Here is a 71232-nt window from a genome sequence, read left to right as displayed (position 1 = left end):
TTGTTAATAACGTTATTATATCTACTCCCTGTGTTCCTAATTATTGGTCACTTTGGCTTTTCTATAGTGTAATATTCCCAACTTGTGTGTATTTCGGGTATTTATTGGGGTGGTGTAAAGTTTATATGCATACTTCCTGTATATACAGGTTGATGCTATTTATCTAATGATAGTGCTAAGGCTTAGCTAATAGTATGATTTGTGTACGGTGAGTTACATCCGTTCACAATTCTCTTTCTCACATGCTTCTCTTCCTTGGATTTTGGATCTGCCATTAAGTACAAGAACAAACACCATTTACTGCTCAAATAGAAAACACCATCTAACTATCACATTTCTGCTTTAATAAAATTCACCACTACCAGATTCCTCAGTTACAGTGGTGTAAAGTTTTCAATGAGAGCAAGAAGAGCAGTCTCTTTAACTTCAACCTGTAGATGTGCACGGTTGATCTGTTAAGTCCAAATTTACCGTAATAACGTGGAACCAGAAACAAAAAGCAAGTGCACTGGCCTATTGGGACACTTCACGTACTGCTGCAACTGTGTTAGTATGATAAGGTGGTTTAAGCATGTATACTTTAAAAAATAACAGTGTTCCCAACAAGTTCCAAAGTTGCTTCTAAAACAAATGTTCTATTCTTATGACGATGATTAAGGTCTTGTTCGATTAATTCTATTCCATGTGAATTCGCTCAGTGCCCAGCTTGTGACGATGCTTTGATCATACAGTGATGAATGCAGGCGCGGTAAAATCAACCACGGTGAGAAAACAGAACCCAATAAATAGCCTACCTGACATTTTAATTGAAGATCAGTAGAGGATAACTTTATGTACGTCATGACACTGCTACGAGACTGGATCAACAAATCAACAACAACAAAAACAATCTGGAAGCTCTAACACCAGAAACCAAACTGAGCCTTTCCTCCTAGAAAATGTTAAGAAAGCTATCAACCCTAGAAATTATAGGGAACATATGAAAACTTATCTAAGTCAGTAATACATACAAACTGTATTACTTGTTCTTGTTGAGACATCTTCACATCTAACTGATCACAGCTGATGAGCCTTCAAAAAACTGCAGAAACCTGGATCTAGGTTGTGCTGGCAAAAATAACCTAGGGATGCACAAAAACCACATCCCGCCAAGGTCGGCGTAACTCCAGAAAGAAGCTAATATGTAAATCTTCAACCGGTGCAGAATCGGTTTTCACCTGGACATCACAAGATTGGGCACCTGCACAGGCACGCCCATAAAAGGCTGCTCTCCACTGCTCTTGCATGTCTCCTCGTCGGGCACTAAATTAAGTTGACAAAACCCACTAGGGCCAGGGCTGGACAAGTCCATGTCCCCGCTGCTGCTTCCACTGCTTGTATCTGACTGCTTTCTTGAGCCAGATCTTCTACTCCTCTTTCTTGGCCTCCACCTCAAGTTATCTAACTTCAAATCATTAGTCAGGTCGGCCAGGACACGTTTCTGATCTCGTGAGATGGTGGTTACTGACGATTTCTCAATACCCCGTTTGTCATATTGAATTAAAGGAAGCAAACTGTTCAAGATACCTGATCAGCCTTAATGCCACAAGCCTGTCTTGTATTCTTTTCTAGATAGTCTCGAGCAATATGCATCTTCGCATCAGTTATATAACCAGCTATAGCAATGATCTCCATCCTTGTCAAGAGACATGAAACCTTTTACGTCTACATGAATCACATTTTTATCAATGCATGACATCAGGCAGACATGCTACATATTTACAGTACGTTATGTTTCGCTTGCACAAACACATTAAAAATATCAGTGTCGCCATCCATCATAGCATACATCTGTTCTCGTAGAGACTTTGTTTTTTCCAACTCCACGGCTGCAAGGTTGATCAACTCCTTAGAATGACGTACAAGCTCAGAAATGGTTCCCTGACAGGATCTAAGAGCTGTTACTATCATCAAGGCACGTGCTTCATCATCGCCGATGGCTGCATGTGCATCAAATCTATCCTGAATAAGGCAGATTTCATTCTGTGTATCTGCAATCTGCTTCTCTGTCTCCCGGTACCGAGCAATACCACTCTCATAGGAGCATCAAATCTATCCTGAATAATGCAGATTTCGTTCTGTATAAGGCAGAAATGGTTTGCAGAACAAGTATATATTTCTGAAGTCTGCCGATCTCTTCTTGTGCCTCCTCGGCGCTCATGCGTGGATGGGAGGGTGGCTTGTTCTGTCCTGACCCTGACGGACCGTGTCTCTTTGCGTTGAGAATCTCTTCGACCAAGGATTTGTGTGTCTTGATTGGTGTGCTTGCTTTGGATAAATCATGGTCCTCTTCTTCTAACATTGCATACTGCACCTCTTCTGGACAAGCAGTAGCGATGGTGTGTTTGGCCTTATGGAGCTCCTTAGATATGTGGTCATAGCGTTGGACGCGAGCTCAGTAAGCCCTGTAGACTTGCTCCACATGGCTTATCAGTTATCACCTCTGGCCTGGTGTGGTAGTACATCTCGGCTCTCTTGCCAAAGGAATCGGCTTCCTGTCCGAGGAGTTTGTGCATGATCTTGACAACGAGACAGGTTTGAGAAATGAGCAGCAACAAACAATGTGTCTAATGTAATCTACAGAGCAAGTTGAAATTGATAAAAACGTAAGAGGCGCCTACCCAATATGGAATTTGTCTGCAATTAGAAAGTAGTCTTGCGACATTTAATAAGTCAAACAAAATATAAGTTGTAACTAGCGTATCCCATTTGTGATCTTATGATAAGTCAAGCAAACATATACTTGGTGGCTCACAACAAATAAGAAATTTACAAGTTTATGAGTCACACCTACAGTCCAAAATAAGTGCTCAACCAACCAACCCACACTGCTCCTATGTCGTGCCATATCAATGCATTGGACTATTTTACAATTTAGTTTAAAATATTTTCAAATGATAATAGGTTTTGATGGAGCCAGCCGTATTGAACCGTGAAAGAGTTGCATTGGACAAGAAAACCAGGATGTCTGTGTAAGTTATATTATAAACAATAGTTAACACAAGATTTCGCTATCAAATTTATGAATGTTATTTAGTCGCATGTTTAATATAGCTTCAGGTTGTTCGACGACTATAGCGATGAAGATTTTTATGGGGTACAACGGAAGTATAGTATTGTCGCTCGAGTTGAAGTTAAATTCCCGATTGAACCACGTTATCGTGACAGGCAACATTACATTTTGTCTGACATCAATGTAAGACAACCCCTCTTTAGGTTTCATTTACATAACTATATATAATGTTCGTACCACAATCTATTTTGTGCTAAAATCAAATTAGGGAGCCAAGATCGAGGCCATTGCAACTCGGTATGAGATAGTCAAAAACTTCAACAGTTTGCTCCATGAAAAGCATGTCTACAAGATGCACAACGTATGGTTTGGTCTTAATCCGGGTGCATTTAATTTTCGACATCTAAATGGTACCATGGAGTTGTATTTCACCCACCAAACTGTCGTAGAGCCATACACTGTCCCAGTTCAAATGCCGCCATTTCCAAAACATATATTCTTGAACCTTGATGATATTGCCGAGCTGCCAAACAGGACTTTAGTTGGTAAGCATATATCGATCTACTAACCCTATTAAAAATTCCTTTACACAAACTTGAGTATTAATCCATATTTAATTGTGCTTTTTGTAGACATTATGGCTATTGTAGTCCACTTGGATACAATCCATCGCACAATGTGGGGTACATTCAGGAAGATTGTTATAATGGATGCTAGGTATATTCCATTAATATATTACCAATATGATGTTAAATCTATTAGTACTAATAAATTCTTCACAAAATCAATGGCACAAGGTGGTCTTTACATACCATTAAAGTTTGGGGCGATTTACTAAACAAAAATGCACTCCGTTGGGCGTTGGCTAATGAGAATTATAGCATCATAATTGGGACCATGTTTCGGCGGTTCAGAAAACAAGGTACAACATATGTTTACGCCTTGCTAACACATTATTCACTATTTTTTCTTTTATAATGATTCTTATTGAATATTAAATATGCTATTCTAGAGTGTCTCGAATCAACTGACCATACAACAATACACTTCAAACCGTTCCATCACAACACCCATTATTTTGAACGTAAGTATTTTCTACGGTTACCTACATCACACTTATGTCCTTGTTTTTATTATATTGTGAACTGAGTATACATGTGATTAAATGTTGCACTCATTGCAGCAATTCAAAAGGCTTTGGTGGCGCGGAACGATCGTCAGTTTGCCGTTAGATATCTTGACGACCAAAGGCGTAGATAGAGTCTGTAACTTTTGCAAATCTGAATTTTATGATGGAATACATGTACTGTTATTGATGCTACTTACATGTGTCAATATTTGTAAAACATTTTGTTCTACTGAGACATATCAATGAATACGTGGAACATCAAATCGTTTAGCCCGTACGTTTTCCATTTACAACATTATATTGGTTTAATGTTGTGTCATTTTTTACATTCAAATCGTAACTTCGCTCGTAAAATTACGTCAAATATACAGATCAAATCCGGAACAATTTTAATGTACATTCGGTATACCAAAGCCCATCTATAGGAGCTAGGCATGCTACAGGAAGATATTCCACATCACCAGAGTTATGAAAACAATTACTTAGCGCGTCACCCATATCCATCTATGCAGTTCAAACTTGGAATATAATACACTATCTTATACAGACACCAACATCGTTCTCTTATCACCTCTCTCTAGGTCTTATCTCTTTACTCTCGGTTATGATGCTTGTTTCTATAACCTCTATTACCAAGGGCATCTTTTTTGATCTTCTATCCGCTTGGTTTATTGCAGTCATATCATTTCACCCTTAGTTCTTGCAGCATATTATTTTTATGCTCATGTTTTCTCGGGTACTGTTGTTGTTATAGATCAGATGGGACATAATGTCGATCGCAAACCATTCACAGACATCTCTAGCAATATCATTAGAGGTAAAGGTCAATACACAAACTGACCATACATCGTCGAAACGTATTGGGTAGGGAACACTAATACACAAACTTACATTATAGGTGATCAAAATGAATTGCTCGGACCAATGCTCGATGCTAAGGAGCGTAAGAGAAAAAGGGATAGGGAAAGATATGCAGCGATGTCCGTTGAACAAAAAAACGAGAAGAATAGAAAGCGTCGTGAAGCACGTCAACGAAACAAGGGACACAATGTGATACCCAATGTGTCAGGAGGTGATGAAACATGTCCAATTTTGATTAATAAATCTACGCATAAACCTACAATTGGAAAGTAATTGTGTTCATATTTTATAGGTGACCAAAATGAACAGCTTAGGTTGTATAATCAGACACCAAGGCGGAAAGAGGGAAAGTTAGAGTACATAAGAAAACGTAGAGCACTGCAAGCTAGCACTTTGAATCAGGGGTCCATCGCCATGGAGGTCCCAACATATACCTCTGAGGTTGTACACTCTACAGCAGATGTATCGGAACCTGATTCATCCTCTGATAACGCATGCGACTGGGTTATCCCTGAATACACCAGTACACCTTTCATGCCAGCTTCAACACAAACTGAGGATGTCGGTTCACCCGATATGTCTACTGAGCCACTCCGACGTAAACATCATGTTCTGCCTGGTGAAAGACAAGCTATCTTAGCCCGTCAAAACAAGAAATTTGAAGCAAACATTGCACGTAACGTGGCTACTTTGACTGAGGATACTATTAGTGACGTCGGACAAATGGATGATTCGACACAACCCGGTTCAACTATAGAGACCAACAACACTGGTAATTATACTAACCAATTGTAAATGGATCTTGCACGACGACGATAAAATGTAGTCCGACTAAACGTGTGTTTCCATCAGTACAATATAGGAATACACGCCAAAGTGCGATCGTGGCAACAAATGGGAGTGCAAACATGGTCGAACAAAGAAGTGTGTTGGAGCAAAGCCAGTCGATCCCAAGGTTCATTTCCAATGGTAATTGTTAAAAATCTTTATTGAGGTTATATATTTTCTCAACCCTGAATGCCATGTCTTTTACTTGGATTGTATTTTCACGATCCAGTTGATGACGATGATGAGGGTGTCATATTCGGAGAGGATAATGATGAGAACGAGGGATATCTATTCGCTGGTAATTGTACTTATGTCAATTTCTATTACAATAACAATGCGTATCTAAATTCAAATGTCTTAATCCTTCTTTTCCAAAACAAATATCAGATGAGGACACTAACGAGGACTTCGAGATAGATGGTACTCAAGATCAATCTGTTGTCACTGATGTGCCTGACCCGTACGACAAGGTCTACAGTAACATCCCTGAAGAAACACATATGCTGAAGCACGTTCCCGACTGTGGTTATTGCACTGCGAAGAAGTTTGAGTATGAGCCGCCTGGGTTTTGCTGTCGAGGTGGGAAGGTTGAGCTAGCCCCACTAGAGACCCCTCCCCAGCTCAGGAGGTTATGGGATAGTGCAGACTCTGATGCTAGGCACTTTCGTGATAACATCAGGTTTTTTAATGGCCATTTTTCTTTCACTTCCCTGTACTGTTGCCTCGACAGTATGACAACTAATATGAGGGATTCTGGTATATACACATTCCGTGCACAAGGCATGATGTACCATAATATCAAGTCATTCGGTAGTGAATGTGGGGCAGAGCACAAACACCTGGAGCTTTACTTTTACGATGATGATCCCAGTCTCGAGCATCGATACCGTAAGTGTCGTGAAGATCAGATTCAGAAAGACCAAGAGGTTATTAAACAGATAGTTGGCATACTTCGTGGAAATCCGTACTCTGAGCACCTTAGGAGCATGGGTCATGTTGAGAACCTTGCTGACTATCACATCGCATTGAACCTTGACCAGACGTTGAACCAGAAGACATATAACACACCTCTCACTTCGGAGGTGGCCGCTGTCTGGATCGAGGGGAGCGAACGGCGAGGCCAGTTCAGCAAGAGTGTTATGCTACATGGGAAGGATAGGTCAAGCCACGGCATCCGCTCATACCATGGATGCTACGATGCGCTATCATATCCATTGTTCTTCCCTAGAGGTGAGCTTGGATGGCATGCAAATATCCCAAAGGTTGGTGTATCCATGGGCGAAGTGGATGCATACCGGGCGACGCATAGGGCAAGTAATGGAAATGATGAAGATGCGGGTTAGTTGTTTCTTTGTAATTTCTAAGTTGTTCACATTATTAAATATGTTTTCGGCATCACTAAATAATCGATTCTTGCGTATGCAGAACCTCCTACCCATCTATGTGTGTCCGTGCGTGATTACTACTGCTACAAATTTCAGATACGTCCAGGGGTATTCAATCCAATACTTCATGGTAAACGACTTTTCCAGCAGTTCGCGGTCGACACATACATTAAGATTGAGAGCTCCCGTTTAGATTTCATACGTAAGAACCAGGATCGGTTAAGGGCAGACCTATACCAGGGCTTGGTGGATAGCATGTTAGATGGAGATGTTAGAGGAGAGAAGGTTGGAAAGCGAACTGTGTTGTCACCGTCGTTTATTGGCGGTCCTCGTGACATGAGACGTCGATATATGGATGCTATGGCTCTGGTGCGGAAGTTTGGTAAACCAGACATCTTTCTTACCATGACATGTAACCCTAACTGGGATGAGATAAGGAGAGAGCTTCTACCTGGACAGACACCGCAAGATCGTCCGGATCTTGTAGTGCGTGTCTTTCATGCGAAACTACAGGAGCTAAAGCATAGGTTGACTAAACAGGATATACTCGGTAAAGTCCGAGCCTACGTCTACGTCGTGGAATTTCAGAAACGAGGGTTGCCACATGCCCATTTTCTACTCATCATGCAAAGGAAGTACAAGCTCACGTGCCCTGAACAGTATGACCTTTTGATCTCAGCTGAGATCCCGTCCAACAGGTACCCTGAACTGCGAAAGATGGTTATCAAGCATATGATGCATGGCCCGTGCGGGTCGCTAAACCCTAACTGCCCATGCACTAAGGGTCGTGCATCGTGCAAGAATCAATACCCCCGGCATTTCCATGAGGCAACCATGCAAGGGAAGGATTCATATCCTAATTACAGACGTCGTGACAATGGGCGCAAGGAAAAGGTTCGAGGATGTGAATTGGACAATAGATGGGTTGTCCCTTACAACCCTTACCTCCTTCGGCTCTTCAACTGTCACATCAATGTTGAGGCGTGTGGGAGCATCAAGGCTGTTAAGTACCTGTTCAAGTACATATACAAAGGCCATGATCGTGCGTCTGTTGTTATGAGAGATGCGAGTAAGGAAAATGGTGATGTAGATGAGATCCAGCAGTATAGAGATGCAAGGTGGGTGACTCCTCCGGAAGCCTTATGGAGGATATATGGATTTGAGCTTAGTCAGAACTCTCCACCTGTGATGCAGTTGCAACTCCATCTTCCAAACATGCACATGGTGACGTTTCACGAGCGACAAATGGTCGAGCGAGTCGTCAACCGTCCAGGTGCTGATAGGTCAATGATTACATCATATTTTGAGGCGAATAAGCTGTACGAGGAGGCTCGGGGCATCCTGTATCGTGACTTCCCTGAGTGGTACACTTGGCAGCAGGGCAAAGTGTGGCAAAGGAGGAAACGGAATACGGGTGGACAAGTCGGTAGAATCGTCTCTGCTCTACCATTTGAGGGGGAGCGCTTCTATCTTCGGCTCCTCCTAAATCATGTTACTGGTGCTACCTCCTATGTGGATCTAAGGACAGTAGACGGTGACACACTACCAACGTTTCGTGAGGCAGCACAAAGAAGGGGATTACTTGAAGCAGACAACACAATAGATGAGTGTCTCAATGAAGCTGCTCTTTACCAAATGCCATCAGCGCTACGGAGGTTGTTTGCAACGATACTGGTTTTCTGCGAGCCGAATGATGTGGCCGAATTGTGGCAGAGACACCTTGACACAATGTCCGAGGATTATCATCGTATTACTCAGAGCAAAAGCCATTTGCAGCAGATGGTCTTGATTGACATTAGAAACATGTTGCAGTCAATGGGTAAAGACATAAAGACATTCCCTCTACCTGCTATCATCGATAGATATGACGATTCACAAGGTATTGATAGAGAGATTTACGAGGAGGAAATTATCGAGGCGACGGCAGAAGATGTTGCTTTGCAAGAAACCCTAAATGAGGAGCAGAAGTCTGCCTATGAAAAGATCTTATCTGTTGTTGACACCAGTAATGGCGGTGTGTTCTTTGTGGATGGGCCTGGTGGTACTGGAAAGACTTATCTGTATAAGGCATTGCTTGCGGTGCTACGTAGTCAGGACAAGATTGCAGTTGCAACAGCTACATCTGGGGTTGCGGCTTCCATAATGCCTGGTGGGAGAACTGCCCATTCACGCTTCAAGATACCACTTACTATTGATGATGGTGCTATATGTACCTTCACGAAACAAAGTGGGACATCAAAGTTGCTACAGAAAGCGTCACTCATTATTTGGGACGAGGCATCAATGGCTAAGAGACAATCAATTGAAGCGTTGGACAACAGCATGCGTGATATCATGGGACGCCCTGATCTGCCCTTTGGTGGGAAGACTATTGTGTTTGGGGGAGATTTCAGACAAGTACTCCCTGTTGTACGTAAAGGGTCAAGGGCTCAGATAGTTGCTGCCTCTCTACGGAGTTCTTACCTATGGGAATCAATGTGCCACCTAAAGCTTGTCCGCAACATGAGAGCAAAGAGCGACCCATGGTTTGCAGAATATTTGTTGCGTGTCGGTGGTGGAACTGAGGAAGTGAACAACGATGGTGATGTTCGTCTTCCAGATGAGGTATGTGTGCCATATACCGGTGATGACCGCGACCTTGACAGATTGATAGATGACATTTACCCCAGTCTAAACGAAAACATGTCTAATACAAGCTACATCACTTCAAGAGCAATATTGACTACTCGGAACGATTGGGTTGATATGATAAATATGAGGATGATCGATCGTTTCCAACGGGAGCAGATGATGTACCATAGCTTTGACACCGCGGTGGACGATCCTAATAACTATTATCCATCGGAATTCCTAAACACGCTGACTCCTAATGGACTACCCCCGCACGTTCTGAAGCTCAAAATTGGGTGCCCAGTCATGTTGCTTAGGAATATAGACCCTGCTAACGGACTTTGCAACGGTACACGGCTGGTGGTACGTGGTTTCCAAAAAAATAGTATCGATGCTGAAATTGTCCTTGGTCAGCATGCTGGAATGCGGGTTTTCTTGCCTCGTATACCCCTGTGCCCTTCTGATGACGAGATGTTCCCTTTCCATTTTAAAAGGAAGCAGTTTCCGGTAAGACTAAGTTTCGCCATGACTGTTAACAAGTCCCAGGGACAGACGATTCCTAATGTTGCTGTGTACTTGCCCGAACCAGTATTCTCTCATGGCCAGCTATATGTTGCTCTCTCGAGGGCCACAACTCGATTGAATGTGAAGGTACTTGTAATTCCAGTCACTGATGACAAAATGAAGAAGGGGGTGGAAAAGAAGTCAACAATAAATGGCGTAACATACACAAAGAATATTGTCTATAAGGAGGTCCTTACGCCATAGCTGTACTGTGAATTTATTTCTGTTGGTATAATGTCTGTGAACTCGGCCAACACTGTATGTGAACACTATATTTCTAAAGATGTGTGTGCTGGTATCGGATGTCGTGAGCATCTTGTAGAACATGTGCGCGTTCGTGCGAGCGGCCTCATGGCGGCGCCGTCCTCGCCGTCGCGGCGATCCGCGTCCTCGTCCTCCCGGACCCGCGCCTGCGCCCGCTTCTCCGTTTCCTCGTCCTCGGGCAGCAGCGATACCCTGCGTGTACACCTCGTCTGTCGTCCGCCTATACGGAACAAGACATGTTTCTCTTGTCAGCCAATAGCTCGAGTACATTGCGCTCGCAGACCCCCCCCCCCCCCCCCCCCCCGCGCGCACGCCGCACGAGCTCACGTGGAGGGTGACGTCAACGACGAGGCAGAGCACGTGTGGCGTGAAAACAGTGCTTTGCTCTACCAACCTGTTTCATCTTCCCATGGGAAGCAATTATTGGAGAACCTTTATGCGAGTTAATTAGTGGAAGAACAACAGCCCAATAATCTACACAAGCACATGTTGCAAAATATCTGCAATTTATCACGATATGAAGATTCAAAAGTTAGCACAATGCTACATAGAACTAAGAATAAGTAGCCAAACATAAATTTTAGGTCATCATGTATTTACACCATTATTTTCTTCCCACTATTATGCACAAGGAAATCAACAAGCTGAGATGACTTCTTTGATGCTTCACATATCATATACTGCACCAAAACAAGGTTATGATTTTGTAGGGAACAGCTAGAATTCAAGAAAATCAGAACACAGTTATCATAAAAACAAGAAGTATATTGATTTAACCTCCAACCGAAGCCCTAATGGTGTTATGGATGGACCAAGCTCTTGTTGTCCAGAAACTTTGCTTGTGGACTTTGCCTCTGTCTTAACCTCAACCGAATCCAAACTGTTTTCTTGACTTCTGTTTGAAATCTGGGGAAACAATCTTCTCCTTTTCAAACTCCTTTCCTTTTCAAGATATCTAATATACCGTTCCCCAAGAAGGTTACATAAACACACAGCTCCTCTTATTCATAAAGGCCAGTGAGATATAACCTCTACATAAAGGCCAGTAACAATGAAAAAAACAGAATGAAAAAAACAGAAGATAAAGAATACTTCCTACATGGTGCAAGCATTTCTCTCCTGATGAACGATATAGCCGACATATCTCTCCAGGTACAAAAGGTGGTCCATATTCGTAGCTACGAGCACCACCTCAGAAAAAAGAAGCTAGCTCCTAAAAGAGGTGACAAAAGCCATAATTGTTTCATTATGAAGTTTCACATTGGACAGTGGACAAGTGATTGGCAATGACACAACATACCTCTGTAACAGTTGACTCCTGGGAATTTTTTTGCTTCTCCCAGAAAGCACATGAAAATGCCCATCAAGTTTCTGGAAAAAATCTTGAAAACCTTCTTGTACCCATCAATGACCAAATCTCTCAACTTTACAAGAAACTCTATATTGCCATCTATCAGATGATGAAATTCCTGGAATCAGCATGGCCAGAATTAGAACATTAAAACAGAGCATGATAAAGTTATGAAATTTGATTGCATGTAACATCGTGTTGCTTGACAACATGAGAAAACAGATGTTTATTCAAAAGCCCTGAAGCTTCCAAATATGTACCTGCAGGAGATCTATGCATCCTTGGGATACTTTGATTTTGCTTGCCCCCATAGCAGTTTGCAGCTGTGACTCTTCTAGCTTCTCATTTGATGTTGAATGTGTCCTAACCAGTGCATCTGCTCACCCATGTACTACAGATGTGATTTTTTTCCTTGTATACTTGTATCATTACAAGCTAAACCAAAATAAGTTACTGGTAAGTCACATTTGAACTTCAAGCCCCGAATGTAGTCAGTTCTGCAGTTAGTCTTCGATCACCCAGTACCGATCGAGACTCATCTGAGAAACAAGGGGGCTGGAACCTTTAGCAAAGCAGCAACTTTGCATACCCAGCTCGCCACATTTCAGTGACAGGCTAAGATCTGACTGCCCGACCTCTGCTACTGGCTTTTCTGAGAGCCAAGGCCTGGTGTGCCTATACATTCTTGTTGTTCCGGGCTATACTGGAAATCTACTAAAGAAGTACTAGCAGCAGAGGACAATAAAACAAGGAGAAACAAGCACATCATTCTGAGTTTCCAACGAATAGCGCATCATATAAGGTCAGACTAAGGTAACCCTGACATTGTGTTTTTGTGAAATTTTGAGCCCTGTTGTGCTTGATCCATGAGATTTTGAGCCATAGTTTTTATGCCAAGTTGGTAGACCATAGGAAGGGGAACAAACTTCTTGTGGTATGTGAGGTTTGGTGCTAAACAAATTAGAGAGTAAAATGCCCTCAGAGGTACCCTGTCATACTGAGTAACACATATTCAGTTTCAGCTAATTGAATTTAGTTTCAGTGAATCGAGGTCGACTTTGGGGCATTCTAACTTTTGATTCTTGTGTAATTAGCCCTGCAAGACTATAGTAAAGTTGAAGACCTATAGTTGGTGCACCAAGTTGCTTAAGTAAGATAGGCCTGTTATTATATGGAAATGGGAGAAAAGAGGGGAGGAACTTGGCTCTGTAGTGAACTGAAGAAGTTCAGAACAGTCCAAATCCCTGAAAATATCTCCATCCACTAACTACTCTAGGTGTTTCTGGTGTGTGCTAACTAAAGGAACTCGTTTCCTAGAAGGGGGGTCACTTGCTACAACTCCACCTTGCCTGGAATAAACATGGAGATGTAAAAATCATCCCCTAGATGATTCAGCTGCTTGGATGCCTATTTGTTGTCCCACATGCAGAAAAAGGAATTGGCCACATCTTTTGTCTTCCATGTGCTTTCCCCATACGTGGTGCTCATGCACAAGGATTGGGAGACATGTTAGTGTAGTTGGACTTCTGTTAAACCCTATTAAAGACCTCAACAGCTCCAGCTCTCTAAACTATTTACATTGGTGAGTTATGGCACCAAACTAAACTCCATGTGTTTCTGTCGATTTCCTTCCCCTCTCACCGTGCCATACCATTCCCATACACCTATTCTAAGCCCTTAAGCACATCATATAAAACTTGGCCTTTTTGGTACCCTCTTGCCATATAGAACATCATATGTTTACTAGGGTCGTGCCCGTGCGTTGCGACGGTACACACTCATATAATTGTAAGTGAAGTAGCGTTCCTATCGAGAATCACATAAGGACAGAGCACACATTGTGATAAAAAAGTGTAGATCTTTAATTGCAGTAGAATTACCAATAAACATTTACATGCTGAAACAAAAGGCTCAATGTTGCTACATGTGTGAAACCCCTTACTTCACTACAAGTGGCCTCGTTTGGAGAAAATAGCTGAAGGCAAACTTCACGGCGAGCAAAAGCACCCAAAAGATGGAGTACTTGACATTGTCAAATGTGCCCTCACGTAGTCCTTTCTAATCAGTGACTGAATGTGAACAAATAGAACCAACATCTGTGGGGCATGACCTTTTTCATGAGAGACCAAATGGATAACCATAATCATGGATCGTCCCAATATAATGAAACTATCTCTGAAACTGTGACCAGTGACAGTTCTCATCAACCAGGATCAACTACATATCAAAACCCTAAACTTGAAACTACCGAGGGTACTGGGATATAAGTACTAATAGTCCCTAAGTCAAACAACAATAAATGGCCTATTGTAGAAGGGAGGGCCCTGGCTGCTACAAATATGTTGTGTTCAAAACCCTATTATGCAAGAGATGGTGTCAGTATGATGAAGCGTAGCTTTGCTGGTCGGCACTTCAGCTGCTTCTTCCAGTGATCTTGGATGTTCAAGGCACTATGAGTCGTCAAAGCATTGCTTTTGTGTCAGATATGTCAATCTGTAGCTCTTCAGCTTCACTTTGCCCTCAGAATGGTGCTGTAGGTGATTCCTGTTTCCCAATTAACACTTTAGAAAGTAGCACTTCAAGAACATTGATCTCTTCTGAAGAAAATGATGCTTTTTGTAAGGATGCTTTGCCAAGTGATATGGAATGTTTGTCTCCACATGTTATTGCTGATGATGACAGTCATGTTGACTTATAAATTCAGAGCTATTTAAGTGAGGTAGGAGATACAATAGTTGAATCATAGTGCTGGCAGAATGCCTGACATGGATCATACCAATACAAATATGTATTCTTTAGATACTGAAATGCCAAGTGATACCCGAGAGTCATCAGGCCTAGAGGAAAGTGTACTGGATTCCATTCAGCTTGTATATCTCTTTTTTGGGTTTTACAAGTGGCCTGATTTGGAGAAAATAGCTGACGGCAAACTTCACGGCGAGCAAAAGCACCCAAAAGATGGAGTACTTGACATTGTCAAATGTGCCCTCACGTAGTCCTCTCGTCCAGTGCACGGGCCTTGCTGTCGTCGATCATCCCAAACTCCCGCTTGAACAAGCCCGGGTGTGGCCTCTGAAGCGCCCTCACCTCCTCCGCAAGTTATGGGTACAGCTCACACATCTCGTCAGGCTCCCTCCCAGCACCACCGTTAGCCGACGCCTTGGTAACCGCCTTGGTATTGCTAACAGAAGGCCAAACGTTCTTGCAGAGGTCGGAGAGACGGCGATCCTGATCGTTGCTCGGTGGCGCCACTTTCTTGACCGCTTTGGCGTACCGGCTCTGTAAACTCCTCATATTCCTCTTGAGATCGGAGAGGCTGCAACCACTATTGTCGAGCTTGCCAGCGAAAGCGTCGGCCAACACGTCCGTTTGAGGCAGCGCGCCGTGCTCCAGGCATTGCGCAGCGAGGGCCTCTAGGATGCAGAAGTCGTCGTCAATCGATCAGCTCACACATCTCGTCAGGCTCCCTCCCTTCTTTAATCTTCTGCTTCGGTTCCTTGGGCTTCTTGCCGCCGGCGGCGTTGACGGATCCGTTCGTTGTTACGCAGCAGTTGCCCATCCCCAGCCGTCGCGGAGATCCGGCAGCCCCGGAGAAGGCAAATCGATGAACCTCACGTCCCGCGGAGATCTGTGGGGGGAGAAGGACGTGGCTAGGGAGAGCGGCCGAGGAATGAACACCGCGTGCGCGTTTGGTGTGCGCGTTGTAGGGAACCGGAGGCTGCGAGCGAGGCGAGGGGTTAAATTGCGCGGGGGGAACTCGGTGTAGACGGGGACAGCGCGGTGGAGGCGGCGCCCGTGAGCTTCCCCGCGGCGTGGTGCGCCTTGAGCAGAAGCACGCACGTGATCTGGCGAGCGTTCTTGCCGCGGCCGGCCTTCCCCCTCGCCACCTCTGGCTTCCGGACGGCCCAGTCCGGGCTTTCCATCTTCACCACCACCGACGTGACGTCACCGTCACCCTGCGCTTCTCGGCCCCACCACTGCGGCATTGGCACCGCGGCGGTGGGGGTGGAGCTCAGACGAGGGGGCAGTAGCGAAGGGAGGTGGGGGTATGAGGATAAGAACGGAGGAGGGGATGCGGGGTAGGGGGAGCGTGCGCGGCGGACGTGGACGCGAGCATCGCGGAGGGCAGGAGGAGCCTGGGTTGCGGACGCGGAGCGGAGACTGTTGCGTGGAGGGGGAGCCAGGCGGGGGCAGTCTACACTGTTGACTTAATAGTTAGTAGAGATATCATTTTATTTGCAATATTAATTTTTCATTATTATGTTATCAGTAATGCATGTAAAATTGTTTAGCTGGTTATAGTAGAAACATTTAAATCGTGTATCAAATAATACATAGTAACAATGATTATAGGTTTTTGTCTCCTGTGGATGGAATCTAAAGAGGAAAATGTTGCACTTACAATCATCCAAAGAGATAATACATTATCTATAGATGAATCTCTACTAATGTCCTTGTCTCATAACAAGCCAAAAAAAAACGGTGACTACTACAATAGTTCCGAAAGGTATGATAACTTCCATACTATCGTCTGCATCAATTTGGATTGTTTTTATTGCAAGTGATTCATGTTTGATCTCATGACTGTTTCGTTCGTAGATTATATTTGCACGCAGGGTGATCTTGCACTCATCGATTGGATTAAAGAAATCCCTTGTGAACCAAGGGTAGAAGTCGTGCTTATTGATGATGCTTTTGTGGAAAGGAAGTGGATGGAATGCCTATTTCAACCGGACGCATATCTAGGTGATGAGGTAATTCATGATAATTCAACTAGCTAGGAGCACCACACTTCCAAGATACTCACCCTGGTATTTTAAACCATAACTTACATACTTGCAGGTGATAGACTGTTACATAAATTTAATAAAAGCTCAAGAGCATCTAAAATGCCGATCTGGAGGTCGTGTACACATAGAAAATGCTTTTCAGTTCAACTTTCTAAAGCGAGACGGTGATGTTGAAACTAAAACAGATGAGTTATATCCAAGTAAAGACATGGCACAAATATCTAGCGCTGAAAGAAGAGTTTTACTTTATCTAGACCATGACATGGTAAATACGAGATTGCAATCTACACGGTTAGTGTTTACATGTATTATTATGCAATATTTATAATTGACTTGTAGGTGTTTATTCCAATAAATATCCGAGAAATGCACTGGTATCTTGCTGTGATCAATGCAAGAAATATGGAGATACAAGTGCTCGACTCACTTGGTACATCATCCGGTCGCAATGACCTCATTGACACTGTGAGTTTATACAAACTCAACAATTACGAATCCCTTATTAACTTAAACTCTCAACTTTTAATTCTATGTTTTTATAATAATAATAAAGATAAAAGGACTCCAAAGACAAATTGATATGGTATCTCAGCGTAAGGAGTTAAAAGATCATAGGTGGCCAGACCTTCGAGTTGCTTCTTGGCCACTTAAAGAAATAGAAATGGAATATGCAAAGCAAACAGATAGGTACACCATATATTCTTATGTGTTGCTATTAATATTCATTGCTGTTAATCTTGACATTTTATCATCTGGTTGATGTAGCTCCTCGTGTGGCCTCTTTCTACTAAACTATATCGAGTACTGGACAGGGGATGAACTATCTGATAATTTTACCCAGGTATATTATTACTACTATGACATTACATGTGGCTATAACATGAATATCTGTTTGTTGTCTTCTGTTATTATTATGTCAATCCAATTGATACATATAATTGCTAAATAAATTGTTTCTTATTTGCAGGACGACATGTCACACTTTAGGAAAAAATTGGCTGCTATATTACTATCCTCAGATATAAACAAGAGAAAGGGGTGTCCGTTATACAAGTATGACAAAGAAGTCGATGCTGGATGCTCCTCTGATGTTCAGATATTAGATAGTCCCACAAATCCTAAGAAGAGGAAACTACCTTGTGTATCTGAAGAAAACGAAGTATTGATGGAAGATGGTGATGGCCCCATCACTCAAGCAGACTTAGAAAGGTGGTTTGTTCATGATTGGGATAAAAGAACTCCTATAAAAATCCCGACCGATGAGTGCACTAATGAGTTTTTACTGAGTGGCCTTTCCACAAAGGACATGCCAGTGACCAAAGCCGATTTAATAGATGTTCTATGTGATTACATCATGACAATCCAAGATGATACGACATTAGAGTAAGTGCTCATTGTTTTATCTATTTTATATGTACCAACTACGTAAAGTTTTGATATATACTTTTGACATGTTGCATTACAGGATGACATGGGTGCGAAGTTTTAACCCTTTTAAGATAGAAATATCTGTCAAAGACCTGCAAAACGTATTAAGGGTAAATCTAGATATGACTCTAAAATGTTTTGACATGGCTGTTCGATTGTTGGCCATTAAAGAGTCACATATGTCGAAAGATGAAATGATAAAGGATAAAAAACATTATATGGACATGCGCTTCTGGGTAAGTTTGTTTCCAATCAATAATGTGGTAATATATTGTATCTATACATATAATCCTAATGTGGACATGTATATATATTTATCTAGAGAATGGTTGGTTTTGGTAAACTTGCAAAGTACCATCAGGATCCTACAGCAGAAGAGTTAGCCAAAACACTCGACTGTTGGCCTTCATTGAACTATTATATCACTGGTTGTAAATATGTAAGTATGTGTTCATTTCGAATGTATTTATAAAAGGCACTTCGTTGCAATCCTAATGACTGGTATTTTGTAGGTTCTTATGCCATGGAAATTCAACGGATGCTACGCACTTTTCATAATCGATCATGGTAAAAAGCACGTAACTTTTATGGACTTCACACCCACTGAAGATTGGTGTAAACACATGCCATACAAGAGGTTTGCAGAAGCAATTATCATGGCCTCTAAGAAATATAAGATTGCCTACAATAAGAAACGTTCTGGATGGGCACATGATATTTTTAAGTGGGAACATACAATTCGGTCTGGTCTTCCATTGGACTTAAAAGGGTATTTTCTTAATACCATGTTCTCAACAGTTCAAATTTTTTCTATGATAACCATTGTATATAATATAGTTGGCCAAACATTATTCTGTAGGGTTAATACAAGCTACTTCGTTCTACAAGCTATGGTCATGTGGGGGAGTGGTAGACGAATGGAATTTAATAGGGTGAGTGGAGTACGTTTGGTTCATGTTCAAACATACATTTCAGTTACATAATATAAATTTGACGTATTGTTCTCTTATGTCTTTGTGTGTAGGATACAAAGATTCTTCGAAGGAACTTTGTAATTGATCTATTAAGTTACGAGGAGAATTCATGCCGCTATGCTATCCCTCCAAACATACAACAACGACTTATCAGTATCGCTAAAAAAGATTAGATTAATGTACGGTTGTCGACATATTTGACTACTATTAGAAATTGTAAGACAAGTTGATTCGTGCAATACCGATGATGCATCAACAATATGCGTGTAGAACTACATATTTTCCATGTCTTCTTTTTCTCGTGTATTATTTTTGAAGTCCGAAGAACATCTGCCATGATATACATTTTCTTGTGCAGACCACTTTTTTGTGTGCTTGCAATTGCAACTATATTGCCTTTTCGTCCTGTGGAGAGGTTAGTCCACCTAATGTTTTCAGGTTCCAGTGAATGCACAGGCAGTGGCTTTGTTTTCTTTCCTAAACATTATAACACATTTGTAACTTTTTTCTATAATATTATAACACATTTGTACATGAGTTATTGTGATATTTTATCTTCCCGTTGCAACGCACGGGCATCCACCTAGTCAAAAGTAGAAGTAGAGGACCTAATTTGGATGGTCCGCTAGAGTTACTATTATTCCACTTTCAAATATGTGTTATTCGCTAGTTTATTTTTAAACTAAAACACGGCATATAAAAAAAGAATGAAGAAAGTATAACATAGCATCTTATTTATGTTCAAGTGCGATAGCTACACATCTTTACTCACGACTCGGCCATTCAATCAATCAATCAACGAGTGTTTTTTTACGTTCATCGAGTGAAATAGCCGTCAAGAAGATTCAAGATGAAAGAAGCCGGCAATGAGCATGAGCCAATTCCAATCACTAGCCGATGGAGTGCCTCCGATCCTTGGTCCTGGACGGCTTGGTGCGCACTTTGGCGCCACCCACGGCGTCAGGCCGCAGGAACGGGTTCAGCCGCCCGAGCTTCTTGGACACGTTGTTAATGAACCCCCCGCTGCCGCCTGCCGCCTTCTTCGGCAGCGGGCGGCGCCCCGATGGTGGAGCGTCGCTGTGCTGCGGGGGCGCCGACGGGTCCCTCAGGTTCATCTTCAGCCGCAGCAGCTCCATCTTGAGCTCCTCGTTCTCCCGCTGCAGCTGTGACATCTCGTCCGGCACGCTCCGGCCGTGCCGGCCCTGGAGGCTCGGCGCCGGGGTCGGGGACTCGCCGCCGTAGAACGACGACGTAGGGGCCTCGCGCAGGCGCCGCTGCTCGTGGTGGAGAACCTGCACCACTGTCTGCACTGGCAGCCGATTGTTCTGCGCCGCGTGCGCGCACGCCTCGCGCGACAGCTTCTGGCAGTCCATCACCCGGCACACCGTCTTCCGCTCGGCCTCGCTCAGATACGGATGCGCCTGCATGCAGGAATCCATATTGCACAGTACAGTGAGCGATCATCTAATTGTGAAAAAACCCATAACCAATATGGCAGTAAAAAAACAATTAAGACCTCTGTGTTTAATTTCTCACCTTCAAGTAGATGTCGATGGAACGGTACATGCCGTCGTCGTTGAACCTAGCGCGTTCCGGGATCATCTCGGCGAGGCCGGTGAACTTGTCAACGGGCAGGTCCACGTCCGAGGCGATCTCAGCCAGGTAGGACTCCATGAGCTTGCCGACCATTCCGACGTCGTTGGGCGGCGACGCCGTCGAGGTGAAGTCGTCGTCGGTGTTGTAGTCCAGCCGGTCCGCCTCGGCCTCGTGCTCCAGGTACCCGACCAGGATCCTCTGGACCGCGTCGACGTCGAACGTGTTGCCGGCGTCGGGCAAGAAGATCGGGATCAGGAGGTCGTCGAGCACGGCCTGCCCGAGCTGCGCGGCCATCCGCTTCTCGAGGTCGAGCCGGCACGCCAGGGTCGTGTCCAGGCACAGCGCTGCTCGAAGCAGCATCGAGAGGAAGCTCACGGACATGGAGTTCCTCTCCTTGGGCAGCAGAGTCACGATGGTCTCAAGCACCACACGCTTCTCGTGTTCCTGCCTCGGCTCCATCTTTTGCTTCTCCCTTCCGTGTGTGTCCTGCAACACAAGCTCAGCAAATTATCAGCTGGTGTAGGTAAGAACTGTGGTGATCATGTACCAAATGAGATCTTCCTGTACTTGTAGACAGATGCAGATGCACATTGCACGGTTGAGCTCACCAGCGTTCGCAGCGACTTCTGCGCATAGAGCATGATGAGCGTGCCCAGAGCAATGCCCTTGAACCCCCTCGCCTTCATGGCAATTACGACTCTCTGGAACGTGTCAATCCGCAGCGACGTGAGCTCGTCAGCCAACCAATCATCGATGATGACCTTGGACGACGACACGTCCATGCCGTTACCGTTGGACATGCTGAACTGACTGTCGTTGCAGGTGAAGTAGGCGATGGCGTCGACGCACCTGCCGACGAGGTCCACCTCCTCGGACACCGGGAGGAGGTCCTCCGACCTCCGGAGCACGGTGACCGCGCCCGCGAGGCTCATCAGCGCCACGGCCTCCAGGTAGGCCTCGGTCCTGCCGGCCAGGTTCCCGCCCCTGCTGTCGTCGTCGGTCATCTGCAGGTGCTCGGCGGCGCACCGCAGCATGGCGACGTTGTCCTCCGTGAGCTCGAAGTTCTCGCCGTAGCAGAATTTGGTGACGAGCTCGAACGCCGCGGCGCCGCCCGGCAAGCCCGTGATGTCGATGTGGGTGACCCTGGAGCCATTGATCCCCGACACCTGCTCCCTTATGTAGCCGCACCTCGATGCCAACGGGAGCTGCACGCAGCAGCGTTCGCACCGCCAGTCAGAACCCAAGCTTTCTATACGATCCAAGAACACGCATGGAATGGAACTATGATACGGAAGCGCTGTGACGTGATTCATATATAGGAGGAGTATAGTATTTACCTTGTGCAAGTTGAAGGTCGCCTCCCCAACCTGGATGGTAATATCGCTTGGGAACTCTAGTGAAAGAATCCTGCAACAATCAAGCGAAGCAAAAGAGCCAGCCTCAAACTCCGCAAAACTTCATTTGCAGGGTTTGGCTAGAGCGAGCGGTTCAGCGGGTAAAAGACGTGAAGATCTGAAAGCACAGGTCACGTGTTGCTAGCTTAATGACGATAGCTGTTTGTTTTCAGTTCAAAATCGGACTGAACAAGCTATCAGCGCCGGTTACGGACACGAACTCATCGAATCAAATGCGAAACAGCAGCAGCAACATGCCAATTAATGAAAAGTAGAGCAAGGAGACGCAGCAGGGATGGTAGGAGAAGCTAGGAACGTATATACCACTCGCTGATTCTCCTCATCGCCGGCGTGTCGAGCCGGCGCTCCTCCATCTGGCGGCCCTCACAAAAGTCACCGAGCTCCTGTTCACCCCTCCCACACCACCCCTTCCCCCTGTGTCATCCCCCGGGCGACTTCGACGTCAGAGGAGATCGCGGCAGCGCGGAGCGAGTGACGCAGGTGCGCCAGCCTCTGGATCGCGCTCGCGCTCGCGCGGGAGCTGCCTGCCACACTGGCCTCGGCGGGCGGAACGGAAGCCAGGCCACACAATGGCGCCATCGCACGCCTGCCGTGGATGATGGATAAAACGAAGCGGGAGCCCCACCAATCTGGGGGGATTGTTCCTTTGGCGCGTAGCTGGAAAACACCTTGCCTCCAATTATCTGCCGTCGTTTTCCGTGGACTTCTCTTGCGTGGGGGTACTGAACCGTGCGTCACTTCGCTTCGTACGCTGGGTATGCCTGCACGCTCAGTATACATGCCAGATACAGATACGTGCAGCTCAGGTTTGGACTTTTCTTTTTGAGAAAGCTTGGGCTTGGACAACTTTTCCCTACAAGGATGATCTCGGTTCACGGCCCATTCAGTACAGGCCTAAGGCCCAGCGAAGCAGATCGGCCAAGATCTTGCGGGACTTGCCGGTTGCCGTCCCCGGTCCCCTTGAAGCTCCAACAGCCGGCCATGACTGGACTGGTCGACGTCGACGAAACTCCCAAACAAATACGCGTGCGACCACTGAAATTTCCAATCCAGCGCGGGCACCCGTCGCCGTCACCGTACGCTGGTCATGGGCTCTTGGCATCCGTCGTCCGTCCCACGCCACGCCACGCCACAGTGCCTCCTCGCAGCTTCATCCACTCGTCTCCCCTCCCCACACCAAAAAAACAAGCAAGGGTCAGCAGATAGCCGCATTAAAAGGAGGGAGGTCACGTAAACTTAATCCAATCCACCAAACCCCAAATCTCTGTCTCGCGCTGGCGCAGCGCAGGGCACCGCCACGCGCGCCTCATCCGGTACCGGCATGACGAGCGCCTCCGAGCTCTTCACCGCGCGCCGTGCCGCCCGTGGGGCCCGCCTCTCCGACCTCGACCTGGATCCGCACGCCGACGCGCTCCGGGACCAGCACGGACTTGGCGCCCGGCACCGGCGCCGCGGGTGCCGCCCGCGACGCCAGCTCGACGCCGCCGGGGACGTGCGGCAGCACCTGCACACCGGGGCCCCGCCACCGCGTCGCCGCGGGTCGTACACCGTGAGGATCCCTCGCCCCAGTCTCTCTCCCGATTGATTATTGTCGTATCCGTTGTGTTGTGGCTGGATCGGAGAATCTCCGGCGTTGGCTTATAGAATTCGTGGACGCTATTAGGATTCGGCTCCCGCGAAATTCAATGATGACCGGAAATGCCGATTTTAATATCATAATTACATAGCTCGGGAAATGGGTATCAATAGGGATTACGCACTTGCACTTGTTAGTGTGGAACTTTTGTTTTTGATAACATACTTGGGTTAAACTTCAACGATCTGATTGGTGAAATTGTACCGGATTGTAATCCTATCTGAGATTCTGAACCAAGCTTCTTTATCCTTCGAATTCTACTAGAAATAATTGATTCGTCATCCATGTAATTTGGTATTTGGGTTGTTGGCTATGTGTAGTTGTAACTTAAAACCATAAACAAACTGGTGCACACATTTGCCCTAGTGTTGTCTATAACCATATAGTCTATACCAAGTACCAACCCAGCTTCATTTCAGGAGTCCTGCCATGGGCTACCATTTTCATCCTCATTGTTTGTGATGTGCCATCAGATGAAATTATTTCTCTGTTTTGCTGTCTGCAGGATCAGATCTTATCGTACATAGACAACAACAACCTTGGGGTTGGGGATTCTGCAGCTCGGAGGAACAGACTTGATAGGCTGATGTTCAGGACAAATGAGCGGCTTCCTGGTGCTGTACTGCAAGCACAAGCGCGTGTCCTGGAGAGACTCAGAGGCATTTCTCTTGGTTCATCTGTGTCCAGGCCATCCATCTCATTAGATGAATTTTCAGCTAGCGATGTATTCAGAATCATCGACTTCAGAAACAGGGAAGCACGGCATGAAGAAAATCGGCACCACTCATCGTCGTTCCACCCAAGCAGTGAATCAGATGAAGAAAGACCAACCGTCGGTTCCACTCACTCCAACCGGTCAACCGGACTTACCAAGGCAGCTTTCCTGCGTCTGCAGGTCGAGATTTTTGAGGCTAGCAAAGATGATAGCAGAGAGGCATCGCCTGAATGTTCTATTTGCCTTGATGGATTTTACGATGGAGATGAGCTGATAAGGTTGCGCTGTGGGCACAGGTTCCACTCGACATGCTTGGAGCCATGGGCGCGGAAATGTGCAGACTGCCCATACTGTCGAACGAACATACGGTCACGATCCTGACGACAAACCCTTAGTTCAGAGTAAGCTTATAACCACCATGGAGTTTCACTGTTGTAAAATTCGCTGTTGTGGGCATGCCAGTTAATCCGGTGCTCCTATGGCGACATGTAATTTCTAATATCCTGAATATTTTGTGTTGTGTCACTCAGAGAGGTTTATGGTGTTGTGTGCGAGTGGAGGCTAGTAGCAGTATAGCTTAGAAAGCACCCTTTTGTGTGTATGTAGCGAGGGATCACGCAAATGATCCTGTACTACTAATGATAATGTTCTGATGTCTGAATTTCAGTTGTTACTGCATGCTTCTTGTTATGTAGGGCGAGGAACATGACTTCGCTATGATGCGGTTAAAAATGCTCTGCAAAATACTAGGCTGAAGGAGTCAATGTCAGTGTCACCAGCTTTTACATTTCTCTCTCTGAGCTGATTTCTTCCAAAAGCATCATCATTATTATTATTTTTTTCGAAAAACACTCTGAACTTATTTCTTATCCCTTTTTACATGAGATATGGAATTTGAAGCATTCAGTCGAGATCGATCTGTCCAACGCTACTACGCTAGCAGTTGGTCTGTTCTCGTCAACAAGCCGTCGCCTTGCCAATCGCTGTCGCTTCACCATGACAACATCGGCACATGGCGACGTGTCGGAGGGTTTGAGAGGCTCCAGCCCATTGTTCCGCGGCCTGAGCTTGATCTTGCTCGAGAGTCGTGAACCCTCGGGAGCTCAACATTTGCCGATCGCAAGGGGGTCAAGCAATGGGGTACGGTGGCTCCTACGGTCCTATCCTACCGGTGCTAGGGGAGAGCTTTGGTCCCGTGCTCCGCGGCTCCGCCAGCTGACGAGTGAGCTTCCTTTTGTTCGAGGCCATGCAGAAGCTGCCAGTTATTTATGCTACAGAAGCCGAATCATGATTTCTCATAAACACGAATCTGTAAGAGGACTCGACCAAAAATGGTTTCCTTCGGACTTCGGGGTTTGGAATACCAAAGATTGGTTGGGGGCTTTGACATTAGGATGCACAGTAAAGTGCTATAATCTTCACCGAATTTAGCCGTAATATGCAGGCTCAACACACACTGGCACCTTACAAGTCCAGCCGATTACTGCCGAGGGCTTCAACATTCTCCAATTTTAGTGTACAGGGTACAGACAAGGCTGCCAGGCACCTCATTCGGTTCTTGACAACACAAGCAGATACAGTAAAAGTAATTTTCTAGTGCCATTCACATTCCGATCAGAACCTATCCCCTATGGAGCTCTACAGTTCAGATGGCAACTCCTACAAAAAAAAAATGACACCCTTCTGTGTCAGGCAGTAAAAGCAATAGCATTGATGCATGATCACCACCCTTCCGTGTCAGGCGGTAAAAGCAATAGCGTTGATGTATGATACAAGTCTTGCAATTTCGGTTGCTAGCAGCATGATCGCCAGCCCACTGCACCACTAATTTATACTGGGCCATTGCATAGGTGCCACCCAGTCACCAACTCACCACGGAGGATTGAGTTCTCGAGGTGCATCAATTGTTCAAGGCACCATTCGGGAGCATATCCAAGTGTGGCGAAGCAACCGTGCTGCAAGGATTGTCCTGTAGATGTTCTTCCAAGGACGAGGCAGCCTGCCCTGAACATGTGGCAAGATAAGTGGCCCCAACCAGATCATTATACGTGATTTTGAACCTTGACTACCAAAATGGTCTACCATAGTTGCCTCATATGCATGCTTCAGGATCAAGTTGACCAAGAGTAACTTAACTGCCAGTGAATTTACCATACAAGCTGCTGATCTTGTGAGGCTAGAAATCCAATCATGAGCAAATAAATATAGTCACCAGATTGTCCTCACTATGCATACAACTGCAAAGTAAAGCAAATGGTAAATACATATGCAATGGAAAAATGCAAAGCTGTGCAACAGTTAAGGACAACTGAAAAAATAACAATGTCAGAAAGACAGTAAAATAGCTACACCGTATGTGCCAGTAACTCAGTATATTATTGAAAGAATAGTATATTCAGTATAGACAATCACACCAAGTGACAAGTCCATGACCAAGAAATATGAAACAAAAACAGTCCACAACAATTCCGTCAAGATTATTCACCAACAGCTCCAGTTAAGTAATAAACATGTTCAGACTGAACAAACTAATAGCACTTAAACAAGAATAGAAGATGCCAATTGGTATAGGTTACTCAGACTTCTACATATACTTTTTAGATTGGGACAAAGAACGAAATTTTAAAATAACAGACATGGTAAACAGACTTACTGATTACAAGGGCAGCAAGTGCCAAAACAATCAATTGAATATGATGCCCATATTGAATTTGGTACTGAGACCTTTGAAGTTGTCTACGAAGGGCTCCGAGCCAACCATGAAGTTTCTTATTGTATGTATGCTCATCACATGTACTTAAGCAACTCTTGTTCCTTTCAAAGCATTCCTCTAAGCCCTACAATGAGGAACAGCAATACAAAGGTTAGAGCACTAAGATAGAACCAGAGAGTGAAAGGGAGGGGGGACAAATAATCTTTGCATTATTTGATAAGATCCACTTACCTGACTCAACTGAGAAGTATTCAGAGGGATAGCCTCTTCAACATCCTGTTGGTTACTGCCTGCCCACCTAACAGCTCCATTTTTCCACTTCGTTCTAGTCTTAGATTGCAAGGTACTTGTCAAAGCACATGTTTTCACTATCTTATGCAAAGGCAATTTGTCTGAGCCATCAGATAACTGTTCTGTAGTTCCTTCACATTCATTAGGGATTGACATGCTCCATGAGCCTATATCAGCACTGGCACTAGCTGCTCTTCTGTGCCCACGATGCAAATCTTGCTTTGCTGTGCCTGAAATCAAATCCGTGGAACCAGCTGAATCCTTGGAGCTGTCAGTTGATATATCATTTTTCATCCTTGCTGCATTGCTGCCCACTTCAATGTCACCTGCTGAAGGAATTGTGACCACTTTGTCTTTCTGTTGAAAAGGACTGGCAGATAGAAAAGCTGCAAGGTCGTCCCTTTCATCCTCATCCAAGTGAACCCAGCTCAATGGCCCCCTCCCGTCCGCAAGATTGGATTCTTTCAAGTAGTTCTCGACCTCTAATATGCGATAGCCGATTGCTGTAACAAAATCATCATGCCTAGCCCTTGTGTCTTTTCCTGCTGACATAACCAGATCGTTCGATCTGACTGCCCGCGCCAGTTCATCAAGCTGGAAGAAGGATAAACCAACTCACAGAATGAGCTTTTGAACCGAAGATTCTTGTAGCAGTAATCTACTAATCTTCAAATTTTGCACTATAATTAGAAACATTTTTTTATAAAGGTTTAGGCCACATTACCCAACTAAGTACCATTATCACCTCAACCACATCCACATATACATGAACGTGCTTGTTTAAACGTCATGTCAATATGACAAATTCTTTTTAAAAAAAGGGGGGACGGGGAGCTGCCGAGTGAAGTACATATATATAAGAAAGGAGGATCCCAGAGGGAATATGGCAACTCATAAAAGCGAATCAAACACCATGCTAAGCTAGATTTTCAGTGACCGTTTAAGCAGGGAAAGTTTTTACACATCTGAGGGTCTATACCAATTACGCTATAAAACACTAGCGAATTTAGCAAGGGGACTACAGCAATCGGGACGTGCAATAATACAACCTCAAAATGAACGATAAGGGCGACCAACTCACCTGCCACTTGGCGGTACCAAGCGCCGTGTGCAGCTCGCGGCGAAGCTGCGCAGCTGTAGGGCCTCCAGTGACGCTTGCCGCCTCGGAATCGCCCCCGCTCCTCTCCTGCACCCATACCCGATAAACCGATTCCATCCTGCGTGGACGCAAACAAAGAACCGACAGAGGTCAGCACCGGATTCGCAATCGCAAACGGAGCAGAGCAAACCTAGGCCAACCCACCCAGAGAAGAGAGAGAGAGAGAGAGAGAGAGAGAGAACACGGAAAGAAATGGGGAGAAAAGAAAAGGGGCAACGCACCGATCGGCGGATTCCTGGACCTCCTCGGCGGCGAGGAAGAAGGGGTCCTTCTCCCAGCGGTCGAACGACGTCGCCATGAAGATCTCGCCCGCTTGCCGGATCGAAACCGAAAACCTCGAGCGGGAGGGAGGGAGGGAGGGAGAGAGAGATCGGATTTAGGATCTGCGGTTGGTGGCGCGGTGGGTGAGCGGCGTGCCTGGCTTTCCTCTTCTTTCCGCCAGCTCTTGCTCGCCGCTATTTCCTTCCTGGTGCTGGGCTGGTGGGGATGGTGGCTGCTGGCTGCCTAGCCTATTATTATTGCGTTGCGTTTGCGGGTGGGTCGGCGGGCGCGGGGGACGTGGTGGCGTGGCTATTCCTCTGCCGCGTAGGATGCCACTGGTAGCATCAGATTGGTTGGTTGCTATAGAAAATGCGCGTTCTCCGTATATGCTGGTGCTGTTCGAGGTGGAATCGATGCGGTTTACTTATCCATTTCTTTATGCCATTAGCTAGGGAATGTTTGATTGATTTTTATCGCCACGGCAACGGCAGTCTAACGCCACACGCTGGTGTTGGTAAAAGCGTGTCCGGGTGGATGCTGCTGTCGCATACGAACGAGAGAAAGCCGTGTGTGCGAATTGGCGTCGCGTCGGCTTTGCTTCTGGGTTGACGCCTTGGCGGCTTCTACTATGGCGACCTGTTGTTTAACGCGTCGGGAGACGGCGGCAGTCACACTAGTCAGACGATGTTCGTTTTTTTATCTACAACAGCGGTACAAACCCCCGTTACAGAGAGCTCCGTTTCTTGATTGGGGGCTCTAGCTTGTGTAAATATAGAGGTGACGCTCTTCTGATTCTATATAAATTAGTTGACATTTTATCATTTTGAGCCTTTAATTGATTGAATGTAATTTTTTTTGTAAAAGTTAAATCTAAAACTTTTTTTAGCCTCCAGCTATGCATCTCTAGCGGCCACCGCTTCTAAAAAACTACCTCCATTTTCGAATATTTATCGCTCGCTAGTTAATTTTTAAATTAAAACGTGACAAATAAAAAATAACATAGAAAGTACGTCGCAAAGCGAATGGGAAGAAAAGTTGCACTTGCACGAGATAAAAAATGCCCTTTCTGGAAGTGAGATATTTTTCTTTAAAAGATAAACAAGAGCACTGAAGATCATTAGTTTGGGGATACGATGGATGCAACAACTTTGATGATGTGGTTCCCTGGCCACTTAGGGCCAGACGTTTGAGATATTAAGATGGGTGCACCAGATCGGACTCATAACTGAGTTCTAAATAGGGCAACCTTTTTGATGGGGTGAATAGATGATGTCTAAAAATCACAACTTAAAATAAAATTGGATCTACATTAACGATAAGTGCAAAGCCAAGCTCCAAAAGAGTAGAAAGATGTGAGAAAAGTTCTTGCACTAGATATCCAACTTGATTTATGAATTAGTCCAATGGCAAAAGATCAAGTGTAGATTAAAAATTTAGAGTGGAGTGTAAGCACAAATTACAATAAGAATATAGCACACAAGACACAACAATTTTTTCATGGTTTAGTCAAGCCTCAACTGCTTGCCTACTACACGTTATGAAGTCTCAAAGGACGAGGGTCGCACTCAATCCCTCTCAAATAATCCAATGATCAACTTGAGCTCAAAGTCTTCCTTATCAAATACTTCTCCTCGCAAGGATCTCTACATATCAGAGTCTCTTGCATACACAAGTTCGATGGGAGCACAATCTCCAAGAACATCAAGAGAGAGAGAGAGAGGAGTAGAACACAACACAAGAGCAAAACACAACAACACAACACCAAGAACACTAGACTCAAAATATGTCTATTTCAACTCAAAAGGGTGCTAGGATCTCTCTAAAATCGAATGTTGGTATTGCACAAATGAATCAGAGTGATGTGTAGCTCTTGTGATGCATGGGTGCCAGTAGAGGTCGGCTAGGAACTCTATTTATAGCCTAAAGTCCTTTCATAGTCGTTGAAATTTCCTCCAAAAAACTGATTTGTGCAATCGCGCATCAGACCGGGAACATGAGCAAGCCTCTGGAATCTTGAATGGGCCCTTCCAATTCAGACTAGTACCGGACCAGTTCGGTCCACCACTGAATCGCCACGTGTTGCTCGACCGTTGAAGTAGCTATTACGCGCCCGAAGTAGTCGTTGCCGCGAGGTTCAGTGTACTGCCCGGCCACTCCTGTAGAGGGTTCGGTGATTTTTATAATAAAAATATCGAGACTGAGGAGTTCACGAACGGAGGGTCCAACACACCATCGGACTGGTCTGGTGCGCTTGGCCTACGAAGCCCTTAGTCTAGGTTCTCCACAAACTCGGTCTTGTGCATCATCGGACTGGTCCGATGAACCCTAAACAGCTGGTTGAAGTCCTTTTAGCCAAATGTTATTTAATTCGACTTGGCCTTTCTTGGGAACTATTCTATGACTTAGACAAACATAATTATGATATGTTTGACTTGCCTAAGTCATAAGTCCATACCTCTAGCTTATCTCCCTTTGAGTTTTTTTTATTTCTGCTCAAAACAAGTCCAAAATATGCACTTTCTCCAAGACTGAACCAAAGTGCTAAAGACATTGCAATAGGTGTGTGCGATTTATTCAAATGTCCAAGAACCATTGTTTTACCCATTTTCATAAAGTTGCACTTTCTCGCTTTGTTTGAGCATATCTAAACTTCACTCTACTCAATTTGCTTTGAATTGAACATATGCTCACAGACTTAGCAAATAGTTTGTCCAGTATGTTGTGATGGATATTAATCACCAAAACAGTATGAAAACTGGCTTATTTTCCAATTTTCCTTTCACTCATATCTAGTGGCACATGTCTAATGCATGTGCTACTTGAGCATCACAAACTTTCTTGTTTCAAACTGGATTTCATCTCAAACTTCACTTGGTTTTATAGGACTGCCTAGTACTAGATTCCATAAGTGTGCATCATACTCACTACTAGACTTGTCTATGTCAAGCTACCCATCTATACCCCTTTATAGTATGGCTAACGGGAAAAAATAAAGATCCCTCGTTAGAGCATCTCCAAGAGACTAGTTAAATGTCTCGCTAAGCTATCTGACTCTCTAAATTAGTTCTATCACTAGCTAAATTTAGCTAGCCACTTGACTAGCAAAACTAGATAGATAGTCTGTTGTAGTGAGGTGTTACATATAGAGTGTAATCTTTATGAAAAGGTATATAAAGAGTCAAATAAAGAACAAAAAATAAAGAGTTTTTTAGAGATACTCTTAATCCATGTATATACCAACTCTCTTGACACTTGGAATTAGTTGATTCTTGTTTTTCCTTTTAAAACCCAATAATTGATTTCTATTAAGAGGGGCACAAATACCATATGTCCAACAAATCATGATTTTTGTGACCTAACTTAATTTGATTCTATAACCTGTATGGCAGTCATAATAATATATTGTTGTTAATAGTCACTGAAACCCAATAACGGCCTGAATAATTTAAATTAGTAATAATTTAGGGATTACTAATAATTACTTATTAATTATTATAATAATATTAAATTTGATAAGTAATAATATAGTGATTAGTGTGTTTTGTATGTGAATTAAGGTAGTAGTTGTGCTAATTAAAGTATATCATGTTTAAATAATGATTATCAGGACTGAAATTATTTCTCCTTATTTTAAAATCAGAGATCCACTCCCATTCATCCAACTAAACAGAAAAGTAACTCATTGTATCTATTTAACCAAACAACAAACATGGATAAGAATATTCTCAAATTTATGCATGTATATACTCCATCTACTCATCCTAGTTTCTCATTTTAAACTGCACTCTATAAACAACAGTCTATAATACAAAACGGTATTTTATATGACCATATAAATAATATGTTGGAAATAGTTTTAAACCAACCGCACCGTAATGGTTCGTACACAAGATTGACTGGCTGGCTGTCAGCATATTGTATGGCTGCATCTGATGACAGTTTCCGTCTTCCATTTTTTTTCACTTATACCAGTGATAAAAAAAACCTTGGTAATGGCCATAGCATAGCAAAATTCTGTGTTCGCAGTATCTCGCGAGTTGAAACATTGTACTGGTCTAATATAGGAGACAGATATCACCAGACTGAAATATCAAATGTGACGGCCTGGTCTAAGAAAGTCAAGTGTACTCCTATGTTATTACCAGATTGTACTCCGGAACAAATGGAGTAAACGGTTTAGCTATTCAAACAGGCAAGCCTAACGGCAGCTCTACCAAAGTTATCGACACAGCTGACATTTTCTGCAATCAGACCACCAAAGAACAATGAAACACCTTGGCTTGTTGCTTCACATCTTCAGTTCCGTCGTCCACGTCCCCTGAACACTGGGGCGTTTCGTTACATGTCTGGTCCGCAGCTTCACCACTTTCCTGCCCAGAGAGTTCCTTAGCCTGGTGGCTTGCAGGAGTATTTCCTCTGGCGGTAAATTTCTCACGCATACCACTCGCTCGTTATGGTTTTCTGCACAACGACAAGGCTAGTTAGAAAATCGAGAAAAAAAAAATCAACCATTTCATGAGAAACAAATTCAGCGTACCTGTGGAAATTACAAAGATCAGACAACAAGAAAATAGCAGCTATAGGACAGCTCCGTTCAAGGGATACCCGCCTCTTTGGACTGTCCAATCTCATAATATTTTTTTACTACTGGAAAATACCAATCCTATCTACGGGATCTTGCTTGCTGGCTATCTCCAGCGGACTACCTATCTCACTCCTTATTTCAAACTCCACACCGTAAACAGTGTCGTGTACAGCACAGAACAGTGTTTTGCACGCTCGTTTGCACGGTCTGCTGGAGTTGGCCTATGTATGCATATTGCAATGACCCTGTATATAGGATCGAATTGACAATATAAGAATCTACATCAATCCACAGAATTGTGGGATTGACACCCCTCTCATCCCACAACAATTGCTAACAGATCCTCTCCTGTCCAATCCAAGATAGGCGTAGCCATCCATCCTCCCAACGTTTAATGAGGACCATGAAATGTGCACAATGCCAATGGAGATTAAATGTTGACCGTGATATATTTAACCTAAGATATTTTCACCTTGACGTGTGATATTTCTGTTGGGTTGATCTCGGAACCAATCATCAGCCATCTTGTTTCGTAAATAGATCTTAATAATTTTCATCGCTGAAAATGCCCTTTCAACGGACGTTGACACCGAGAATATTAAAGCCAATTGAATGAGTCTGCAAACCAATGGAAAAAACCATATGCTTCTCTATCTCAACCATCTTAGAAGCCAAACTAGCAGCAATATTTGTGCAGGTAGAAAATGTTGCATGCCTTCTCGAAGAATTTAAGTCTCAAATTGTTGTCTAATTTCTGCAATATCGCTAGTAGAGAAATCAACATCATAAATTTGAGCAACCCAAACAAGGCTATCTATATTTCAAACCTGAAAAATTTATTCTTTAGATCAAGACATGAAAAAGCATGTCAATATCTCAATAGTTGATTCCCTAAATCGATGATTCATCTCAACACATATTTTATTAAGAAACATAAAGAAAGTCCCTGCATAATAATGATTAAGTAGTAGTTTTGTTTCAGTGTTTTGTATGCCTCTATCTGGCCTGTCATCCATCATATTTGGCAACTTGAACAGCCTCTAACTAGCATATCATCGAACATATTTGGCAATGAAATATTTTTTGCTCACAATATTGCTTAGCCTCATCAAACACTTGATCCCAACCAATATCCCTCAATGTGGCTAGTTGAGCTTTCACATCTTGAGTTAATTCCATATCATGAACTATATCTATACTTTTTTGTAAGATATGTGAAAACTCATTTGTGAATTGTGATGGCAAACAACTTTAACATTAACTTCATAAAAAAAAAGCAAACTCAAAAGAATCCATTTTCTCAAGTAACCCTGCAGCTAGAGGACCACGTATATCCTTATCAACCATTTCAAGCACCTTAGTAACTGAGTCCCACATTAGCTCAATTGAATAATAGTTATGTAATGTGGACTCCACTTTGTGTCTCCAGGTCTAGCAATACTAGAATCTGATGTTTTTCTCTATCCGATTCAAGCTTCAAGGCATATCAAGCTTACTCAAAATATTGTTATGAATCAACACAACCCTTCTCTTGCATGAGGCACTTGTTGTGGTCACATTAAAAAAGTCATACTAAAAAATCATGAATAGCCAAGCAACAACTAGAAACAGAAACAATAACTAGCTACAACCGATGGGTAAAGCAGTGGACATAAAAGCATTTAGGTTTAATATAAAATCTTTTTCTGCAACCCATTAAATTCACTCTCATATTTGGAGCACCATCATATCCTTGCCCATGTATCCTAGAGATGGATAAATTTTACTTATCTAGGATGCCAAATAATGTTGCCTTATACTTTAGATGCATCTGTGAGACTGTGACATTGGCTTCTAAGATGATGGAGACAGAGAAACATATGGTTTTTTCATTGGTCTACAAACTCATTGAACTGGCATTAATATTGTCGCGTCCATAGCATCTGTTGAAAGGATATTTTCAGCGATAAAAATTATCAAGACTTATTTATAAAACAAGATGACTGATAATTGGTTCAATCATTTTGTGCTACATCAAGCGTAAATATTCAAAGAACTTGATGACTCTACTATATTGCGACAGTTCCAAGACATGAAGACTACAAAAATAAATTTGTCTCGTTTTCTACCATCTTAAGGTATTCAGTATGCTACTTTTCTAATTTGTTAGCACTTGATAATTGTTTGTTTGAATGTTACTATTGCATATTCCCTTAAAATCATTTGTCTATAATCGATTTAAGACTTTAAGTGAACTTTAGAAGCTATAATGGTGCCTAGGCTTTAATTCCGTACTAACTCCACCACTGATCATAACCTGGACAGAAAGATAGGAACGGGAAGATTGAAGTTAAAGAGCACATTAATATGACGACATTCATGCCTAATATTTATATTTTCCTTTTCTTTTTCGGTTTTTTATTTTCGTTTACTTCTTTCTTTCACACATTTCCATCTCTTACCCTGTCTTCAGGTTTTCCTTTCTTTTTGCTTTTTCCTCTCTCTGCCTTTCCTTTTTTTAACATCTTTTTACTCATCCTTCTTTGTGCTTGCCTGTTGCACTTATTTTGCCGGTTCGGCTTATGTGTGCCATTTTCTTTCATTAATGAAATTAAGGCAGGGGCCTCCCCTCCCGACTTCCAGAGAGAGAGAGAGAGCAGGAGAGCAGAGAAAGACCTCAAATGGTCATGCTGTGCGATTTTCAACTGAACATGGTAGGTTAAGCTATATTGTAAGTCATCTCAATGCCAATCCAGATATCTAATGGCACTTCCATAAGTTGTATCCCTATGAGGAAACCAGTTCCACAGAATTCATAAATTGCAATGAAAGAAAGTAACCAAGATCTTACTGTAAATTCCCTTCAAGTTAGGATGTTGACCGCGGACAAGCTCTGTCACCACCTCTAAGTGTGGATTCTTTTCCTTAAAGGCTGGAAGATGTGCCTCCATGAAGGCCCTGCAGTAAAAAAAAACGGTGGTAGTTGTTAAAGAGAAGATTCAGGCATCGATATCCAGTAATGAAGACTACTAACCAGCACCATGTTTGATCTGAAGCCCATACAGCTGCCACTAAACTATAGTGTACTGCTGTACAAGGAAAGCGCCATAGCTCGAGCTAAAATCTGATAAAGGAATACAAGCATAGGCATAAAGTGCCTGATTCTATTGTTGCAATAAATAGCATGTAATTGAACTAACGACTAAATGGGCTTCCCAGACATCAGTACCCGCTAGTCCCATAACACATTTCTGTCTAGTAGAAATGAAATTTCCATGCAGGAATGCCCTAGAGAAGCTAGAGGCAATAGGATAGTTGTCTTCAGTTCCAACTTCCAAACCGCACTCATCTGCAACGACAAATCCATGGCTGGGAAGAGTCGACCAACCATCCGACTATTGAAGAACATGTACCAGCAGGATCTCAACTAATTTTCGGCTTTTCGCAACAGAACCAAGGAAATCATACCGAAAAACAATGGTCTAATGGTACCACTACCGAAGAGAGGAACCAAACTATATCATCATACCTGATGCCCCTGCTGCTCCCTCCCCAGTCGCAGTAGTTTACCACGAGCTTCTGCAGCTGCCAGACCCCCCTTAGCGCCATCCTGCCGTATGGACGGACCCAATAAAGCACCTAGGCGTAGACATGTAACAACCGGTAAAAAAATCGAAGCAAACATGATAAGAGTCTGATTGGTTGGGCTGTGGTTGCGAAAAAAGCTATTGTAGGCTGTGATCAGTAAAAAAACTGTTGAGCTATGACCTGTAAAAAAACTAAAAACCATCTAGTGGAAGCCACTAAAAGCCTCTAAAAGTTCTTCCATATATATTTGCACAGTTTCATCTGAAATCCGCTAAAAGTAGGTCTAATGGTGCTTTCAATTTTGCAATGAGGGAAAGCCGGCTTTTCGAAAAAGCCGCTTCCTGGTTCACCTTTGGTTTGACTTTTGTGTTTTAGGGAGCAAAAAGCCAAAGCTAAAAGCCAAACAAAACACATCCTTATATGTACACTATATCAGATCCGAATACAGATATATTAAGTTAGGGTTCAGGTGCTCAATTTTGCAGACCATGAAGGAAGGAGCAGGGGCGGACATACCTGGTGTGATGGGTGCTCGCCGCCGGCAAAGCGCACGACGAAGAGTCGAAGACCAGGGCAGGTGGGCAGCTGAGCGTAGGGCGGCGGCGGTCGGCCTAGTTTGTCGCGTACGCGAGGTGAACGAAGGGGAGCAATAATCTTCCGGGCCTGTTTACAGCTCTTATTCGCGCACGCTAATGGGCCGACGTCTCGTTTGGTACACCCGAATGACTACGCTGGTTCGTTAGGGGGAGTGGCCCATGAAACTGGTTCGTTATTTCTCCCTTTCCTTTTTATTTTTTCCTTTCATTTTCCATGACTCTTGGTTCTTCTCATTTTCTTTTGCTTCTAACTGTTTTTATCCTTATAACTCATGTAATTAATAATCATCATTTTTTTAGATCCACTAGTGAAGCTTTTTCCTGTTTGTAACTAGACTAGGAATAAAATCTGTCATTAGTCTTATAATTTGGAATAGAGGAAGTAGTAAGTCATTAGAAATGGTCTTAAAATTTTGTCATTTTAAAAATCCTGCTTTAGGATTGATTGGACTATTGAAACAAAGAAAAAAGGACTACACACAAGTGAACTATTAAAACTGCATGCTCCGTGTTGAATCAATGGTAGCTTCGTTGTTGATCCAGTGGGGTAAGTAGCCTGCTGGATTGACACTTTTGTTAGAGCCTAGATTCATAGCATGTGTATAAATATGGTGCTTAGAGGATAAATGAAAAGGAAAAGATGCTTTGCAAAAAAATAGTTTTTCCTCTGCTGTACTAGCAATTGATGTTTAGGCCAGTTCCAATAGCGGACGATATCGCCCGCACATGTGGCCAACCGGTCGGTCGGTATCGGCCACCGCGGTACCAGCGGCGAGCGGCGCACGTGCGCGGTCGCCACCGCCGCCGACCGATCGGTTGGGTTGGTACCGACCACGACCGGTTGGTATCGGACGTCACGTTGCTACCGCGATCGTTAGAGCGGTCGGTTGCCACATGTCATTGTCTGATTGGTTCGTTCACATTTTGAATTCAAACAATTGTAAAAAAAGTGTGTGGTTGGTCTATAAATAGAGGAGAACCTCTTCAACACATTCATACAACCCTCACTTCAAATTTGCATACCACCTCCTCATTCTTCTCTCAAAGTCACTTCGTTTGATTCAACCATTGTCCCGATGTCTTCGTCCAGCTTCGACATCGACATGACCAAATAAGAGTTGTTTGATTTGCTCCAGCAAGAAATACTACAACAGGCGAAGGAGCTTGACGCTGATTCTACCACATCGAGCAGACGACCGAGGTGACGTCGGAGGTATATCGACTAAAACCGTGAAGCCACTCACGGCCTGTTGATGCAAATATACTTCAATGACATGTGCGCCTACCCACTGCTCTACTTTCGTCAAAGGTACCACAAACGGAGGAACTTTTTCCTTCATATCATGGAGAGGCCGGGTGAGCACTCCTCGTACTTCACTCTTTGAACCGACGTAGTCAACCGTAGTGGATTCTCCCCCACCAGAAGTGCACAACTGCTCTTCGTATGCTTGTGTACAGTAACATTGTCGACTCCATCAATGGGTACATAAAAATGAGGAAAAGCTCCACCTTATATTGTCTCAAACATTTTTGTATAGGTGTTATCGAATGTTTCATGCCAGAGTACATGTGTCGTCCCACTATTGATGTCCTTTGGCGTCTAGTAGCTAAGTGAAAGGGAAATGGCCTCAAACCATTTTCTATATTAGTTTTGGTGTTTCATGACCATCACAATCATATGGACTAACTAGTTTGTCAAGTGTGTCATTCACAGTTTCATAATATCAACTTTAGAGTTTATAAGTTAGAATTAGCTCAAATCCAACCTAATAGGAGTAAAACTTGGAATAGATGAATTAGCACTAGTTCTTTCCTTTGGATAAGTTTTAAATACCCTTAGGAATCTAATTGACACATCTAGAGAGGTCGAATAGCCCAGTTTCAATAATTCATTATTTTAGAGCTAGTTTGAGCAAAAACAAGAATATGAGTTAGAGAAATCAAAATGTCCAAGATCTATGACTTAGACTAGTTGGATAGTCTCTAGATATATTTGTCTAAGTCATAGGAACATCCTCAAGACCAGTCAAATTCATTTGAAGAAGAATTAGAGAAGTTTGCAAAATCTGGGCTGCTGTCTGGCGCACCGGATTGGTCAAGTGGTGCATCGGACCATGTATGCAGAGAAGGCCGAGGCTCAGACTTTAGGAGCTGGCGCGCCAAACCGGTCCGGTGGCACATCGGACCACTTACGCAAAAGAGGATGTAAAATGGACTTTAGTCGATTATCTATCGGGACATGCATGGTTCAACGACTAAGTTTCATATCTCAACGGTCAGATCCGATGTGGCGCTAACGTGGAGGGTCTTGTGGCGCATCGGATCAATTACGATTCAACCTAATTGAAATGGAAATGTGCCCTTGGGCCATTTCTAAGTATTTTGGTGATTTAGTGTCCAACACAAGTGCCTAAGTGTTAAATGGTGGACAAAGTACAAATCAAGTATAAAGGTATGTTTCTAAGACTTAGTACATTGTTTTAGAGACTAATGTATTGTGTCTAAGTGCTGGAAACAGGAAAAATCAAGTTGAAATTAAAGATGGCTTTGTTCAGCCAAAGTCAGCTCTGTCTGGGTGCACCGGACAGTGTCCGGTGCGCCAGACTGACTCAGGCGAACTTGCTGCTCTCGGGAAGTGATTAACGGCGTACGGCTATAATTCACCGGACTGTCCGGTGTGCACCGGACTATCCGGTGAGCCAATGGTCGGTCGGGCCAACGGTCGGCCGCGCGATCCGCGCGAGACACGTGGCCGAGCCAACGGTCGGAAGGGGGGCACCGGACTGTCCGGTGTGCACCGGACAGTGTCCGGTGCGCCAACGGCTCCAAAGCGTCAACGGTCGGCTTCGCCAAATAAGGAAGGAGATCCGCACCGGACAGTGTCCGGTGGTGCACCGGACTGTCCGGTGCGCCAGGCGACAGAAGGCAAGATTTGCCTTCCTGGAATGCACTCAACGGCTCCTAGCTGTCTTGGGGCTATAAAAGGGACCCCTAGGCGCATGGAGGAGTACACCAAGCATTCTCTAAGCATTCCTAAGCACCAAGACTTCGATTCCGCGCATTTGATTCTTTGTGATAGCAATTAGAGCTCCATTTGAGTTATGAACTCGTTGAGTTGTGTTGTGAGCTCTTGTTGCGACTTGTGTGCGTGTTGATACTCTGATTTCGTGTCTTGTGTGTGTTGCTCATCCCTCCCTTACTCCGTGCTTCTTTGTGATCATCAAAGTGTAAGGGCGAGAGGCTCCAAGTTGTGGAGATTCCTCGCAAACAGGATATAGTAAAGCAAAGCAAAACACCATGGTATTCAAGTGGGTCTTTGGACCACTTGAGAGGGGTTGATTGCAACCCTTGTCCGTTGGGACGCCACAACATGGAGTAGGCAAGTGTTGAACTTGGCCGAACCACGGGATAAACCACCGTGTCTATCTGTGATTGATCTTCTTGTGGTTATCGTGTCTTGCAAAGACTCTTCTCTAGCCACTTGGCTTTATTGTGCTAACTCTTAACCAACTTTTGTGGCATTAAAGTTTAAGTTTTACAGGATCACCTATTCACCCCCCTCTAGGTGCTCTCACTAATAGATCAGAATGGTAACCTACAAGTCAGAGGTCAAAGGGATCAGTGGTGCGTCGGTACGACACTATAGGGGGTCCGGTGCGCCACTCGACAGTGCAGTTTTGGTTGCTTTTTTGCAATGGCCATATTTGATTGTTGGGGCAATAAATACCCCCAACCAGTATTGAAGAAAATACAAGAGGTACACCAAACATCTCTACACTTAGTGCAACTACTCCCAAACATTCAATAGCTCCCCAAGTGCCACATCCAACTATCCAAGTGAATTGAGCTAGAAAAATATTAGCGCCTTGCGAGAGTGTATCATTTGAGTTGTTGCCATTTTTTGTGCTCTTGTTTGTGTTTCATTCTCATTTCCAGCCTCATTCGTTCACTATGTAAAGCTAGCAAGAGACGCCAAATTGTTTGGTGATCCTTGCGGGAACTTTGTGTCCATTGAGATTTAGAAGAAGCAGTCCATCGATCTAAGTGACTGTTTGAGAGGGAAAGGGTTGAAAAAGACCCATCCTTAGTGGACTCCTCAACCGGGACGTAGTTCTTTCAGGGCCAAATCTCGGGAAAAAATCACTGGTGTTCTTTGTGTTTGATTACTTACTATGATTTGTTTCTTCCTCTCCCTTCTCTAGTTCTCTTACTCGCGCTTGATCATATATCAATTGAGTTTCTCCCAAAGTAATTCCATAATCATTTGAGCAACTCTAGTAAGAAGAACTCACTCTCCCGCACTTTGATTGTCCTTATTCTCATTCTAACGCCTAACTGGGGTTTGCAGTTGTGCTTTAAGTTATAAATTTCAGGTTTTGCCTATTCACCCTCCTCTAAGAGACTTTCACTAAAGGTATTAGATAAGGGGGAGAAAAGCGGATTTTCTGGTAGACCTGTTCAAATGCGGGGTCAGGATGGGTTCAGGTCGAGTCATGCGTTGTTTGGCATAGCTCATGTCCAACCTATGTCTAGTATCGGGTTGGGTCGGGTTGGCCCATACCTCCTTGTTAGACGTGTCAGGTTGGGCTTTTTTCACGTGTGGTTGAGTTTTTGGATTTGGGTTGGGTTATTTCGGTTTGGATTGGGTTTTAGGCCAAAATCATGGCCCGTACCCAGTGGTGGATCTAGAATTTTAGTGTAGAGTACGCCATCTGAAGTTTTTATATACATTTGATCAAACAATTTTAGTCAAACCATTTGTAAATTTAGTAAAAATTTTAAATTTTGAACATAAGATACACTAAAGTACATAATAAATCTTAAATTTGAAGACTAAGTTAAAACATAAATAATAAGTCTTAAATTTAAAAATTAATTTAAAAATATTTACAACTTATAATATAAATAGATGAAAAGCCATACTGTTAGTTTATAAAATGCTAGGGAAGTGTGTTTTCGATCTTTTAGATCAGCCATGATGACCGGTTCGAAAGATCACATCAATGTCTCCCCAGGTAATATCGTTAGGACGACTATGGAAAGTCTGCCTAAGGAGCAGTAGCAGCTTTAAGATCTCATGAAGCAATGGGACGACGACGTGATGAGACAACGCGCCCGGGTGCGCGAAAAAGCGAAGGAGAAGTTCTTGCCACACTTCATGGTGGATCGGCACCAGAAGATTATCAAGCAAGGGTAGATCAAGATCGATTCCCTCATACCATCGCTCCATAATAGAAATGTAACTAATTTCAATGATAATCAATCTGTTAAGCATTATGTTGGGTACCTGAGAACAAGGTACCCAAAGAGGGCCCAAAGGCCTCCCAGAGACGACCCATGAACTGGGCGGCCCGCATGCCAAGAAGATCGGTGTTAAGGTCCAAAATGCCTCCTAGGCATGGCCCGCCAGGCCGACTAGCTAGCCCACCAAACAAATAGTCGTCGAGCAACCCAGCGAGGTGGGGCTGCCAACCAACCTTCCCACCGAGCAACCTAGCGAGGCGAGGCCACCGAACGACCTGTCCACCAAGCAACCAAGCAAGGCGAGGCAACCGACTAACCTAGTGAGGCGGGGCTGCCGACCAACCTGCCCACGAACAACCCAGCAAGATGACAACTGATTCTCAGGAAGAGTTGACCTAGTGCTATCAAGCCATTTCAACACAATGGGACATCACCGAGCCATGCCCGGACTATGGAAGAAGTACCAAGGGGTCCCTATAAAGCACGATGCCGGATACGTATCCCTACTAACCAGAGCGACCAGACAACCCCAGCCATAGAAACCTCAGCATCAAGGTCTCTACATTGACCCATATATAGGAGGGGACGGAATAATACGTCATACCAGGCGTGCAACTACGCATGATGAAAGATGACACTAGGGGGATGATGAAAGATGAAGCTATACTGAAGACAACCCTAAACCACTCCTTGAGCCGACTCGATAGAACCTGCCAAGCATCACCACATCTAAATCGGAGTAGCTACAGGAAGGTGGATAGGACACAATGCCATACCAGAGGTACGACGGCGCACGCCTCGGCAGACGATTCCATAGGGGCTACAAGGCCCAGAAGCATGACCCAACAGATGAGACCACAGGGGCTACGAGGCCCAGAAGCAGGAGGACAAACTCCACCCTAGTAGAATACTAGTCCACATTGTAACCTCTACCCTCGAGCTATAGAAGGACAAGACAACCCCCATCCAAAGATCATCCCACATCTCTACGACTTCACACAAACGCTCAGTTGTAACACATTCCAAGCAATACCATGATCAACACTACACTAGACTAGGGCTCCAACTAGAACCAATATAACCAACTCGCCTTAGATCCACCCTCGAGCCCCCCCTAGCTCACCATTCGACTTGAGTCCACGCTAACACCCCTGTCGAACACAAATCTTATTGTCCCCGATTCTAGAAACCACGATAGTTGGCACGCCAAGTAGGGGGATCGTTAGCATGCCAAGCGACATCCTTCACTTCGATGGTCGATTCATCATGTTCACCCTTGGGAGCCGCATCAAATTCAGCACCCTGACTTCTTTGCCACCACCATGGGGGCACTTTGCGTCACCAACCCCGACGAACCTATCAACGCGGACATGGCCCCCTAGTGTTCCTTGGGGAGCAAAGCGGAGAAGCGAAGTTTTGGCCAATCTGTCGCTGCCATTAAGCGGCAAACTAGGGAGGCCCTGCCACCGACCCTAGAGATTGTCAGTGTCAAGAGCCATCACAAACCAAGCAACCAAGATGTAGACGCGACAGAATCATTCAGTCCCCCACACCACCGCTGAATGGAGATCCCGATTGCCTTCGATCGACGTGATCATCCAGGCAAGATCCAATGTCCCAAAACTGACCCCTTGTCGTCAAGCCCATCATCGGCATGAAACGCCTCTCAAGGGTCCTAATGGACGGGGAGAGCGCCCTCAACATCATGTACGTCAAAACTTTTGATGCTTTGGGAGTCATATGCTCCGCGCTGCGTCCCAGCATTGCACCAATTCACAGCATCATGCCAGGCTTTAGCGCCAGTCTGCACGGGCAAATTGTTCTACTCGTCACGTTCAGGGATCCGTCTAACTTCCGCACCGAGTCGCTGGAATTCGAGGTAGTAGATTTCTAGGGGATATACAACACCATTCTAGAAAGGCCATGCTACGTAGAATTTGGCGTCGTCCCCAACTACGCATACCTCAAGACAAAGATGCTCGGCCCCCACGGGGTCATTATGATGTCAACCTCATTCCAAGTGGCTTATGTGTGTGAATAAACCAACTATGAACTCGCATTAACATAGGCTGACACAAGGGAGTTAGCTGAACTACAGAGACACATCAACCTGCATGGTGGGCCTGACGCCTCCAAAGTCATTTCTGGCACGTTCAAATCAGTGCAAGACATGAAAAACATTCTGGTCGACGACACCGACACTTTAAAGAGTGTCCAGATTGGGGTGGCACTCTTTGACAAACAAGAAGACATCCTCGTCAACTTCCTTCGAGCCAACTGCGACGTCTTCGCCTGGAAGCCCGCGGACATGCCAAAAATCCTGAGGGAGCTCGCTGAGCACTCCCGAAATATCTAGCCTGCAGCGAGGCCAGTCACTTAGCGGCTCTGCCATTTTGATGAGGAGAAGCACAAGGCCATTAGCGAGGAGATCGCAAAACTCTTGGCGGTCGGGTTCATGAAAGAGATTAACCACCCAGTGTGGGTTACAAACCCCGTTCTCATAAGAAAAAAGAATGGGAGCTGGAGGATGTGCATTGATTACGTAAGAAATTATATTCTTTTAAATAAATATGTGAAGATTATAGATTTATTTTATTATACTTCTAAAATGTGGTTATGTGTTTGAATCATTTTTTTAATAATTATTATGGTAAAGCATCTTACATGAATTATTCCTATTGAGATTTATTTTCTTAAATGGATGAATTAATTAATAAAAATGCTTTGCATTCGTGTTGAATTTTTTTATTGTGATTTATGCTTGAAACTCTTGCACAAGGGCATGATCCAACCAAGTAGTAGTCCTTTTGCTTCACCACCAACCTAGCTCGGAAGAAAACCGTGGATTGGAGATTATGTGTTGATTACAGGTGTCTTAATGCCCTCATGATTAAAAACAAATACCCCCATCTGGTGATCGATGAGTTATTGAATGAACTCCAAGGGACAGTCTGGCTCACAAGTTTGGACTTAAGCTCTAGTTACCACCAAATTCAGATGGCTCTAGAAGATATCCATAAAACTGCTTTTCAGTCCCACAATGGTCACTATGAATACATAGTGATACCCTATGGGGTGACATGGGCCTGCAACTTTTCAACTAACTATGAACTAAATTTTAGCCCCCTTTCTTTGCAAGTACATGGTCGTTTTTATTGTTGACATCTTGATTTTTAGTCCCACTTGGGCAACTCATATCCGGACAGTATTCTTCGCATTGGCCAAACATCATTTTAAAGTTAACATGTCCAAGTGTTTATTCACATAAAAGGAACTTCATTATTTGGGCATGTTATCAGTCAAGAGGGTGTGGCAACGAATCCTCCTAAAGTTTCTGTAGTTGAAAATTGGCCTATTCCTCGACCAGTCAAAGACGTCTGTAGTTTCCTTGAGATGGCCAGCTACTATCGCAAGTTTGTCACAAATTTTGGCATTATGAGCATGCCTTTGACAAATTTGCACAAAAGGGTCAAGTATTTGTCTGGCTGCAGGAACATGATCGGACCTTTCAAGCCCTTTAAAAATGCTCTTATTCAAGCACTAGTCCTAGCTCTTCATGATTTTTCCAAACAATTTGAGATAGAAACCAACGCCAGTGATATAGGTATTGGAGTCGTGTTACATCAAAATGGTCATCCAATTGCTTTTATTAGTAAAGCTCTCAGTCCACGTCATCAAGCACTTTCAACTTATGAAAAAGAGTGCTTAGCCATTTTAATGGCTATTGGACAGTGGCACTCATATTTGATCAGCAGTGAATTCATCATCAGAATATATGAGAGAAGCCTTGTCCACTTGGATGATCAACGTTTGACGACCCCTTGTCAATAAAAAGCTCTCACAAAAATACTCAGCCTCAGATACAAAATATGTTATAGACAAGGATCTACTAACAAGGTGGCTGACGCTCTCTCACAAGTTTCTACCTACCAGATAGGGATGGCAACGGGTACATACCCATCGGGTAGTACCATTCCATACCCGTACCCATCAAAAAAATTCTACCCATCGGGTTACCTATATATGCTCGTGGGTATAAAATCTTACCCATACCCGTACTCGCGCGGGTATTTTTACCCGTCGGGTAACCCGTACCCGCTAGGAAAGTCTTAAATTCCAATATACCAATCACTTAAAATATTAAATAAACATACAAAAACAACTTCAACTTGACATATAACAAATCATATGATTACATAACTTGGTATCTAGACAAATGATAGCTAGAGAAGGGTTTTATTTTAGCTAAGATAGGCTCTATTAGATGGTTATAATGGTATTGATGCGGGTATATTTTACCCATGGGTAGACGGGTATGGGTAGTTCCAACTGAAAGTCGCCTAGAGGAGGGGTGAATAGGCAAATCTGAAATTTATAAACTTTAAGCACAACTACAAGCCGGGGTTAGCGTTAGAAATAAAATCGAGTCCGAAAGAGAGGGCGAAAACAAATCACAAGCAAATGAAGAGTGTGACACGGTGATTTGTTTTACCGAGGTTCGGTTCTTGCAAACCTACTCCCCGTTGAGGTGGTCACAAAGACCGGGTCTCTTTCAACCCTTTCCCTCTCTCAAACGGTCACCTAGACCGAGTGAGCTTTTCTCCTTAATCAACGGGTCACTTAGACCCCTACAAGGACCACCACAACTTGGTGTCTCTTGCTTTGATTACAAAGGTGTTGAGAACAAGAATGGATGAAGAAGAAAAGCGATCCAAGCGACAAGAACTCAAATGAACACAAAAGTCTCTCTCTCAAGTCACTAAGTCTTTGGAATGAGATTGGGACTTGGAGAGGATTTGATCTTTTGTTTTGTGTCTTGGAGTGAAGTCTATAACTCTTGTATTGAATGCAATGGCTAAAAACTTGGATGCCTTGAAGTGTGGTGGTTGGGGGGTATTTATAGCCCCAACCACCAAAATGGCCGTTGGGGAGGCTGTCTGTCGACGGGCGCACCGGACAGTCCGGTGCGCCACCGGACACTGTCCGGTGCGCCAGCACGTCACCCAACCGTTAGGGTTTGACCGTTGGAGCTTTGTCTTCTAGTGGCACCGGACAGTCCGGTGCCGCACCGGACATGTACTGTTCACAGTCCGGTGCACCTTCTGGCGCTGCTCTGACTCTGCGCGCGCTGACACGCACTATTCTCTGTTCACTGTTCCTTCTGCAGATGACCGTTGGCGCAGTAGCCGTTGCTCTGCATGGCACACCGGACAGTCCGGTGCTACACCGGACAGTCTGGTGAATTATAGTGGAGTGGCATTTTCAGAAACCCGAAGCTGAGGAGTTCAGAGTTGATCTCCCTGGTGCACCGGACACTGTCCGGTGGTGCACCAGACACTGTCCGGTGTGTCAGACCAGGGCAGCCTTCGGTTGCTTTTGCTCCTTTCTTTTTGAACCCTATCTTTAACTTTTTATTGGTTTGTGTTGAACCTTTGGCACCCGTAGAATATGTAATCTAGAGCAAACTAGTTAGTCCAATAATTTGTGTTGGGCAATTCAACCACCAAAATCATTTGGGAAAAGGTTTGACCCTATTTCCCTTTCAATCTCCCCCTTTTTGGTGATTGATGCCAACACAAACCAAAGCAAATATATAAGTGCAGAATTGATCTAGTTTGCATAAGGTAAGTGGAAAGGTCGTCAACCACCAGAATTCTACTAGATATGCATGGATAGCTTTCTTCTTATTTAACATTTTGGACCACGCTTGCACCACTAGTTTTGTTTTTGCAAATTGTTTGTAAATTTCAAAAATCTTTTTGCAAATAGTCAAAGGTATATGAATAAGATTGAAAGAAGCATTTTCAAGATTTGAAATTTTCTCCCCCTGTTTCAAATGCTTTTCCTTTGACTTAAACAAAACTCCCCCTTAATGAAATTCTCCTCTTATGTTCAAGAGGGTTTTAGATATCAATTTTTGAAAGTGGTTATACCAATTTGAAATATGTCAAAAATAGGATACCAATTGAAAACTTCTTTAAAAACTTTTGAAATTGGTGGTGGTGCGGTCCTTTTGCTTTGGGCTAATACTTTCTCCCCCTTTGGCATGAATCACCAAAAACGGATACTTTGTAAGTGAAATATGAGCCCTTTGAAATTTTCTCCCCTTTGGCAAACAATATATGAGTGAAAGATTATACCAATGCGGAGAGATGGTGGAATACCGGCAAAGAGGAATGAATACCGATGGAGTTGAGTGGAAGCGTCGTCTTTGCCGAATACTCCATTTTCCTTTCAATTCTATGACTAAGCATAAGAATACACTTGAAAACACATTAGTCATAGATATAAGAGAGATATGATCAAAGGTATATAAATGAGCTATATGTGCAATGTATCAATCAAAATTCCTAGAATCAAGAATGTTTAGCTCATGCCTAAGTTTGGTAAAAGATTTCTCATCTAATGGCTTGGTAAAGATATCGGCTAATTGTTCTTTGGTGCTAACATAAGAAATCTCGATATCCCCCTTTGTTGGTGATCCCTCAAAAAGTGATACCGAATGGCTATGTGCTTAGTGCAGCTGTGTTCAACAGGATTATCCGCCATGCGGATTGCACTCTCATTATCACTTAGGAGAGAGACTTTGCTAAATTTGTAGCCATAGTCCCTAAGGGTTTGCCTCATCCAAAGTAATTGTGCGCAACAATGACCTGCGACAATATACTTGGCTTCGGCGGTGGAAAGAGCTACTGAGTTTTGTTTCTTTGAAGCCCAAGACACCAGGGATCTCCCTAGAAACTGACAAGTCCCTGATGTGCTCTTCCTATCAATTTTATACCCTGCCCAATCAACATCTGAATATCCTAATAAATCAAAAGAGGATCCCTTGGGGTACCAAAGACCAAACTTAGGTGTATGAACTAAATATCTCAAGATTCTTTTCACGGCCCTAAGGTGAACTTCCTTAGGATCGGCTTGGAATCTTGCACACATGCATACGGAAAGCATAATATCCAGTCGAGATGCACATAAATACAGTAAAGATCCTATCATCGACCGGTATACCTTTTGATCTATGGATTTACCTCCCGTGTCGAAGTCGAGATGCCCATTGGTTCCCATGGGTGTCTTGATGGGCTTGGCATCATTCATTCCAAACTTGGTAAATATATCTTGAATGTACTTTGTTTGGCTGATGAAGGTGCCCTCTTGGAGTTGCTTGACTTGAAATCCTAGGAAATACTTCAACTCCCATACCGATGGAGTTGAGTGGAAGCGTCGTCTTTGCCGAATACTCCATTTTCCTTTCAATTCTATGACTAAGCATAAGAATACACTTGAAAACACATTAGTCATAGATATAAGAGAGATATGATCAAAGGTATATAAATGAGCTATATGTGCAATGTATCAATCAAAATTCCTAGAATCAAGAATGTTTAGCTCATGCCTAAGTTTGGTAAAAGATTTCTCATCTAATGGCTTGGTAAAGATATCGGCTAATTGTTCTTTGGTGCTAACATAAGAAATCTCGATATCCCCCTTTGTTGGTGATCCCTCAAAAAGTGATACCGAATGGCTATGTGCTTAGTGCAGCTGTGTTCAACAGGATTATCCGCCATGCGGATTGCACTCTCATTATCACTTAGGAGAGAGACTTTGCTAAATTTGTAGCCATAGTCCCTAAGGGTTTGCCTCATCCAAAGTAATTGTGCGCAACAATGACCTGCGGCAATATACTTGGCTTCGGCGGTGGAAAGAGCTACTGAGTTTTGTTTCTTTGAAGCCCAAGACACCAGGGATCTCCCTAGAAACTGACAAGTCCCTAATGTGCTCTTCCTATCAATTTTATACCCTGCCCAATCAACATCTGAATATCCTAATAAATCAAAAGAGGATCCCTTGGGGTACCAAAGACCAAACTTAGGTGTATGAACTAAATATCTCAAGATTCTTTTCACGGCCCTAAGGTGAACTTCCTTAGGATCGGCTTGGAATCTTGCACACATGCATACGGAAAGCATAATATCCAGTCGAGATGCACATAAATACAGTAAAGATCCTATCATCGACTGGTATACCTTTTGATCTATGGATTTACCTCCCGTGTCGAAGTCGAGATGCCCATTGGTTCCCATGGGTGTCTTGATGGGCTTGGCATCATTCATTCCAAACTTGGTAAATATATCTTGAATGTACTTTGTTTGGCTGATGAAGGTGCCCTCTTGGAGTTGCTTGACTTGAAATCCTAGGAAATACTTCAACTCCCCCATCATAGACATCTCGAATTTTTGAACCATGATCCTACTAAACTCTTCACAAGTAGATTTGTTAGTAGACCCAAATATGATATCATCAACACAAATTTGGCATACAAACAAATCTTTTGCAATAGTTTTAGTAAAGAGAGTAGGATCGGCTTTACCGACTTTGAAGCCATTAGTGATAAGGAAGTCTCGAATGCATTCATACCGTGCTCTTGGGGCTTGCTTGAGCCCATAAAGCGCCTTTGAGAGCTTATACACATAGTTAGGGTACTCACTATCTTCAAAGCCTGGAGGTTGCTCAACATAGACCTCTTCCTTGATTGGTCCATTGAGGAAGGCACTCTTTACGTCCATTTGGTAAAGCTTGAAGCCATGGTAAGTAGCATAGGCAAGTAATATACGAATTGACTCAAGCCTAGCTACGGGTGCATAGGTTTCACCAAAATCCAAACCTTCGACTTGTGAATAGCCCTTGGCTACAAGTCGTGCTTTATTCCTTATCACCACACCATGCTCATCTTGCTTGTTGCGGAATACCCACTTGGTACCTACAATATTTTGGTTAGGACATGGAACTAAATGCCATACCTCATTCCTCGTGAAGTTGTTGAGTTCCTCTTGCATTGCCAGCACCCAATCCGAGTCTCTTAGTGCATCCTCTACCCTATATGGCTCAATAGAGGAAACAAAAGAGTAATGTTCACAAAAATGAGCGATACGAGATCGAGTGGTTACCCCCTTATGAATATCGCCGAGGATGGTGTTTACGGGGTGTTCTCTTTGAATCGCCTGGTGGACTCTTGGGTGTGGCGGTCTTTGACCTTGTTCATCTTCCTTGTCTTGATTATTGTCATCTCCCACTTGATCATTGTCCTCCTCTTGAGGTGGCTCATCCTCTTGATCTTCAACCTCATTGTCTTGAGCCTGATCCTCATCTTGGGTTGGTGGAGATGCTTGCATGGAAGATGAAGGTTGATCTTGTGCTGGTGGAGGCTCTTCGGATTCCTTACAACACACATCCCCAATGGACATGTTCCTTAGCGCAACACACGGAGCCTCTTCATCATCTAGCTCATCAAGATCAACTTGCTCCACTTGGGAGCCGTTAGTCTCATCAAACACAATGTCACAAGAAACTTCAACTAGTCCAGTGGACTTGTTAAAGACTCTATATGCCCTTGTGTTTGAATCATAACCAAGTAAAAAGCCTTCTACAGTCTTAGGAGCAAATTTAGATTTTCTACCTCTTTTAACAAGAATAAAGCATTTGCTACCAAAGACTCTAAAATATGAAACATTGGGCTTTTTACCGGTGAGGAGTTCATATGATGTCTTCTTGAGAATTCGGTGAAGGTAGAGCCGGTTGACGGAGTAGCAGGCGGTGTTAATCGCCTCGGCCCAAAACCGGTCCGATGTCTTGTACTCATCAAGCATGGTCCTCGACATGTCAAGTAGAGTTCGATTCTTCCTCTCCACTACACCATTTTGTTGTGGCGTGTAGGGAGAAGAGAACTCATGCTTGATGCCCTCCTCGTCAAAAAAGCCTTCAATTTGAGTGTTCTTGAACTTCGTTCCATTGTCGCTTCTTATTTTCTTGATCCTTAATCCGAACTCATGTTGAGCCCGTCTCAAGAATCCCTTTAAGGTCTCTTGGGTTTGAGATTTTTCCTGCAAAAAAAATCCCAAGTGAAGCGAGAATAATCATCCACAATAACAAGACATTACTTACTCCCGCCGATGCTTATGTAAGCGATCGGGCCGAATAGATCCATGTGGAGTAGCTCAAGCGGCCTGTCGGTCGTCATGATGTTCTTGTGTGGATGATAGGCACCAACTTGCTTCCCTGCTTGACATGCGCTACAAATCCTGTCTTTCTCAAAATGAACATTTGTTAGTCCCAAAATGTGTTCTCCCTTTAGAAGTTTGTGAAGATTCTTCATCCCAACGTGGGCTAGTCGGCGATGCCAGAGCCAACCCATGTTAGTCTTAGCAATTAAACAAGTATCGAGTTCAGCTCTATTAAAATCAAATAAGTATAGCTAACCCTCTAATACTCCTTTAAATGCTACTGAATCATCACTTCTTCTAAAGACAGTAACACCTATATCCGTAAAAAGACAGTTGTAACCCATTTTGCATAATTGAGAAACTGAAAGCAAGTTGTAATCTAAAGAATCTACAAGAAAAACACTGGAAATGGAATGGTCAGGTGATATAGCAATTTTACCAAGTCCTTTGACCAAACCTTGATTTCCATCCCCGAAAGTGATAGCTATTTGGGGATCATCATTTTTCTCGTAGGAGGAGAACATCATTTTCTCCCCAGTCATGTGGTTTGTGCACCCGCTATCAATGATCCAACTTGAGCCCCCGGATGCATAAACCTACAAAACAAGTTTAGGCCTTGTTCTTAGGTACCCAAACGGTCTTGGGTCCTTTCACATTTGAAACAAGCACCTTGGGTACCCAAACACAAGTCTTTGATCCCTTGTGTTTGCCTCCAACATATTTGGCAACTACTTTGCCTGATTTGTTAGTAAGCACATATGAAGCATCAAAAGTCTTAAATGAAACATTAGGCTCATTTGATGCAATAGGAGATTTCTTTTTAGGCATTTTAACATGAGTGGATTGCCTAGAATTAGATGCCTCACTCTTATACATAAAAGCATGATGAGAGCCAGAGTGAGACTTTCTAGAATGAATTCTCCTAATCTTATGTTCAGGATAACCGACAGGATATAAAATATAGCCCTCGTTATCCTGAACCATGGGTGCTTTGCCCTTAACAAAGTTAGACAATTTCTTAGGGGCATTAAGTTTAACATTGCCTCCCTGTTGGAAGCCAATGCCATCCTTAATGCCAGGGCGTCTCCCATTATAGAGCATACTTCTAGTAAACTTAAAATTTTCATTTTCTATGTCATGCTCATTAATTTTAGCACTAAGTTGAGCTATGTGATCATTTTGTTGTTTAATTAAAGCTAGGTGATTATGGATAGCATCAACATTAATGTCTCTACATCTAGTACAAATAGTATCATGATCAACACTAGATGTAGAGGGTTTGCATGCATTTAATTCATCAATCTTAGCATGTAACATGACATTTTCATTTCTAAGATTGGAAATAGAAACATTGCAAACATTTAAATCCTTGGCGTTAGCAATTAATTTATCATTCTCAATTTGAAGGCTAGAAAGTGAGACATTCAATTTATCAATCTTAACAATCAAACTAGCATTATCATTTCTAAGATTGGTAATTGAATCATCACAAACATTTAGCTTCTCAACCTTAGCAATTAAATTAGCATTCTCAAATCTAAGGTTGGATATAGTGTCATGGCAAGTGCTTAGCTCACTAGTCAATTTTTCACATTTCTCTACTTCCTGAGCATAAGCATTTTTAACCTTAACATGTGTTTTGTTTTCTTTAATAAGTAAGTCCTCTTGGCTATCCAAGAGTTCATCCTTCTCATGAATAGCACTAATCAATTCATTCAATTTTTCCTTTTGTTGCATGTTTAGGTTGGCAAAAAGTGTGAACAAATCATCCTCATCATCACTAGAGATAGCCTCATCACTAGATGTTGCATATTTAGTGGAAGCTCTAGATTTTACCTTCTTCTTTTTGCTATCCTTTGCCATTAGGCACTTGTGGTCGACGTTGGGGAAGGGGAGACCCTTATTGACGACAATGTTGGCGGCGTCCTCGTCGGAGGAGGAGTCGGTGGAGCTCTCATCGGGGTCCCATTCTCGACACACGTGGGCATCGCCGCCCTTCTTCTTGTAGTATCTTTTCTTTTCCTTCCTCTTTCCCTTCTTGTCATCGCCCCTGTCACTATCACTAGATAATGGACATTTAGCAATGAAATGACCGGGCTTACCACACTTGTAGCAAACTTTCTTGGAGTGGGGCTTGTAATCTTTCCCCCTCCTTTGCTTGAGGATTTGGCGGAAGCTCTTGATGATGAGCACTATTTCCTCGTTGTCGAGCTTGGAGGCGTTGATGAGGAGCCTACTTGATGTAGACTCTTCTTTCTTCTCCTCCGTCGCTTTGAATGCGGCGGGTTGCGCCTCGGGCGCGGAGGTGGCGCTTCGCTCGATGATTTGTTTGGAGCCTTTGATCATCAATTCAAAGCTCACAAACTTCCCTATAACCTCCTCGGGAGACATTAGCTTGTATCTAGGATCACCACGAATTAATTGAACTTGTGTAGGATTAAGAAAAACAAGTGATCTCAAAATAACATTGACCATTTCATGGTCATCCCATTTTGTGCTCCCGAGGTTGCGCACTTGATTCACCAAGGTCTTGAGTCAGTTGTACATAGCTTGTGGCTCCTCCCCTTGGTTGAGCATGAATCGACCGAGCTCCCCCTTGATCGTTTCCCGCTTGGTGATCTTGGTCACCTCATCTCCTTCGTGCGCGGTCTTGAGCACATCCCAAATCTCTTTGGCACTCTTCAACCCTTGCACCTTATTATACTCCTCTCGACTTAGAGAGGCGAGGAGTATAGTAGTGGCTTGGGAGTTGAAGTGCCGGATTTCGGCAACTTCGTCCGAGTCATAATCTTCATCCCCTACGGATGGTACCTGTGCTCCAAATTCAACAATATCCCAAATACTAGCGTGGAGTGAGGTTTGATGGTGCCTCATTTTATCACTCCACATGCTATAATCTTCACCGTCAAAACCGGTGGTTTGCCTAATGGGATAGAAAGTAATGGAGTACGTTTAGGAATGCGAGGATAGCATAGGGGAATCTTACTAAACTTCTTGCGCTCATGGCGCTTAGAAGTGACGGACGGCGCGCCGGAGCCGGAGGTGGATGGTGACGAAGAATCGGTCTCGTAGTAGACCACCTTCTTTATCTTCTTTTTCTTGTCGCCACTCCGATGCGACTTGTGAGGAGGTGATCCCTCCTTTAGCTTGGTGCCGGACTCTCTTGATAGAGCCTTCCCGTGGCTTGTGGCCTTCTCGGCGGTTTCCATCTCCCTCTTGGCGGATTCTCCCGACATCACTTCGAGTGGTTAGACTCTAAATGAAGTACCGGGCTCCGATACCAATTGAAAGTCGCCTAGAGGGGGGTGAATAGGCAAATCTGAAATTTATAAACTTTAAGCACAACTACAAGCCGGGGTTAGCGTTAGAAATAAAATCGAGTCCGAAAGAGAGGGTGAAAACAAATCACAAGCAAATGAAGAGTGTGGCACGGTGATTTGTTTTACCGAGGTTCGGTTCTTGCAAACCCACTCCCCGTTGAGGTGGTCACAAAGACTGGGTCTCTTTCAACCCTTTCCCTCTCTCAAACGGTCACCTAGACCGAGTGAGCTTTTCTCCTTAATCAACGGGTCACTTAGACCCCTACAAGGACCACCACAACTTGGTGTCTCTTGCTTTGATTACAAAGGTGTTGAGAACAAGAATGGAGGAAGAAGAAAAGCGATCCAAGCGACAAGAATTCAAATGAACACAAAAGTCTCTCTCTCTCAAGTCACTAAGTCTTTGGAATGAGATTGGGACTTGGAGAGGATTTGATCTTTTGTTTTGTGTCTTGGAGTGAAGTCTATAGCTCTTGTATTGAATGCAATGGCTGAAAATTTGGATGCCTTGAAGTGTGGTGGTTGGGGGGTATTTATAGCCCCAACCACCAAAATCGCCGTTGGGGAGGCTGTCTGTCGATGGGCGCACCGGACAGTCCGGTGCGCCACCGGACACTGTCTGGTGCGCCAGCCACGTCACCCAACCGTTAGGGTTTGACCGTTGGAGCTTTGTCTTCTAGTGGCACCGGACAGTCCGGTGCCGCACCGGACATGTACTGTTCACTGTTCGGTGTGCCTTCTGGCACTGCTCTGACTCTGCGCGCACTGACACGCACTGTTCTCTGTTCACTGTTCCTTCTGCAGACGACCATTGGCGAAGTAGTCGTTGCTCCACATGGCACACCGGACAGTCCGGTGAATTATAGCGGAGTGGCATTTTCAGAAACCCAAAGCTGAGGAGTTCAGAGTTGATCTCCCTGGTGCACCGGACACTGTCCGATGGTGCACCGGACAGTCCAGTGCGCCAGACCAGGGCAGCCTTCGGTTGCTTTTGCTCCTTTCTTTTTGAACCCTATCTTTAACTTTTTATTGGTTTGTGTTGAACCTTTGGCACCTGTAGAACATGTAATCTAGAGCAAACTAGTTAGTCCAATAATTTGTGTTGGGCAATTCAACCACCAAAATCATTTAGGAAAAGGTTTGACCCTATTTCCCTTTCACCAACCCATACTCGTACCCATCTACCGAACGGGTAGAGGTTTTTACCCAATAACATTACCCACGGGTAGAGAAATCATCCTGTACCCGCCTTCATATCGGGTAAAACCCGTCGGGTATTCGGGTTTTGGGTACCCATTGCCATCTCTACTACCAGATCTTGGCCATATCAACAATTCAACCTGTGTTGCTCAGTATTTTAGCTGAATCTTATAGTTCTCATCAAGATATTGCTTCACTCCTTCAAGCCTTGATGCTGCAGTCTCCATCTGGCAAATTTAGTTTACAAAATGGTCTGATCATGTACAAAACCAGGGTGCTGTTACCAGTAGAGACTAAATTTCCTAGGAAAGTGTTTTGCACTTTTCATACTACACAATTGGTGGTCATTCTGGTTTCTTTGTGACTTACAAGAAAATTCAACAAATGTTCATGAGGTTGAAGATGAAGAAATGGTTCAACAGTGGTGTGCCCAGTGTTTAGTGTGCCAACAAGCCAAAGCTGAGAGGGGTAAGTACCACGGATTACTTCAACCGTTACCAGTTCTAGAGGGTGCTTGGACAGTTATATCTATGGATTTCATAGAAGGGCTACCTTTGTCTAATCACCCGAACTGTATTATGGTTGTTGTGGATACATTTTCAAAATACAGTAACGGCGTGCCTCTACACCATCCTTTCACTACTTTCATAGTGGCTCACAAATTCATGGACAACATTTTAAACTCCATGGATTCCCCAAGTCTATTATCTCGGATCATGATCGAATATTCACTAGTGCGTGGAAGGAATTGTTCAAGTTGGCTAGAGTGGAATTACGTTTGACTATAGCTTATCACCCTCAATCAGACAGTCAAACGGAGCGTGTCAACTAGTGTCTCGAAACTTACATCCATTGTTTCACTCATGCTTGTCCAACCAAATGGAAAAGATGGCTTCCTTTGGCTCAGTACTGGTATAATACCAGTTACCATATATCCTTGAAGCTCACACCCCTTTAAGTACTCTATGGCTATCCTGCGTGCCAGTTGGGTTTTGATTCAGAACCTCCTATGATGTCCCCCCTCTTTAGACATGGCTGGAGGAGCACAAAGTGATGGTACAGTTAGTGAAACAACATTTAGGGAGAGCAAAGCAATGCTAGAAGGACCAAGCTGACAAACATCAATCTGACAAAACTTTTGAAGCTGGAGATTTGGTTTACTCAAAGCTCCAACCAAACGTTCAATCGTTAGTTACCAAAAGGGCGAACCACAAACTGACATTCAAGTACTTTGGACCATTTCCTGTGGTGGCCAAGATTGGTGTTGTTGCTTATCATTTAGAGCTGTCACCTTCCTCCAGCATACACCATGTCTTTCATGTCACTCTTCTAAAAAAAGCTATTGGACCTAACACATAGGTTAACTCATCTTTACCCCTTTTGCCAGATTCCCTGCAATGGCCAAAAAGGTGTTGCAACACCATGTTCTGCCAAAACCCATGGGTGATGTTCCTCAATTGCTGATCAATTGGTCCTCTTGGCCTGACAAGCTAGCTACATGGGAAGACAAAGCCATGATCAAAGCGAAGTTTCTAGGTGCACAGGCTTGGGGACAAGCCTGGAATTTAGAGAGGAGAATGTCACAGAATCGTATGCAGATGTTGAAGGAAACAAGCCCCGTCGATAGAGAAAGACCAATGTGAGAGTGACTGGGCTGAATTGGACCCAGTAAGAGGTGTTTGTTCTTTTATTTTCCTTTTCGTTCAGGATGGTGAGGTTTTATATTGGAAGGGAAGGGTAGTGCAGAGGGTTGGCTTGATACGTAAGTAAGAACCTTGCGTCTGGGAGGCGGCGATCATGTCACACCTGGATTTAAGGGCAAATCCAGGCGCGTCTCCAATATATGCTAGAATCAAGTCTCACACATATGATGACTCATGTTACAGAAATCAATGTCACATCTTTATTATATAATAGAGGTTCTATACAAAATAGCTAAATAAATACATCATATGACGACAACGATCCTTCGCAACCAAAGTTAACTAGGAGACGACGGCCTAGACCTCTCTGAACTCATCGTAGCATCCTTCATACTCTTCATCTCGTGGTACCTGTTCTTGACCTGGTGTGATTATAGCAAGGGCGAGATCCCATACGGTCACCACTCAGCAAGTGTGTGGAATAATGTGCATGAACTCACTTATGGTGGGGGCTCATGTGTGGTGTAAGGCTTACCAAGGAAAATGGTTAAGGTTGAGCATTGCTTTTAATAAGTTGGCCAAAATTTTATTAGTAATTACTAAGTGTAAGTGTATACCAACCCAATTAAATAATTGATTATAATTAATAATAAATCCCACAATGCAATGCAATGTATGACAGATTAAATTTAATTCCATAAATTACTCATGTGAGGGTCCAAGCCGCTTATGATCGTGAGCACGACTGATATCCCAGTTTTACACTCTGCAGAGGTGTGCATCTTTACCCACAAGTCGTGCATCCTGTCTAGCTAGGGTTTGCAAGGCCCTTAAACACTCCCGAGGTGAATGGCTAGGGATCCACTATGAAGCCTTTACAAAGTTTGACTAGCTTCATAAAACCCGCTACGGTTTCGTTGAGAAGGGGGCGATATAGGATTTCCTCGTCTGAAAGCCATCGCAGCATGATCGACCCGAGAACCTCCCTATACCAGCAGCTCCTCAGACCTCCCTTGCCTCTTTCGTGTAAGGTAGTTGAAAGGGAATTAGGCTTACACCTATTTTCCTAATTGATTTTGGTGGTTGAATTGCCCAACACAAATAATTGGACTAACTAGTTTGCTCTAGTGTATAAGTTATACAAGTGCCAAAGGTTCACACTTAGCCAATAAAAGACCAAGTATTGGGTTCAACAAAGAGAGCAAAGGGATAACCGAAGTGTGCCCTGGTCTGACGCACCAGACAGTGTCCGGTGCACCAGGGGACTTCACGCTGAACTCCTCACCTTCGGGAAAATCCAGAGGCGCTCCACTATAATTCACCGGACTGTCCGGTGTACACCGTACAATGTCCGGTGCCCCAAGGGAGAGCAACTCTGGAACTCGCCAGCCTCGGGAATTCGCTCCGCTATAATTCATCGGACATGTCCGGTGTACACCGGACTGTCCGGTGAGCCAGCGGAGCAACAGCTACTTCGCGCCAACGGTCACCTGCAGAAGCATTAAATGCGCGCCAGAGCGCGCAGAAGTCAGGCATGCGCGATGTGGCGCACCGGACACTCTACAGTGCATGTCCGGTGTGCCACCGGACATCCAAGCGGGCCCAGCAGTCAGAGCTCCAACGGTCGGAACCCAACGGCCTGGTGACGTGGCTGGCGAACCGGACACTGTCCGGTGTGCACCAGACTGTCCGGTGCACCATGCGACAGACAACCTCCACCAAACGGCTAGTTTGGTAGTTGGGGTTATAAATACACCCAACCACCCCACATTCAAGTCATCCAAGTTTTCCAACTTCCAACCACTTACAAGAGCTCTAGCATTCAATTCTAGACACACTCAAGTGATCAAATCCTCTCCAAATTCCACACAAAGCCTTAGTGACTATTGAGAGAGATTTGTTGTGTTCTTTTGAGCTCTTGCACTTGGATTGCTTCTTTTCTTTCTCAATCTTTCTTGAGATCAAACTCACTTGTAAATTGAGGCAAGAGACACCAATTGTGTGGTGGTCCTTGCGGGAACTTTGTGTTCCAATTGTTTGAGAAGAAGAAGCTCACTCGGTCCGAGGGACCGTTTGAGAGAGGGAAAGGGTTGAAAGAGACCCGGTCTTCGTGACCACCTCAACGAGGAGTAGGTTTGCAAGAACCGAACCTCGGTAAAACAAATCCGCGTGTCACACTCTTTATTCGCTTGCGATTTGTTTTACACCCTCTCTCTCGGACTAGTTTCTATTTCTAACGCTAACCCGGCTTGTAGTTGTGATTAATTTTGTGAATTTCAGTTTCGCCCTATTCACCCCCTCTAGGCGACTTTCAATTGGTATCTGATAGTCGCCTAGAGGGGGGGGGGGGGTGAATAGGGCGAAACTGAAATTTACAAAAATAATCACAACTACAAGCCGGAGTTAGCGTTAGTAATAATAAATGAGTCCGCAAGAGAGGGCGCAAAACAAATCGCAAGCAAATAAGGAGAGTGACACGTGGATTTGTTTTACCGAGGTTCGGTTCTTGCAAACCTACTCCCCGTTGAGGAGGCCACAAAGGCCGGGTCTCTTTCAACCCTTCCCTCTCTCAAACGGTCCCTCGGACCGAGTGAGCTTTCCTTCTTCTCAATCAACCGGGAACAAAACTTCCCCGCAAGGGCCACCACACAATTGGTGCCTCTTGCCTCGGTTACAATTGAGTGTTGATCACAAGAGCAAAAGAGAAAGAAAGAATGCGATCCAAGCGCAAGAGCTCAAATGAACACGACAAATCACTCTCTCTAGTCACTAGGGTTTTGTGTGGAATTGGAGAGGATTTGATCTCTTTGAATGTGTCTAGAATTGAATGCCTAGCTCTTGTAAGTGGTTAGAAGTTGGAAAACTTGGATGGCAATGAATGTGGGGTGGTTGGGGTATTTATAGCCCCAACCACCAAACTTGACCGTTGGCTGGAGCCTTCTGTTCGATGGCGCACCGGACAGTCCGGTGCACACCGGACAGTCCGGTGCACACCGGACAGTCCGGTGCCCCTGCCACGTCAGCGTTGCCGTTGGATTCTAGCCGTTGGAGCTTCTGACTTGTGGGCCCGCCTGGGTGTCCGGTGCACACCGGACATGCACTGTTTGATGTCCGGTGCACCGGTATGGGCAGCCCTGACGTCTGCGCGCGCTGCGCGCGCATTTAATGCGCCGCAGGGAGCCGTTGGCTCCGCAGGGAGCCGTTGCTCCGCTGGCACACCGGACAGTCCGGTGAATTTTAGCGGAGCGGCTGCCGCGCGAACCCGAGGCTGGCGAGTTCCGGAGGCCGAGCTTCCTTGGAGCACCGGACATGTCCGGTGCACACCGGACAGTCCGGTGAATTATAGCGCGCTGGCTTCCGAGAAATCCCGAGGGTGAAGAGTGTGAGTCTGGGTTCCCTGGTGCACCGGACAGGTACTGTTCACTGTCCGGTGGCACACCGGACAGTCCGGTGCGCCAGACCAGGGGGCCCTCGGTTGCCCTTTCGCTCCTTTATTGAATCCAACACTTGATCTTTTTATTGGCTAGATGTGAACCTTTTGCACCTGTATAACTTATACACTAGAGCAAACTAGTCAGTCCAATATTTGTGTTGGGCAATTCAACCACCAAAATTATTTAGGAACTAGGTGTAAGCCTAATTCCCTTTAAATCTCCCCCTTTTTGGTGATTGATGCCAACACAAACCAAAGCAAATGTAGAAGTGCATAATTGAACTAGTTTGCATAATGTAAGTAAAAAGGTTACTTGGAATTGAGCCAATACAACTACTTACAAGATATGCAAGGAATGTTTCTTTCTTATATAACATTTTGGACCACGTTTGCACCACTTGTTTTGTTTTTGCAAAACTTTTTGTAAATCCTTTTCATAGATCTTTTGCAAATAGTCAAAGGTAAATAAATAAGAGTTTGCAAAAGCATTTTCAAGATTTGAAATTTCCTCCCCCTGTTTCAAATGCTTTTCCTTTGACTAAACAAAACTCCCCCTAAAGGAGATCCACCTCTTAGTGTTCAAGAGGGTTTTGATATACCATGTTTGAAATACTACTTTCTCCCCCTTTTTGAACATAATAGAATACCAAATGACAAAGACTTTTGGAAAGTACTAAGTTTTTTGAATTTGGTGGTGGTGGTGCGGTCCTTTTGCTTTGGGCTCATTTCTCCCCCTTTTTGGCATGAATCGCCAAAAACGGAATCATTAGAGCCCTTGAAGTGCAATCTTTCCCTTTGGTCATAAATAAGTGAGTTAAGATTATACCAAAGACGAAGTCCTTTTGCGTTTGAGCTTTTACTCTCTCCCCCAAGGATGAAGTTCTTTTCCTTGATGCTCATTTCTCCCCCAAAGACGAGAGAGTTGCTCGGAGTGATGGCGAAGTATGAGTTACGGAGTGGAAGCCTTTGTCTTCGCCGAAGACTCCAATTCCCTTTCAATATACCTATGACTTGGTTTGAAATAAACTTGAAAACACATTAGTCATAGCATATAAAAGAGATATGATCAAAGGTATTCAAAAGAGCTAGGTGTGCAAGCTTAGCAAAAGAAATTTCTAGAATCAAGAATATTGAGCTCATGCCTAAGTCTGGTAAAAGATTGTTCATCAAGTGGCTTGGTAAAGATATCGGCTAATTGATCTTTAGTATTAATGTAAGAAATCTCGATATCCCCCTTTTGTTGGTGATCCCTAAGAAAATGATACCGAATGGCTATGTGCTTAGTGCGGCTATGCTCGACGGGATTGTCGGCCATTTTAATTGCACTCTCATTATCACATAGCAAAGGGACTTTGGTTAATTTGTAACCGTAGTCCCGCAGGGTTTGCCTCATCCAAAGCAATTGCGCGCAACAATGTCCTGCGGCAATGTACTCGGCTTCGGCGGTGGAAAGAGCGACGGAATTTTGCTTCTTTGAAGCCCAAGACACCAAGGATCTTCCCAAGAACTGGCAAGTCCCCGATGTGCTCTTCCTATTGATTTTGCACCCTGCCCAATCGGCATCCGAATAACCAATCAAATCAAACGTGGATCCCCGAGGGTACCAAAGCCCAAACTTAGGTGTGTAAGCCAAATATCTCAAGATTCGTTTTACGGCCGTAAGGTGTGATTCCTTAGGGTCGGCTTGAAATCTTGCACACATGCAAACGGAAAGCATAATGTCCGGTCGAGATGCACATAAATAAAGCAATGAACCAATCATTGACCGGTATACCTTTTGATCCACGGACTTACCTCCCGTGTCGAGGTCGAGATGCCCATTAGTTCCCATGGGTGTCTTGATGGGTTTGGCATCCTTCATCCCAAACTTAGCAAGAATGTCTTGAGTGTACTTCGTTTGGCTAATGAAGGTGCCCTCTCGGAGTTGCTTGACTTGGAATCCTAGAAAATACTTCAACTCCCCCATCATTGACATCTCGAATTTCTGTGTCATGATCCTACTAAACTCTTCACATGTAGACTCGTTAGTAGACCCAAATATAATATCATCAACATAAATTTGGCATACAAACAAGTCATTTTCAAGGGTTTTAGTAAAGAGTGTAGGATCGGCCTTGCCGACTTTGAAGCCATTTGCAATAAGGAAATCTCTAAGGCATTCATACCATGCTCTTGGGGCTTGCTTGAGCCCATAAAGCGCCTTAGAGAGCCTATAAACATGGTTAGGATACTCACTGTCTTCAAAGCCGGGAGGTTGCTCAACATAGACCTCTTCCTTGATTGGTCCATTGAGGAAGGCACTCTTCACGTCCATTTGATAAAGCTTGAAGCCATGGTAAGTAGCATAGGCTAATAATATGCGAATTGACTCAAGCCTAGCTACAGGTGCATAGGTTTCACCGAAATCCAAACCTTCGACTTGTGAATACCCTTTGGCTACGAGTCGAGCTTTGTTCCTTGTCACCACACCATGCTCATCTTGCTTGTTGCGGAAGACCCATTTGGTTCCTACAACATTTTGGTTAGGACGTGGAACTAAATGCCATACCTCGTTCCTCGTGAAATTGTTGAGCTCCTCTTGCATTGCCACCACCCAATCCGAATCTTGGAGAGCTTCCTCTATCCTGTGTGGCTCAATAGAGGAAACAAAGGAGTAATGTTCGCAAAAATGTGCAACCCGAGATCTAGTAGTTACCCCCTTATGAATATCGCCGAGGATGGTGTCGACGGGGTGATCTCGTTGAATTGCTTGGTGGACTCTTGGGTGTGGCGGTCTTGGTTCTTCCTCATCCTCCTTTTCTTGATCATTTGCATCTCCCCCTTGATCATTGCCGTCATCTTGAGGTGGCTCATCTTCTTGATTTTGCTCTTCATCATTTTGAGCCTCATCCTCATTTTGAGTTGGTGGAGATGCTTGCATGGAGGAGGATGGTTGATCTTGTGTACTTGGAGGCTCTTCGGATTCCTTAGGACACACATCCCCGATAGACATGTTCCTTAGCGCGATGCATGGAGCCTGTTCTTCACCTATCTCATCAAGATCAACTTGCTCTACTTGAGAGCCGTTAGTTTCATCAAACACAACGTCACAAGAGACTTCAACTAGTCCAGTGGACTTGTTAAAGACTCTATATGCCCTTGTGTTTGAGTCATATCCTAGTAAAAAGCCTTCTACAGTTTTAGGTGCAAATTTAGATTTTCTACCTCTTTTAACAAGAATAAAGCATTTGCTACCAAAAACTCTAAAGTATGAAATGTTGGGCTTTTTACCGGTTAGGAGTTCGTAGGATGTCTTCTTGAGGATTCGGTGAAGATATAACCGGTTGATGGCGTAGCAGGCGGTGTTGACCGCTTCGGCCCAAAACCGGTCCGGTGTCTTGTACTCATCAAGCATGGTTCTTGCCATGTCCAATAGAGTTCGATTCTTCCTCTCCACTACACCATTTTGTTGTGGCGTGTAGGGAGAAGAGAACTCATGCTTGATGCCCTCCTCCTCAAGGAAGCCTTCAATTTGAGAGTTCTTGAACTCCGTTCCGTTGTCACTTCTTATTTTCTTGATCCTTAAGCCAAACTCATTTTGAGCCCGTCTTAAGAATCCTTTTAAGGTGTCTTGGGTTTGAGATTTTTCCTGTAAAAAGAATACCCAAGTGAAGCGAGAATAATCATCCACAATAACTAGACAGTACTTACTCCCGCCGATGCTTATGTAAGCGATCGGGCCGAATAGATCCATGTGTAGGAGCTCCAGTGGCCTGTCAGTCGTCATTATGTTCTTGTGTGGATGATGAGTGCCAACTTGCTTCCCTGCTTGGCATGCGCTACAAATCCTGTCTTTCTCAAAATGAACATTGGTTAGTCCTAAAATGTGCTCTCCCTTTAGAAGCTTATGAAGATTCTTCATCCCAACATGGGCTAGTCGGCGGTGCCAGAGCCAACTCATGTTAGTCTTAGCAATTAAACATGTGTCGAGCTCAGCTTTATCAAAATCTACTAAGTATAGCTGACCCTCTAACACACCTTTAAATGCTATTGAATCATCACTTCTTCTAAAGACAGTGACACCTATATCAGTAAAAAGACAGTTGTAGCCCATTTGACATAATTGGGAAACAGAAAGCAAGTTGTAATCTAATGAATCAACAAGAAAAACATTGGAAATGGAATGGTCAGGTGAAATAGCAATTTTACCCAAACCTTTGACCAAACCTTGGTTCCCATCCCCGAATGTAATCGCTCGTTGGGGATCTTTGTTTTTCTCATAGGAGGAGAACATCCTTTTCTCCCCTGTCATATGGTTTGTGCACCCGCTGTCGAGTATCCAACTTGAGCCCCCGGATGCATAAACCTACAAAACAAGTTTAGTTCTTTGTTTTAGGTACCCAAACGGTTTTGGGTCCTTTAGCATTAGATACAAGAACTTTGGGTACCCAAACACAAGTCTTGGAGCCCTTGTGTTTGCCCCCAACAATTTTGGCAACTACCTTGCCAGATTTGCTAGTCAACACATAAGATGCATCAAAAGTTTTAAATGAAATGGCATGATCATTTGATGCATTAATAGTTTTCTTTCTAGGCAACTTGGCATGGGTTGGTTGCCTAGATCTAGATGTCTCACCCTTATACATAAAAGCATAATTAGGGCCAGAGTGAGACTTCCTAGAATGAATTTTCTTAATCTTATTCTCAGGATACCCGGCAGGGTACAAAATGTAACCCTCGTTATCCTGAGCCATGGGAGCCTTGCCCTTAACAAAGTTAGACAAGTTCTTAGGAGGGGCATTAATTTTGACATTGTCTCCCCTTTGAAAGCCAATGCCGTCCTTAATGCCCGGGCGTCTCCCATTATAGAGCATGCTTCTAGCCAATTTAAATTTTTCATTTTCTAAGTCATGCTCTCTAATTTTAGCATTAAGTTGTGCTATGTGATCATTTTGTTTTTTAATTAAGGCAAGGTGATCATGGATAGCATCAACATTAATATCTCTACATCTAGTGCAAATGGACACATGCTCAATAGTAGATGTAGAGGGTTTGCAAGACTTTAATTCAATAACCTTAGCATGCAACAAATCATTCTTAGTTCTAAGGTCAGAAATAGTAGTATTGCAAACATCAAAATCCTTAGCCTTAGCAATTAATTTCTCATTCTCATTTCTAAGGCTAGCGATGGAAGCATTCAATTCATCAATCCTAGCAAGCAAATCAACATCATCATTTCTAGGATCAATGCAAATATGAGTATCAACCTTAGCCAACAAATTTGCATTTTTATTTCTAAGGTTGTCTAAAATCTCATGGCAAGTGCTTAGCTCACTAGATAATTTTTCACATTTTTCTCTTTCTAGAGCATAAGCATTTTTAACCTTAACATGTTTCTTATTTTCCTTGATTAGGAAATCCTCTTGGGAGTCCAAGAGATCATCCTTTTCATGGATAGCACTAATTAGCTCATTTAATTTTTCTTTTTGTTCCATGTTAAGGTTGGCAAAAAGAATACGCAAGTTATCCTCCTCATTTTTATCATCCTCATCACTAGATGTTTCATATTTAGTGGAGGACTTTGATTTTACCTTCTTTTTGCCGTCCTTGGCCATGAGGCACTTGTGGCCGACGTTGGGGAAGAGGAGGCCTTTGGTGACGGCGATGTTGGCGGCGTCCTCGTCGTCGGAGGAGTCGCTTGAGCTTTCGTCGGAGTCCCACTCCCGACAAACATGGGCATCGCCGCCCTTCTTCTTGTAGTACTTCTTCTTCTCCTTCCTCTTGCCCTTCTTGTCGTTGTCCCTGTCACTGTCACTTGATAATGGACATTTAGCAATAAAGTGACCGGGCTTACCACACTTGTAGCAAACCTTCTTGGAACGGGATTTGTAGTCCTTCCCCTTCCGTTGCTTGAGGATTTGCCGGAAGCTTTTGATGATTAGGGCCATCTCCTCGTTGTCGAGCTTGGAGGCGTCAATTGGTTGTCTACTTGGTGTAGACTCCTCCTTCTTCTCCTCCGTTGCCTTGAAGGCCACGGGTTGCGCCTCGGATGTGGAAGGCTCATCAAGCTCGTTGATCTTCTTGGAGCCCTTAATCATGCATTCAAAACTAACAAAATTCCCGATGACTTCCTCGGGGGTCATTTGTGTATATCTAGGATTGCCACGAATTAATTGTACTTGAGTAGGGTTAAGGAAAATAAGGGCTCTCAGAATAACCTTAACCACTTCGTGGTCATCCCATTTTGTGCTCCCGAGGTTGCGCACTTGGTTCACCAAGGTCTTGAGCCGGTTGTACATGTCTTGTGGCTCCTCCCCTTGGCGAAGACGGAAGCGACCGAGCTCCCCCTCGATCGTTTCCCGCTTGGTGATCTTGGTGAGTTCATCACCCTCATGCGCCGTCTTGAGTAGGTCCCAAATCTCCTTGGCGTTCTTCAACCCCTGTACTTTGTTGTATTCCTCCTTGCTTAAAGAGGCAAGGAGAATGGTTGTGGCTTGAGAGTTGAAGTGCTCGATTTGGGCCACTTCGTCCGTGTCGTAGTCCTCATCCCCTACGGATGGTACCTGTACACCATACTCAACAACATCCCATAATCTTTTGTGGAGAGAGGTTAGATGGAATCGCATCAAATTACTCCACATAGCATAATCTTCACCATTAAAAGTTGGTGGTTTGCCTAATGGGACGGAAAGTAAAGGTGTATGTTTAGGAATGCGAGGGTAGCGTAGGGGGATCTTACTATACTTCTTACACTCTTGGCGTTTAGAAGTGACGGACGCCGCGTCGGAGCCGGAGGTGGAGGTCGATGAAGTGTCGGTCTCGTAGAAGACCACCTTCCTCATCCTTTTGTGCTTGTCCCCACTCCGATGCGGCTTGTGAGAAGATTTTTCCTTCTTCTCCTTATGGTGAGAAGAGGAAGATCTTTTCTCCTTCCGCTTGGAGGATTTCTTCTTCTTCTCTCTTTTCTTGGTGCGGGACTCTTCCGATGAAGATGAAGTGCTCCCTTGGCTTGTAGTGGGCTTGTCGTCGCCGGTCTCCATCTCCTTCTTGGCGTGATCTCCCGACATCACTTCGAGCGGTTAGGCTCTAATGAAGCACCGGGCTCTGATACCAATTGATAGTCGCCTAGAGGGGGGGGGTGAATAGGGCGAAACTGAAATTTACAAAAATAATCACAACTACAAGCCGGAGTTAGCGTTAGTAATAATAAATGAGTCCGCAAGAGAGGGCGCAAAACAAATCGCAAGCAAATAAGGAGAGTGACACGTGGATTTGTTTTACCGAGGTTCGGTTCTTGCAAACCTACTCCCCGTTGAGGAGGCCACAAAGGCCGGGTCTCTTTCAACCCTTCCCTCTCTCAAACGGTCCCTCGGACCGAGTGAGCTTTCCTTCTTCTCAATCAACCGGGAACAAAACTTCCCCGCAAGGGCCACCACACAATTGGTGCCTCTTGCCTCGGTTACAATTGAGTGTTGATCACAAGAGCAAAAGAGAAAGAAAGAATGCGATCCAAGCGCAAGAGCTCAAATGAACACGACAAATCACTCTCTCTAGTCACTAGGGTTTTGTGTGGAATTGGAGAGGATTTGATCTCTTTGAATGTGTCTAGAATTGAATGCCTAGCTCTTGTAAGTGGTTAGAAGTTGGAAAACTTGGATGGCAATGAATGTGGGGTGGTTGGGGTATTTATAGCCCCAACCACCAAACTTGACCGTTGGCTGGAGCCTTCTGTTCGATGGCGCACCGGACAGTCCGGTGCACACCGGACAGTCCGGTGCCCCTGCCACGTCAGCGTTGCCGTTGGATTCTAGCCGTTGGAGCTTCTGACTTGTGGGCCCGCCTGGGTGTCCGGTGCACACCGGACATGCACTGTTTGATGTCCGGTGCACCGGTATGGGCAGCCCTGACGTCTGCGCGCGCTGCGCGCGCATTTAATGCGCCGCAGGGAGCCGTTGGCTCCGCAGGGAGCCGTTGCTCCGCTGGCACACCGGACAGTCCGGTGCACACCGGACAGTCCGGTGAATTTTAGCGGAGCGGCTGCCGCGCGAACCCGAGGCTGGCGAGTTCCGGAGGCCGAGCTTCCTTGGAGCACCGGACATGTCCGGTGCACACCGGACAGTCCGGTGAATTATAGCGCGCTGGCTTCCGAGAAATCCCGAGGGTGAAGAGTGTGAGTCTGGGTTCCCTGGTGCACCGGACAGGTACTGTTCACTGTCCGGTGGCACACCGGACAGTCCGGTGCGCCAGACCAGGGGGCCCTCGGTTGCCCTTTCGCTCCTTTATTGAATCCAACACTTGATCTTTTTATTGGCTAGATGTGAACCTTTTGCACCTGTATAACTTATACACTAGAGCAAACTAGTCAGTCCAATATTTGTGTTGGGCAATTCAACCACCAAAATTATTTAGGAACTAGGTGTAAGCCTAATTCCCTTTCAGTATCAAAGCCTGGTGCTTCATTAGAGCCTAACCGCTTGAAGTGATGTCGGGAGATCACGCCAAAAAGGAGATGGAGACCGGCGAAAAGCCCACTACAAGCCACGGGAAGGCTTCATCGGAAGAGTCCCGCAAAAAGGGAAAAGGGAAGGAGAAGAAAGCTTCTTCCCACAAGTCGCATCAGAGCGGGGACAAGAAAAAGAAGATGA

At 44.2% G+C, this 71232-nt stretch overlaps 5 protein-coding genes across 6 annotated transcripts in view; 2 read left to right on the top strand and 3 right to left on the bottom strand.

Annotated features, from left to right (window-relative positions):
* Positions 1–4312, top strand: part of LOC103632037 (uncharacterized) — a 7638-nt gene extending 3326 nt beyond the window's left edge. Inside the window, exons 3-9 of the mRNA XM_008653898.2 lie at positions 2944–3011; positions 3094–3235; positions 3321–3597; positions 3685–3769; positions 3850–3974; positions 4065–4136; positions 4236–4312. Coding sequence (XP_008652120.2) covers positions 2944–3011; positions 3094–3235; positions 3321–3597; positions 3685–3769; positions 3850–3974; positions 4065–4136; positions 4236–4312 — 846 coding nt within the window. The remainder of the gene's footprint in view (positions 1–2943; positions 3012–3093; positions 3236–3320; positions 3598–3684; positions 3770–3849; positions 3975–4064; positions 4137–4235) is intronic.
* A 15596-nt stretch (positions 4313–19908) lies between these two features.
* LOC100285938 (uncharacterized) lies at positions 19909–23345 on the bottom strand. The gene is made up of 5 exons (NM_001158827.2): positions 22551–23345; positions 22170–22239; positions 21441–22037; positions 20773–21318; positions 19909–20657 (listed from the first exon to the last, which is right to left on the bottom strand). The coding sequence occupies exons 1-5, from the start codon at positions 22598–22600 to the stop codon at positions 20127–20129; spliced, it is 1794 nt and encodes a 597-aa protein (NP_001152299.2). The 5' UTR covers positions 22601–23345; the 3' UTR covers positions 19909–20126.
* On the top strand, positions 23309–25270 carry LOC100274167 (putative RING zinc finger domain superfamily protein). Its single transcript, NM_001148542.1, has 2 exons — positions 23309–23796; positions 24389–25270. Exons 1-2 carry the CDS (start codon positions 23569–23571, stop codon positions 24977–24979), a joined length of 819 nt encoding a protein of 272 aa, NP_001142014.1. The 5' UTR covers positions 23309–23568; the 3' UTR covers positions 24980–25270.
* Positions 25271–25987: 717 nt separating this feature from the next.
* On the bottom strand, positions 25988–29465 carry LOC103632029 (Syntaxin/t-SNARE family protein). The gene is made up of 5 exons (XM_008653883.4): positions 28983–29465; positions 28684–28819; positions 27543–28196; positions 27252–27435; positions 25988–26835 (listed from the first exon to the last, which is right to left on the bottom strand). The coding sequence occupies exons 1-5, from the start codon at positions 29057–29059 to the stop codon at positions 26807–26809; spliced, it is 1080 nt and encodes a 359-aa protein (XP_008652105.1). The 5' UTR covers positions 29060–29465; the 3' UTR covers positions 25988–26806.
* A 3532-nt stretch (positions 29466–32997) lies between these two features.
* On the bottom strand, positions 32998–37905 carry LOC100282391 (uncharacterized). 2 transcript variants are annotated; one of them, XM_008678128.4, is made up of 4 exons: positions 37691–37905; positions 37116–37196; positions 36438–36544; positions 32998–33483 (listed from the first exon to the last, which is right to left on the bottom strand). In XM_008678128.4, the coding sequence occupies exons 2-4, from the start codon at positions 37193–37195 to the stop codon at positions 33311–33313; spliced, it is 360 nt and encodes a 119-aa protein (XP_008676350.1). In that variant the 5' UTR covers position 37196; positions 37691–37905; the 3' UTR covers positions 32998–33310. The 2 variants fall into 2 exon arrangements, with proteins under 2 accessions (XP_008676350.1, NP_001361296.1); NM_001374367.1 differs by having other exon boundaries at positions 33009–33483; positions 37116–37225; positions 37691–37825.
* Between the last annotated feature and the right edge of the window lie 33327 nt (positions 37906–71232).

This window comes from Zea mays, chromosome 1 (genome assembly GCF_902167145.1).
Source record: "Zea mays cultivar B73 chromosome 1, Zm-B73-REFERENCE-NAM-5.0, whole genome shotgun sequence".
NCBI classification, from domain to species: Eukaryota; Viridiplantae; Streptophyta; class Magnoliopsida; order Poales; family Poaceae; genus Zea; species Zea mays.
The sequence above is the reverse complement of the archived record's forward strand: the minus strand, read 5'-3'. Positions and strand labels throughout refer to the sequence as shown.

Bases quoted from the DNA above. Each gene is read 5' to 3' on its own strand.
- LOC100285938 (NM_001158827.2), bottom strand. From the start codon at position 22,600: ATGGAGGAGCGCCGGCTCGACACGCCGGCGATGAGGAGAATCAGCGAG. The intron at 22,038-22,169 runs GTAAATACTATA...TGCTGCGTGCAG, and splicing joins CGACCTTCAACTTGCACAAG to CTCCCGTTGGCATCGAGGTG. The intron at 21,319-21,440 runs GTGAGCTCAACC...CTTGTGTTGCAG, and splicing joins AGAAGTCGCTGCGAACGCTG to GACACACACGGAAGGGAGAA.
- LOC100274167 (NM_001148542.1), top strand. From the start codon at position 23,569: ATGACGAGCGCCTCCGAGCTCTTCACCGCGCGCCGTGCCGCCCGTGGG. The intron at 23,797-24,388 runs GTGAGGATCCCT...TGCTGTCTGCAG, and splicing joins GTCGCCGCGGGTCGTACACC to GATCAGATCTTATCGTACAT.
- LOC103632029 (XM_008653883.4), bottom strand. From the start codon at position 29,059: ATGGCGACGTCGTTCGACCGCTGGGAGAAGGACCCCTTCTTCCTCGCC. The intron at 27,436-27,542 runs GTAAGTGGATCT...TCCTCATTGTAG, and splicing joins ATACTTCTCAGTTGAGTCAG to GGCTTAGAGGAATGCTTTGA. The intron at 26,836-27,251 runs GTAAGTCTGTTT...TTTACTTTGCAG, and splicing joins ACTTGCTGCCCTTGTAATCA to TTGTATGCATAGTGAGGACA.
- LOC100282391 (XM_008678128.4), bottom strand. From the start codon at position 37,195: ATGGCGCTAAGGGGGGTCTGGCAGCTGCAGAAGCTCGTGGTAAACTAC. The intron at 36,545-37,115 runs GTATGATGATAT...TTTTTACTGCAG, and splicing joins GGGAGCAGCAGGGGCATCAG to GGCCTTCATGGAGGCACATC. The intron at 33,484-36,437 runs GTAAGATCTTGG...GTCGTTGTGCAG, and splicing joins TAACTTGAAGGGAATTTACA to AAAACCATAACGAGCGAGTG.